Here is a 72,089-nt window from a genome sequence, read left to right on the forward strand (position 1 = left end):
GTCCCGATTTTCCCGGGACTGTTGGGAAATTGGCTTTGTCCCGGTGTTTCTTGATGAATTGCCAGAGCTGCTGCTAGAGATCCGGGGTCGCTGCCATTTTTTGTGAAGAGCAGCTCTCATAGAGACCAAGGGGAAGAAACAAGAGGCGGAGTCCGAGTTGTGGGCCAGGCCATGGGGTGGGGGGATGGCGGCAGTTCCATTTCTATTGGCAGTCGCTTTCATTGCCACCTCTTGTTTGTTCCCCTTGGCCTCCATGAGAGCTGCTCTTTGCAAAAATGGTGGCGGAGACAAAATCACCAGTGCCGACCCCTGGACCTCTAGCAGCGGCTCTGGCGATACAGTAGCATGGAGGTCTCAGAATCTGGTGGCAAGCTGCATCTTGGTGACATGTGAGTGCTGCATCTCTGGTGACAATAAGGGGTCTGGTGTGGATTTTTGGGGGAACTCCACACCATTTTTTTTGGAAAAAAATTGGAGTGGAGATCCCCTTAAAATCCATACCAGACTTGAAGGGCCTGGTATGGATATTTGGGGGGAACCCCACGTCATACATTTTTTTTAATTTGACGGCGGGGTTCCCCTTAATATCCATACCAGACCTGAAGGGCCTGGTAATTGAATTTGGGGGGACCCCACGTTTTTTTTTTTATGAGCAATGACTGTATTCTTTATAGCCATGAGTACTTTTAAATTACTTTTTTTCCCTTCAGAAATTACATCTTGTACATGGACAGTTCTAAGCACGGCAAACATGCACTACTTCACAGGCATACTATACCCCCCCTCCCCCCCTATGAAATTTAAAGGAATATTTCACTTTTATTGTTTCACTTTAAACACTTCCATACCGTGCCTATTCTGGCACTTCTCTCCTTCATGTAAAAATTATATTTTGTTCCTGGAAAATTACTCAGGACCCCCAAACATTATATATATTTTTTTTAGCAAACACCCTAGGGCAGGGTGTCAAACTCAATTTCGTCGAGGGCCGCATCAGCAGTGTGGTTGCTCTCAAAGGGCCAGTTGTATATGGGTCGCACTACATACAGAATTCAGAGTTCAGGATTATGCTACGTACACAGTGCAGGGATTTAGGGGTGCGCTATGTACAGAGGGCAGGGATTGATATATATCAGGTTGCAGGTTTTTGCTGCATTTTCTGACAGTGCGCCAAAGAGGAAGCATGTAGGAATTTTAGTGCGCTTTCAGAAAATGCAGAAAATACACACAATCTAATAGAAATCAATAGGCCTGGCATTTTAGACTGAGCAGCCAATTTTTCCAGGGACTGGGGGATGTCGGCCATACACGCTGTAATGTGCAGGGACACTGTGATTTAGATATAAAGGGGACTGCACTGTAATGATTATAGTGCAGTCCCCTTTATATCAGTGTCCCTGCAATCATGCCCATCTTTTACTCTCTGCTCACTGTGCAGATCTCCAGTTCCTCCCGCCCCCTGCTTCCTTACATTAAAGTCCACACAGACCCCCCTTACATCAGAGTCCGCACAGACCCCCATTACATCAGAGTCCGCACAGAGCACCATTACATCAGAGTCCGCACAGAGCACCATTGCATCAGACTCCGCACAGAGCACCATTACATCAGAGTCCGCACAGAGCACCATTACATCAGAGTCCGCACAGAGCACCATTACATCAGAGTCCGCACAGAGCACCATTACATCAGAGTCCGCACAGAGCACCATTACATCAGAGTCCGCACAGAGCACCATTACATCAGAGTCAGCACAGAGCACCATTGCATCAGAGTCCGCACAGAGCACCATTGCATCAGAGTCCGCACAGAGCACCATTGCATCAGAGTCCGCACAGACCACTATTGCATCAGAGTCCGCACAGACCACCATTGCATCAGAGTCCGCACAGACCACCATTGCATCAGAGTCCGCACAGAGCACCATTACATCAGAGTCTGCACAGAGCACCATTGCATCAGAGTCCACACAGAGCACCATTGCATCAGAGTCCACACAGAGCACCATTACATCAGAGTCTGCACAGAGCACCATTACATCAGAGTCCACACAGACCCCCTTGTAATGCTGTGGACTCGGATGTAAAGGGGAACTCTAAAGTAAGGGAGGCTCTGCCCACCAAAGCCCCCCTCTTGCATCAGAGTCCACAGAGCACCCCTTAAATTTGTTTTATATATACACTGGGAGGTGGGAGAGGGTGAGCTTACTCACCCCAGGATGGAGGGTCAGGGGCAGGCTGCCTGCAGCTTTTAAACAGGTGTTCAATCTTCACATTTTCCCGGGGATGTGTGGGCGGGCCAGACAGCATAGAGAAGCGGGAAGAGGAGGAGCAGCGTCCGAATCAGCTGTGATTCTGAGGCTGAGCTGTGTGTGAGAGAGACACACAGCTCAGCCAATCAGCCGCCAACGTAGCTGCGCCGGAGCCCGGAGACGACACAGGCATGGCCGCATAGCGATAGGTGAGCGGCGGCCGCGACCTGTGTTGACCCTGTCCAGGCCGCTGGCGCCGCTTACCTCCCGCTGTGCGGTCTGATCATCAATGGGCCTGGAACAAGCGGTGGAGGCTGGCGGGCCACATGACAAGGCTTGGTGGGCCTTGTGTTTGCCATCCCTGCCCTAGGGAATAAAGTGTCTGTCATAAATTTTTTTTATTTCCAACAGTATTTGCGCAATAATTTTGCCAAAAAAAACGCTTTCAAGAATTAAAAAATAACAAAACAGTAAAGTTAGCCCAATTTTTTGGGATAATGTGAAAGACGATGTTACACAGAGTAAATAGATACCTAACATGTCACGCTTTAATATTGCACACACTCATGGAATGGCGCCAAACTTCGGGACTTCAAAATCTCCATAGGCGACGCTTGTTTTTTTTTTTTTACAGGTTACCAGTTTAGAGTTACAGAGGAGGTCTAGTGCTAGAATTATTGCTCTAATGCACACGTCAATAACTCACATGTGTGGTTTGAACGGCGTACATATGTGGGCGGGACTTACATGCGCGTTCGCTTCTGAGTGTGAGCTACTAGGGACAGGAGCGTTTTATTTATTTATTTTTTGGGGGGGATTTTTTTTTTAGTTTTGCACTTTTCTTTTTCCTTTTTTATTTTTGGTCACTTTTATTCCTATTACAATGAACGTAAACATCCCTTGTAATAGGAATAGTGTGTGACAGGTCCTCTTTATGGAGAGAGGTGGGGTCAATAAGACCCCACATCTGTCCTCCAGGCTGGAAAGCATGAGATCGGAAAAAAAAACACTGATCTTATGCTTTCAGCCGCAATCATGTTCGTTCAGCACAGTGGTGTAGTGGATAGCACTTTCACCTAGCAACAATAAGGGTTGCTGGTTCGAATCCCACCCGTGACACCATCTGCCTGGAGTTTGCATGTTCTCCCTGTGCCTGCGTGGGTTTCCTCCCACAATCTAAAAACATGCTGTAAATCGGATCCTGTCTAAATAAGCCCTAATATGCAGTAGTATATTTAGGTTTTGTGCTTCCCTAGGCCTATCTAAACTTCCTAATAGAAAAATGACCCACCCCTTCCTGTCAAGGCCACACCCTGTTTTTATATGACCCGCCCAGAAATTTTTAGGGGGGGCACACTAGTTATGGGGGGGGCATTGGATTCCCTTAATTTGCATAGTTTTTCTCTCACTTCCTGTTTGGCTATGGGGCAGGAAGTGAAGGGAAATCTCCACAATTGGACAGGGATGGTACAAAATAAACTGACAGGAGCTATAACCCTCCCTTACTCTATCCAAAATGAAAAAAATAAAGTGTTGATTATAGTTCTACTTTAAGCACACATTTCTGATAATTTTATTGAGAGGACTAAGAAAATATAACCATGTCAATAGGCCAGGATACAGCGTTGCTAATATGTATGAATGTGTGTTAGGGACCCCCACAAACACCACCCAATGTTAAATAAACAATTTTCTTAATTTGCAGAAAGGTATCATCCCTTCCTCAGAGACCTTAGCAGCAGTACAAGCAACTTCCTATAGGGGCGTGATGTCCTGTGTGCTGGCCACCGCTTTCCGAGAACCACATATGCGCATATCCGATACATGGTGGTCGCGCATCTACGTGCAGGAACCCAATTTTTAGGGAAAGTGATAGTAAAGCAGATGCAGATCTCCAGGATTGGACTAACAAATGTTTCTAGTGAAAGGCAACTGGTGTTTTCTATTAAACAATGGCTAAATGGGCCATTGACATGCATCACAGTTGAACTGAGGAATGTGTCTTTGCAAATTTAAAATAAATGAAATCCTTTCTTTCTACTTGGGGCTAGAGTGCAGAGGGATTAAAAGTCTGCTCATTTTTTGGGGATGGCTGCACCCCTGATAGGGTGAAGACACCTCCCAAATGTTGTCACTTTCTACTTCAAATTCATTCACTTCCTGTCACATAGTGAGGGTAAAACCTTACTAATGTCTTTTCTTGGGGACACACGGATCAATCTAAATAGTTTCCCATTATGTAAAGTGCACTCTGGCATTTTGCTGTGTACACCCACAAATTATTAGGGATCTTGGACTTTGGGGTCCATTCACTAAAGGCAAATCCACTTTGCACTACAAGTGGACAAGCAAGGAAGAAAAGAACAAAAAAAAAAAAACTTTTCTTCTACATGATTGAAAGTTAAAATCATCAGTGCCTCTCCTCTGATTTAGAGCGACTATGCTTGTACTGCAGAGTGGCTTTGCCTTTACTAAACCCAAAACAAACTAATCATTTGGAGTGTACACAACAAAGTGCTAGATTGCAATATGCTTAATGGGGATACTAGTTAGATTGACCTGTATGACCCCAAGAAAAGACATTGGTAGGGTTTGAACCTCACTACCTGTTCAGCTGTGTGACAGGAAGTGAAGCCAATTTTAAGAAAATGGACCCAAAGCCCAACCCAAAAAACACAAGCAGGGGTTCTAACACTCAACTGGCTTCCCTCAAACACCCACAATTTGAATAGGATTGCCTTGCGCTAGATTTAAGCACGGTGCTGTAAATCAGTCCACCAATACCCCCCCCCCCCCTCCCAACAGACCATGTTTGCAGGTTTTCCTTCATCTTGCACATGTGCTTTAAAAGACAGTCTGGACAGCAATTCTTGATAAGATAAATCCACAAAACATGTCCTGTCGGGGGTACTTGAGGACTGAGGCTGAGAACCACTGCAGTAAAAATTAAAAAATACTTACCGCTCTGTACTTTTCCTTTCCTGGTGACTATCCATGCACATGCTATCATGAAGGCACCAGGAAAGGAGCTTCGAGACAAAATCGCACCTGTTTTGTTTTGCCAATCAGCCTATTTCAGCTGCAGCTGTCAAAATCTGTAGCATTAAAAAGTAACAAAAAACAAACTTCAAAATTTGAAAGTAATTGTATTGGTCAACAAAACAAAGAAAAACAAAAACAAACAAAAAAAATCAAACAAAAATAAATAAATATAAAAAATAAAAATAAACATGGGTTCATTTGAGACAGTAAACAGAATATGGTTTATGCTTTGGAATTTAACAGGATAAACAGACCCACAGACATCTATTAAGGATTGAAACATTAATTAGTCACAACATCTTAAGAAAGATTTAGCAAAATAATGTAGCACAGACAATTACATCGCAGTGAACACCCTAAAAACAACATACATTGACAACCTCACAAATATATCAGGCGAAGATAGCCCCCACTCAAAATAAATAAATAAACCAGTCAAAAAACCCTTGATCAAAAACATATCTGTTTTGCAAAGACATAAATTCGATAAGGACACACACATATAATCTTGCCAGCAGGCCCCCACACACAATCTGGTCTCTTTTCAGGGCAGGTAACAACTGCTCTTTGCAAGCTTTATATAACATAGGCTTGTGTGCTAATGAGGCAATTGAAAACACATGCACTGCCCATAAAACACACAAACGCAAGTTCACCCAATGTAGAGACTGAACTTTTTTTTTTTTTATTTCAATATTTTTTTATTGTTGTTTGCGTATAAAAAGATACAAAAAATGTTACATCATCGTGCGTAGTATAAAAAATACACACCCAGACTGAACTTTAAAGTGGGTACACCTGTTAAGGATGTCCTTAAATTACTAACCCAAAAAACACGCTCTATGAGCATGCCCAGGAACACGCAGGTGCTGTTCACACACAAAAAGCAACATCAAAAAATCTAAGTCCCTGGGCATGCTCAGATCACCAGAAATGCAGCTAGCAGATAAGGCAAAGCCCTGTCCAAAATGAATCACATCATCCAGCATGCTACAAAATTAGAGATGGGACAAACACCCCCTGGTCCGGCTGGGCAAACAAAGAGCCTAACATGGGCAAAAGTTATACCATAAATACCATTACAGTCTATGGGAAATGACTTGTTCATTTTGCTAGACCCCACTTGGCTGGCTTATCTTCTAGTAATTGGCCTTAACATTGGTATGGGGGCCCAGGTCCCACCTAAGGGACATACAGTACCTGCCGCCGTTATTGTACTTTCAGCATGATTTCATCACTCTGGTTCTCGGCGACAGGGTACTGTAAACCTTGCGCTGGCAGCCGCAATAGGAAAAACACAGGAGAGAGCGGCCTCTATGATGGAGGGGGAGGGGTACATGCAATGTATGGGCACAGGCAGCACTGGGCAGAGGCTCAGAGGCAGAGCTGGCTGGCTGTAGCGGAGGCGGAACGGTACGTCAGAGGCAGACTGGTGGTGGACGGTAACGATCGCAGGATGACCGCAGGTACACAGACAGGTCACACTCACTGCCAGTGGCACTGTGATGATCAGGGGCACGCAGGGGATGTTTTCTTTCCTTCCTCCATTCCTCCACCGCTGCTGTGCCAGCGCCTCTAACACTGTACGAAGGGACTCTAGAGTGGATCGGCTGCCTGTTGAGTTAGTTGCTGAGAGGGAGTAGGATCACCGGTGGCCGGCGCCCTGGGTGGTAGTGCCCCCGCCTCTCTCCAGTGCGCCCTAGGCGGCTGCCTAGTGGTAGCACCAGCCCTGACTCCAAGGCAAATTTTAACCACTTCCGTACCGTAGGATGTCATATGACGTCCTGGACTTCAGTGGGGGATATCTGAATGATGGGTGCAGCTACAGGCATCATTCAGATATCATTTTTTACAGGCAGCGATTGTTCGCACCATAGCGGCAGTTCCGCCATTTAATCGTTCTTACAGGTGGCGGGAGGGGACATCCCTCCCGCCGCCATCCGGTGCTTCTTCAGGCTCTCCCGTGCCATCGGAGGCCCGGAGAACGAATCGTCCGCCGCTGAATGAGGAGCATAGAGATTTAAAAACATAAACAAAGCTGCAATCGCGGCTGAAAGCATGAGATGTTTTTTTTCCCTGATCTCATGCTTTCCAGCCTGGAGGACAGATGTGTGGTCTTATTGACCTCGCCTCTCTCCATGAAGAGTACCTGTCACACACTATTCCTATTACAAGGGATGTTTAGGTTCCTTGTAATAGGAATAAAAGTTATGCAAAAAAAAGGAAAAAAAAGTGCAAAAAGAAAAAATATTACGTAAAAAAAAAAGAAAAAAGAAAAAAAAAAATTAAAACGCCCCTGTCCATAGTAGCTTGCACTCAGAAGCGAGCACGCATGTAAGTCCCGCCCACATATGTAAACGCCGTTCAAACCACACATGTAAGGTATTGACGCATGCGTTAGAGCGAAAGCAATAATTTTAGCACTAGACCTCCTCTGAAACTCTAAACTGGTAACCTGTAACAAAAAAAACAAGCGTCGCCTATGGAGATTTTTAGGTCCCGAAGTTTGGTGCCATTCCATGAGTGTGTGCAATATTAAAGCGTGACAAGTTAGGTATCTATTTATTCGGTGTAACATTATCTTTCACATTATCCCAAAAAATTGGGCTAACTTTACTGTTTTGTTATTTTTTAGTTCATGAAACCATTTTTTTGGGCAATATGAGTTATTAAAGGTATTTTAAGAATTATTGCGCAAATACCATATGAGATAAAACATTGCAATGACCGCCACTTTATTCCCTAGGGTGTCTTTAAAAAAAAAAGAAGTTGCAGAATAGGCGTGGTATGGAAGTGGTTAAATAAAACACTGGCATGGGTTTTTGTTACGCTGATCATGAAAGGGAACTCCGCACCAAATTAAAAAAAAAAAACGGCGTGGGTTCCGCTTCAGGAGCATATCAGGCTCCTAGGTTTGGTATGGATTGTAAGGGGGAACACAAACGCCGAAAAAACGGCATGGGGGTTCCCCCCAAGATCCATACCAAACCCTTATCCGAGCACGCCACCTGGCCGGACAGGAATGGGGGTGGGGAAGAGCAAGCGCCCCCCCCCCTGAGCCGTACCAGGCCGCATGCCCTCAACATGGGGAAGTGTGTGCTTCGGGGCACACTTTTGTCCCCATGTCGATGTAACAAAGGGTGGGGTCACCTGGTGGCATCACCCGGTGACCACGCCCCATGCCTATATAAGTCGTTGTGCAATGCTCAGACGGCATTACAGCTGGAGAGCTCGTTGTGTCAACATCGCTGGAAGAGAAGACGGAACAAGACAGCGGAGAAGACCCGGTCCCCGCGGTGGAGTCTGGCAGAAGAGGGAAGAGAGAAGACAGCGTAGAAGACCGGGCCCGGCAGAAGAGGGAACAGAGAAGACCGCCGCCCCCCCCCCCCCCGCAGAAGACAGCGGAGAAGACCGGGCCCAGCAGAAGAGAAAACAGAGAAGACGCCCCCCCGCAGAAGACAGCGGAGAAGACCGGGCCTACCCCCCTTTGTAAAAGAGCTTAAAGAAGAAAGGGGGAGGGGGCCCCCGCAGAAGACAGCATGAAGTCCGGTTCCCCCCCGGCAGAAAACGGTGGAGAAGACCGGGCTTACCCCCCATGTAAAAGAGCTTAAAGGGGGAGGGGGCCCGGCAGAAGGCGGCGGTGAAGTCAGGGCCCCCCCGGTGGAGCCCGGCAGAGGAGGGAACATAGCGGTGAAGTCCGGGCCTATCCCCCTTGTAAAAGAGCTTAAAGAAGAAATGGGGGGGCCGGCAGCTGACTAATAAATTACTTCAAAAATCTGTGTAGTGTGGTTTTACATTTTCCCCCCAGGTGAATGGGTAGGGGAACAATGTACCCCATACTCATTCACATAGGATGAGGGGCCAGCATCTGGGGGCCACCTTATTAAATGGGGCTCCCAGATTCCGATAACCAACGGCCAGGGTTGTCGGGAAGAGGCCCTTGTCCCCATCGACATGGGGACAAGAGTGTTATGGGGTGGGGGGCGCAGTGCCCCCCTGCCCCAAAGCACACACTCCCCCATGTTGAGGGCATGCGGCCTGGTACGACTCAGGTAGGGGGGGGCGCTCGCTCGTCCCCACCCCCATTCCTGTCCGGCCAGGCGGCGTGCTCAGATAAGGGTTTGGTATGGATCTTGAGGGAACCCCCACGCCGTTTTTTCGGCGTAGGTTTTCACCCTTATGATGTATACCAAACCTAAGGGCCTGATGTGCTCCTGAAGGGGAACCCACGCCGTTTTTTTTTATTTTATTTGACCCCCTTCACGGTCAGCGTAAGCTGAAAACGATTCGGGCATTCACGTGCGCCACTTCAAGCCATGCAAAGGCAGCTACGCCGCTTGATATTTACCAATATTTTGCTCGCGCATGCGCAGTACACAAATAAACCTCCCGCAGGTTTAAATGTACTTGCCGGCGTAGCGGCTCGTTTTCACAAAAATTACTTTCACTTTTAATTCGGCCCGTAAATGTTAAACAAACTACACTACACTTCCCCACATCACCCCACATCCCCCCCTAATAAACTCACTCCCAAACACTTTCTTTTTACATTTCTAAATGCCTTGCGCCAGGTCCATAGAGGCGCACCATGCGCCCCCTCCAAGGCGCACTCGGCATTATAGTAAATAAGGAATTGTGCTGCATTGCCAGCGCATTCCTTTAGTAAATGTCAAAACGGCTGTTGCTCCAGCCTTTGCTCCATGAATCATGGAGCAAAGGCTTGGTAAATCAACCCTACTGTGTTATATTGAATACCAATTTTATTGTACACCAGAGCTCCTATTGTCGTTTCCATGCAAATGTATTCAATTCCCCCTTATCCAACATTTTATTATGTAAACCGGATACTTTTTTGAATACGATAAATTATACCTTTTTACTCATGCTCAAAAGCCCTTGGGAGTAATATACTTTATGAGTTTACTCACTCACATGAGCGGCCAAGGGGGTAGTAAAACCAGGTGGGTAAACTTGGATCACACCAAATGTAGTACATGCACTGCTCTTAAATGTGCACTGCAACTGGATCGCATGGTACCATATTATCCAGTGCAGGCTAACGGGCTGTGTTTGCGATCTGCACTTGAGGTGCTGTTAGGAATCTAATCACACCCGCAGCAGATTGCACACCCAGTGTGTTGGAAACGTGAGGCTGGATAGACGCATGGAATGCAGGTTTCCCACACCACGAGCCCTAATTGTTTTCAATGACTACAAAACTGCATTAACTGGTGATTATTTGATATCTGCCTTTTAGTGTGGGTGGAAACAGATTTACTTTAAGTCTTCTGGACTTTAGTAATCTGCAAAGAATAATAATGTTCTGTAACCAACAACAGCCAGTTATCAATCAGCTATCAGCTAAAGTGTTTAATCATACTAATGATAGCTGATTTCTAATTGGTTGTGATGAGTCAGTGCAGAGGCAGTTATCTTAGCAAGCATACTATTATTAAAGCAAGTCTATTGTGTTGAATGGAACTGTATAAATCCCATGTTGGATTTAGAGGCTGAGGATGTTGTGTGTGTTCTCATTAAGAACTTGGGTGATCTAAGGATAAATTCTGGGCACCAGGTGGCTTAATGATAGTTTAATGCAGCACTGAATAAAGTCTTTTGCAGAGGTTGATGCCTCTAGCAGAGAATAGAATGATCTTACAATACCTGACATATTTTTGTTCTATAGTTCTTGCTGCTTGTTCGGAACATACAGTTTTTATCTTTTCTTGAAAAGGAGCTTTAGTATTATTTACAGCTATTATACCCAATCTAATATTTGTTTGTCCAAAAATTAGATCACAAATGCATAGCTTTTCAAGAATAGCACATGCTAATGTACCTAATATATGCACAGCAACCCTCTGACATGGTGCTAGAAGGTTGTACTGAGCCAAAGGCCTAATACAAAAAAAAGCACTTAGCAATATTCACTTTGCTTTGCACTGTATTCCTATGAATGTTGCCTGCAGATGTCCTATTCCTTTCCATTTGCTGCTTTTTCCAGAAGAGGGTTTTATAGCCAACTGGAATGCTGTCTGGGAGCATAGAGAAGCTGGGCCTTCCTCTCTGTCCATTATCTGTGTGTGTGAGAATATACAAATTACCATCTGTAAATAGGTCCAGAATACCTCAAGTATTATCTAAAAAGGTTTATTTCATTAAAAAACATGATCTGTAATTATTTTTGTGAACAAAAAAATGAAGAATACCCACGCCCAGGAAAACAAACACTAAAAAAAAAATGATATTTTGTGCAGCTGCTGTCTATTGTGTCCGAAAAGGTCACCAATAATCAATTCATTTCATGCAGCGCTTGCTATACCATAAACTGATAATGGCCAAAAAACTGTGATATACTGTGATAACCTCTGAAATGATAATAGTAAGTGGCAAACAATGGTAGAAATGTAAACATTAAAAATGAAAACTATAAAATTAAAGTGACATAGTGCAAACAGTCCTTAATGCAATCTTGTGTGCTCCATGCCTCGTTCCTAGGGTTTCTCCTATGTGTTCCACCACGTGTAATAATATTTTCACACTGCACTCAACAGATGTTGGTAACTTCCTGGCCTTATAGCTAGGAAAGTCAGCAAAACGTGTAGGTCTTTAGGGGGACCTGTCCCACAATCTCTGATATCTTGTTTCTTGAATTCATAGTTCCTCCCTGTTGAGGTCCAAGAGGTTCTCCCACATGATTATTTGGCAGATAAGAAATAAGCTGATGCTCCTGTGCATCACTTCTGGCCCAGCAAATTTCTATTTACATAATAGCGGTTTTACATTGCTATTTTTTATATTGTAATTTTAAAAGAATAAACTCAAGGTTTTAAACTATGGGAGGCTATCTCTCCACTTATTTCCTATCTGTCAAATAATTCTGTGGGAGAACCGACATCTGGTGAGTGCAGTGTGTACATATGATTACATGTGGTGGAACACACACAGGAGAATCCTTGGGAACGATCGCACAAAGCACTTAAGATTGCATTAAGTACATGCACTATGTCACTTTAATTTTATATTTTTAATGTTTAATGTTTACATTTGTACCATTGTTTGGCACTTACTATCATAATTTCAGTATATTGACAGTATATCACAATGGTATTGACAGTATATCACAATATTTTGGGCATTATCACTTAATGGTATAGCAAGCACTGCCTGAAATTAATTGATTATCTGTAATTATTTTTACACTGCTGACCAAAGCTGGCCATACATAAACTTGTCTATATCCTGATATGTAAAAACCTTGCTATACTAAGAATCGCCAAGAATAGTCCAAAAGCATTACCATGGCCCTGCATAGGCACATTAGTGCCTAACGAGGAGCCACGTTAGATGACAATTAAAGCAAGAGAGAGCAATAGAAGTACATTTTTGAGTTAAGAATATATACTTGGATAGGATTTTTTCTTTTTTAAACCAGAGTATAGTGGCACTTTTAATACCTACTATTTATAGTGTTATGATTGGATGAATAGTTGCTTATACAGGTACCTAATTAACGTTTCTCTCACCTGAGTGTCAAGTACCTGGTAGGAGTCTGAAATTATGAGGTCAGCCACCCTTGTATCTCCAGCCCAAGCCCCACTGGAGGTGGAACAGATGGTGGATAGGGTCAGGAGGAACACGAGTCCCTGTAAGTGTTGCATGCCAAACTTCTAGGTGGAGTTGCACGCTTGGGGTGCAGGTAGAACATCCGGTAAGAAGCTGGACCTAGGAAAGCTGAGAGGATGGACTGCCAGCACAGGCACTCAGAGACAGTGTTGAGCCAATCAGTAGACAGGAGCAATGTCACAGGGATAGCCGGATTGTGTAACAGGCAGGCAGCGAGGTAATCAAGGTATAAGCAGAAGCAAGATCAGATGGGAAGCCAGGATCAGGAACCAGTAATCAGAGTAATCAGAGTCCAAAGCAGGGTCATGAAGCTAATTACAGGCATTCATATAAATACCCGACTGATGATTGCTCTCATCGCCTTGGTATCTTCCTTGTGCCCTGATCTGTACCTGCTGCTTGAAGATATGAACCTGTTCCTGAACCTGTTACCTGAGTACCTGATCCTGTCTCCCTGTCCTTATCCATATCCTGTCCCACCTGTTACCTTGCATCCCTGCCCTGCAGTCTGATCTATTCATCCTCTCCCTGTCCTGTTGTTCCTTACCCCATCTGCTGATCTCCCGTTGATGACCCTGGCCTGGCTTACGTCTGTGACTCTGGAACTGCCCTTTGTTTATCTACTGATCCTCTGTGTATGACCCTGGCCTGGCTATTATTTATGATTCTGGTATTTCCCATGTATTGTACATACCTGTCTGTTGTTAATTGTGGTCTCTGTCTGTTGGTTGGTTTATTACACTGTGTCATATTGGAGGTGGTTGTATTTATATTATTCACTTACCTTAATAAATCATTATATTTTCACTTACATGTGTTTGGTGTTCCTCTGTTGCTAACCGCGCAGTTCTGGTCACACCTGGTACATGACATTAGCCCTGTGCTGATCACATGCACTCTCCCAAGAAAACAAAAAAAACTCTCTAGCAATACACACCAAACTGAGCATGTGCCGTTTGTCCCCTAGCCTCTGTTCTATCAGGAGATAGATTGGGGGCAGTGGAAGAAAGGGAGGAACAGAGATGATAGGATCAAACAGCCTTTTTACACAATGCAGAGGATTAACCCCCCCCCCCCCCCCTAAGTTCCACAGTGAGTATAACAAGCATGCTATGCTGCATATACAGATTTATTTTACTGTTGTGAGCTTAGTAACACTTTAAAGTGGTTGTAAAGGCACAACGTTTTTTACCTTCATGCATTTTCTGCATAAAGGTAAATAACCTTCTGTATGCAGCAGCCCCCCCAGCCCCCACCAATACTTACCTTAGTTACCCAGCCCCCTCTCGATCCAGTGATGTCCACGAGAGCCCTGCCTCTTCGGGGACTTGCACTTCTGATTGGCTTTTGGCAGCAGCGTGAGCAGGTAAGTATAACATGTTTGTTATTAAAAAAAAAACAAGGCTTTAATATCACTTTATGGTTGTGTAAATTACCCCAGTCAGAGTCCATTAAACCTCTATACCATCCTGCTGCCTGACTAAATTGTGGCCACTATCTTTAATCGATTTGATATTCTGTAATGTGTATAACATATCCTACACTGTCTATGTCCAGTATCAATTGTAATCTATTTCTAAGCTTTGTATTTAGTACAAACTCTTTGTTGCATGTTATATATTATGGGTGGGATGCCGACATTCATATTATATACATTTCCTAAGGCAAATTGGACAGTTATTGTTATTTATTTCTGTAGATTGTCCTGTGCTTCAATAGTAAATTGGGCCTGTTATATTGGTATTATGAATGTTATTGCTTTGTTGTACACTGAGATAACCACTTATTAAACACAACAACCTTTTCCATCCACATGCTGTGGAAAGGAAGAAACAACGGTTTTTGTGGGAGATGGGATACAAAGAGAGGATTATTTATGGCTGAAAAAAGATTAAGGCAAATGAGAAGAAAGAAGGGGTTGGTACTTGCATTTTTTTTTCATGCCGTCCTTCATGAGCTCTAAATTTGTAAGGTAGCGGCACAAATGTGCCTGTGTAGTTACTAAAACTGCTCAGTAAATGCCCCATAGCAAGGGTCAGGGACCCTGATAGTGAGAGTAGGCAATGTAGTTGCCTAAGTAGCCTTTAGAGGCCCCCAGAATAGTGGGTTGGGTGTGAACATACTGTACATATTGAACTAATGCCAGCCTTGTCCCTGCCAGTGTGGCACATCTTGGGAAACAGGACTCAGTATAAATTGTCTGAAGGGTGTTCATATGGGTTGTTAGTCATGATGGGAAGCATTGCAATGACCAAGCCATGGTAAACTTCACCATTAGGAAAAGGTGTAGGACTATTTGGGCTACTTGAATCCTCTTTGCAAGGGATACAGGCCTCTGGGGGTTGTGGCCCTTCTATTCAATCAGCTCTGAGACTGAGCTCCTCACTGAGCGCCACAGCATGTGCAGTACCTTCAGCTCTTCGCCCCCTTTTTTCTAACAGCTCAGACAAACTTAAATGTTTCTTGTATTCTGGACTTTGAACACATGTAGAGAACAGCAGACTGCAGATAAACAAGTACAATTTATGTAGGAGGATTTGTTTCATCTCTATGTATCACCTGAGGCTAGTCACTTCACTGGGTATATGTACGGGTTTAAAACCATTTTAAAATAAACTTGGTGATGTCTGACTTGCCGCCAAATCATGTACCTAGTATGTCATTTAAGTTCAAGTGGTTGTACCAGGGTGATGCCTGCAGCTGCACGGTTGGCTCTCTTGTAATGGCAATCAAAGTGACAAACTAGCCACTTGATTGCTATTACAAGCAGCGGGACAGGATATTCCTTCATTGGCTCTCTCTGGCTCTCCCGCCTCAAAAGGAGACCTGAGCTACTTGCCGGCATGTCGGCTGGCTAGTTGGAGACCCATACAAAGCTGGGATCGGCTTTGATTCAATCTCCACTATGGAAATCTGGAAGCAATGAGATGACATCACACCATTTTTTGAAACTGGAAACTATTCAAAAACACTGATCTTAGTGTTTTGAATGCTTTTACATGCAGAAGAGGGATTTTGGGTCCTATTGACCTGGATTCCACCATAAAGTGTACCTGTCATACCTATTTCTGTCAAAAGGATGTATACATTCCTTGTGACAACAATAAATGTGATAAAAAAAAAAACAATTAAAGCAACAGTGTAAAAAAGTCCCCCTGTGGTAGCGCCAAATCCAAACACGCACACCAGTCCCACAGGCACGCAATCAGCGATCGTCCCACATATGTGAAGCATTGCCATGAGTGGCAGATCTTGGACAGTAATTCTAGTACTAGACCCCCTCTGTAAATTAAAGTGGTAACTTGTAAACGCTTTTAAAGTGTCGCCTAAGGATAGTAAAATTGATGTCGTTTGTCGCTATTGCATTGGCGTGCGCAATTTTAAAGTGTGACATGTTTGGTATTTATTTACTCGGCATAACATAATCTTTTATATTTTACAAGAAAAATTGTTATGTATTGTGTTTTTTTTTTGCATAAATTTCTTTTTTTTTTCAAAATATTGTGTTTGAAAAACGTCTGTGCAAATACTGTATGACATAAAAAAATTGCAAAACAATTTATTCTCTAGGGCCTCTGCTTAAAATAAATAAATATAAATCTATCTATCTCTCTCTCTCTCTCTCTCTATATATATATATATATATATATATATATATATATATATATATATATATATATATATATATATATATATATATATATACACCCTATTTCCCCAAAAATAAGACCTACCCTGAAATAAAGACCTAGCATTATTTTCCAGGAGGGCTGCAATATAAGCCCTACCCCGAAAATAAGCCCTAGTTAAAAATGCTTGTAAAATCCTATAATCCACTATATTACAGTAGTTTATAATGTACAATGTGTGTGTTTCTGTAATATAATTGCGGGGAAGAGAGCTCCGGCAGGTAACAGAAGCGCAGAGCGGCGCTATAACAAATGTATTTGGCACAATTATATTACAGAAACGCACACATTGTACATTATATACTACTGTAATGTGTGAAATATAGGATTGTACAAGCATTTTAACTCAGTTCACACTGGGGATTCCTGACAGGTAGGGAGAGAGAGGGGGAGAGAAAACAGCACATAACATGGTAAGACCTACCCTGAAAATAAGCCCTACTGTGTCTTTTGTTGGCATAATTAATATAAGACCCGGGCTTATTTTCGGGGAAACACGGTATATATATATGTATATACAGTGCCTTGAAAAAGTATCCATACCCTTTGGAATTTTCCATGTTTTGTCATGTTACAACCAAAAATGTTAATGTATTTTATTGGGATTTTATTTTATAGACCAACACAAAGTGGCACATAACTGTGAAGTGCAAAGTAAATGATAAATGATTTACCATTTTTTTTTACAAATAAATATCTGCAAAGTGTGGAGTGCGTTTGTATTTAGCTCCCGATACTTTATAGAACCACCTTTCACTACAAAATCGCTATAAAATCCCAATAAAATACATTTACAATTTTGGTTGTAACATGACAAATTTAGAAAAATTTCAAGGTGTATGAATACTTTTTCAAGGCACTGTATATAATGTTTGGGGGTTCTAAGTCATTTTCTAGCAAAAGAAGAAGAGAAGATTTTATAAGCAAAAAGTGCAGGAAAATGCCTGGCCTTGGTTATAGATTGTAAAGGAATTTAGTGGAGAAAGCCCTTAATGGCATGTTTTTGAAGATATGTAACGGCTTTCTATATTGTTTATTAAGGTACAAAACAATGATGTGAGGAAGCACTGGAAGGGAGGAAGGAAATTTTATGTATTAAAGCCCAATTCCATCATTTATTTATTTTGTTGATAGGTTTTTATATTTTTCTGTGGCTCTACTGGAAATCTCTTGAATTTTCTGTTAGGACAAGAAGCGATGGGAAATGTATTCAATGGATTCAGGAACTGTAACAAATCATATGTTTCAGTAAAATAGGGAAAGGGGTTAGATCCTCGGTTAGATTATTATTACTGTCTGATTTCCTTGGTGACAAACGTTTGCTGATGGCAAAACATTTGGTAAATGTTCAAAGGCTAAAAAAACATATATCCAGCTGTAACACAAAGTGATTGTAGTAGCCCAAGCTTAGGTTAGGTTGAATGTGTTCATCTGTGTTGTTAAGACTCGACCTTATGGTTATGATAAATCTCACCCATGAAAGTGGGTGAGTTTCATTGGTACGGCATAGTATAATTCAAGCAATTGTTCACTGAAGTTTATTGCTTTTAATAAAAAATCGTATTATATACATTTATTGGTTGTTCTTGGCTCCCTTCCTATAACAACAAAATATCATGGGAGACATTGCCGGGAATCCGCACAACCATCAGCTACTTCAACTGAGCAGAATAATGTGATTGTAGCAAATATCACTTAATTCAGACTTGTCAAACAGAAAGCAGAACTTAAAGGGATTGTAAAGGAAAAATTATCTTTTCATAATAAGCATCATTTACCTGCAGACATTCCTCACTTTCTCATTGTTTGTTTTTGCTCAGAAGTTGTTCTATTTCTTCTCTGTTCTGTTCACTTCCTGCTTGTCTGATTGTTACTCACCACCGTGAAGGGAGGCTTTACTGCGGTGGTCAGTAGCGTGCTCACCCCCTCCTGGGAACTACATCTGTGTGGCAGGACGCTCTCTACGTGTTAGAGGCTTCAATGAGGTGTGAATTACTGGGCGTGCCGCAATTCATACTGGCAAATGTAGTTCTTACATGAACGAGCACAGCAAACCAGGAAGTGAATGAGAGAACAGAAACTAGAACGCCGGAGGTGGTATAGATGAAGGAATTTAATAGGTATTTACCAGTTTTTTTTAACAGAATCATTACACTATTCTGTCTGTCTACCTTGCAGACATTCATTTTAGGCAAAAAATGTTTTTCCTTTACAACTCCTTTAATTATATCTGAGCACCACAAACCAAAAACACTAGTTAATTCATTTTTAATATTCTAGGCAAACTCATCCATCCATCCATGTCTCCATGTTTCCAAACCCCCATGTACCGATACCACTTTTTTAAGACAGAGTACAAGTACCGATACTTTTTTTTCAAGTACTTGCCGATACCGATAACAGATCTAACTCCACTGACATCTCCCCTTTGAGACAGGGAAATGGACTGAAGACACAGATGCCCCAGTTCCTTTCTCAGCAACCTCAGCTGCTCTGAAATGAATGGACAGGAGACAGCGGCTCCTCTCCATTCATAAACTGAAGCATCATAAACACAGTTTACGATGCTCAGTTATAAATGGACAAAGTCAGTGACTCTGTTCATTCAGAAAGGAAGGAGCCGCTAAATGATACATTTACTGACTCCATTCTCCGCTCTCCATCCTGACAGATCTTGGATGAGGGGGGGCTGGGGGAGCAGAGAGGGAGTGAAGGAGCAGAGAGGGCGACCGAAGGAGCACGGAGGGGGACCAGAGGAGCAGAGAGAGGGACCAGAGGGACACAGAAGGGGACCGGAAAAGCAGAGAGGGGGACCGGAGGAGCACACAGCGGGAGACCGGAGAAGCACAGAGGGGCACCGGAGGAGCAGAGAGGGGGACCAAAGGAGCATGGAGAAGGACATAGAGGGAGACTGAAGGAGCACACAGCAAGGGACCGGAGGGGACCAGAGCAGCAGAGAGGGAGACCAGAGGAGCACAGAGAAGGACACCAAGGGGGACTGGAGGAGCATTGAGGGGGACCAGAGGAGGACACAGGTGAAAATTGGGGGTGATCGGTGCGGCTTTGGGGGGAGGTACAGGCACCAATCTCCCTGTATAGATTTCAATAAAGCAGCTGAGAGCTGCGAGGGGGGGGGGGGGGGGGGCGGGGGCAGCTGTCAGCTTAAATGAAATCCTGATGACGCGTGATATGTGAAATGCATGGAGATCTGACACCAGCACGCCTACACACTGGAGCTGTGTGTTTGTAAGTTTTACAACTTAGATGCATGCCGGGGGCCGTATTGCTTCTAGTGACAAGTCCCGCCACTGCCTCATTTCACAGCTGTGTGGATACCTGCCTGTACACACTGTTTTAACCCTGTAAGTTATTTTAATAAAAGCGGTATTACACTATATCCGTTTTTTTGGCTCATTGTGGTGGAGCCAGTTTTTGAACTTCATAGATTGGAGGATTGTAGCATTCAGTTCATTACAAGGAGGCACCTTTGGGAATTGATTCGATTTGGGAGAGATCGTTATAGAAAGGATCTTGAAAAGAACCCCTTACATGCCTGATGGTCTTTTATGGCTGCATATATCTGGTGAGCGCATTCTGATTGTCACATCGGGTGAAGCACTTTATTATGCACGTTGCACGTTCTGAAAGCACGGTGGTTGGAGCATAAATTTGAAGCACAGCATTTCATAATTTTTTTTAAATCTGCAGTTTATTTAACATTACATTGAATATTATTTATTGATTATTTATTTTAGCAATTTGTTTTATATATACAGTGGGCCAGATCCACATACATTTAGATCGGCGCAGCGTATCAGAGATACACTACACCGCCGTACCTTACCTGGCGTATATTCGAATCCTCAGCGAGTTCGCGCCGTAAGTTACGGCGGCGCAGTATATTTCTGGCGGCGGATTTGAAACTGGGCGGGTTGGGGGCGGGTTTCATTTAAATGAAGCGCGTCCCCGCGCAGAATGAACTGCGCATGCGTCGTCCCAAAATTTCCCGCCGTGCATTGCGCTAAATGACGTCGCTAGGACGAATTTTTTTTAACTTAGACGTGAGTTACGTCCATCCCTATTCACGGACGACTTACGCAAAAAAAAAAAAAAAATTCAAACGACGCCCATACTTAACATGGCAAGTCTATGTATACGCCGAAAAATACCAGCTTTAACTATACGCCGGAAAAAGCCGACTACAGACAACGTTAGAAAACATTTAAAAACATGTAATGTCTGGTAGCCGCCATTAATCTGTATATGTAATCCTGTGACGATTTGTATGAGCATTGCGTTACACATATAACTAATGCTTATTTGGCTCCGGCATGTATGCGGGCAGACAGGTACTAATGGTTGATGGCTGCAACGCAATTTGGGTCCAGTACCTTGGGGCTAATAGGTGGAAGCCCGTAACTGTGTGAGCCTGCCAGCTGATATGCCGCAGCCAATGGGGTGTCTGTATCGGGTCATCGCTTGGCAGCAATAATGGGATGGAAGAATTACTTGGTCCCACCCTCAGATGATGTCAACACACCGAAACTAGTCAGGGTGGCGCCAACGTGACGAGGTGCCGTCAGACAGGATCAGGAGCGAAGGCAGCTATCCCCGTGACACAGGAAGCAGTGTGCGGTAGGAAACGCCAAGAGTTCGCTGACACTGGGCTGACGTGTGGTATTGTGATTCATGCTGATGTGATTAAACCTTTTGTGAGTGCATAACTTAATGGAATTTTTAAGGTGTATTGAATACATTTTAAAACGGGATTACGCTATGTCAGTTCCCTTTATTTCCTTATGTGAACACTGAGTGATCAGAGTGATCAATTGGGAGTGAGTGGAGACACCTGCCTAAGATCGTCTTTCATACATTTACATGCCAGCAGTTTGAAAGCTCTGGGGTAAGAGTTTAGACAAGAGGGGGCTTCTATCTGCACAACCCCCTCTGTTTCTTTGAGCATGCGTGTGGAGGTGACATATATGACCGCAGCAAGATTTCTTCTCTTTTCTTTCTTCTGGGATTAAGTGGACTTTTATTTTTCTACATCAATTATGCCTCTATAAAACTGTGATTTCATATTATGGATTTTTTTCAATCAGATGAAGTATATGTTGTTTGAGATATATACAGGCTGAAGCGCTACCTGGTCTATATTTATATTTATATTCATACATGTGCTCATTTATATTGACCTTTTGATACAATTATATGGACATTATTTCACATTTGTTGCGCCCTTTGTACTTTTTTCTCACAGGGAGATTGGTGTTGGTAACTCCCCCCACCGCCGCACTGATCACCCCTGACTGCACAGGTATCAGATCAAGCATTTGCACGAGTACAAATACTTGTGCAAATGCTCGATAGACATGTGCACAGCAAAAAATTTCGTTTATTTCTGTTTAGTTTCTGTTCGTTTATCGTGATTCGTAACGAGTCGTAATTTCGTAAGACGTTAGTTATCGTATTCGTACTCTTTAGTATTTTCGTAACACTCTTTTTTCCGTTTCCGTTTTTTTTTTCTGTTAGTTTATTTTTCGTTGAATCGAGATTCGTATTTTCGTTTTAATTTTGTATTCTGCCGCGTTCGTATTTTTAAAATGATTTTATTTGTTTCTTCGTTTTTACGTTAGTTTAATTCTCGTTGTTTTGCTATTCGTATTTACATTATATTTTCCATCATGCCGCATTCTTATTTTCGTAAGTAATATATTTTCGTTGCTTTATGATCATTCGTATTTTCGTGTCTAATTTCCTTTGATTGTAAAAACGTACTTTTGTAGATTTTATTGCATTCGTAATTCTCTTAGGCCCCGTACACACGATAGAATCCATCCGCTGAAAAATCTCAGCGGATCGGTTTCAGCGGATAGATTCTATGGTGTGTACAATCCAGCGGATCTGTTTCCGCGGATTTTTCTCCCATGCGATGGATTTCCAGCAGATAAATATTTGAAGACATGTCTTCAAATCTATCCGCTGGAATCCATCCCAACGGATTGATCCGCTGGTCTGTACAGACTCACCGGATCAATCCGTCCAAAGGGATCCCCCGCATGCGTCTTAATGATTCGACGCATGCGTGGAATTCCTTATATGTCTGCGTCGCGCACGTCGCCACGTCATCATCGCGGCGACGGCACGACACGTCATCGCCAGAGGATTTCGGCACGGATTTCGATTCGATGGTGAGTACACTCCATCGCATCAAAATACGCGCAAATCCTCGAGAGGATTTATCCGTGGAAACGGTCCGCTGGACCGTATCCGCGGATAAATCCTCCAGTGTGTACGGGGCCTAAGAATACATTTTACGTTTATTCGACACACTACTCGTCGTAATTTTGTAATTCGTACTTTACTGTGATTGACTTGACTGTCTTAGTTAGCACACACACCCTGTCTAGAATGAAGTCTGACGTAGAAGAAAACTAAAATATGTCAGATATTACAAATACAAATCTAGAAATTAGATGCACTGCAGTCTAACACAGAAAAAGACACAAGGAGCCAGGAGATAATGAGAAAGAAGCTCATTGGGGGAAGGAACAAACCTCTTCAGAGGAAAGGGACAGCGCTCAGTGGCTATTGGTCAATGTCCAGAAATATTTCAGTACTAACGAAAGCTAATTTACATTATTTTGTATTTTCGTTGTTTTCATTTCCGTTTTCCGAAGATTCGTAATTTATTTTTCGTTTGTTTTGATTTTCGTTTTTTATTCTTTGTTCGGCATTTCGGTTGTTTTCTTTTCGGTCTTCGAATTTTAGTAATTTTCTTTTTCGTTCATTTTGTTTTTCGCAATTATTATTTTTTTTGGGTTCGGTATTTTCGTTGTTTCTATGTTTTCGTTTCTTTCACCTTTCGTATCTTCGTTGTTTTTCATATTCGTTATTTTGAAAATATCATTATTCGTTATTAATTGCGCTAAACCGTTCGTTCATTCGTATGTTAACGAATCAACTAAAATAACGAAAATTGACGGAAAACGTATTCGTAACTTAAAAAATTGCACATGCCTAATGCTCGATATCTGCACCGATACTAGTATCGGTATCGGTGCAACCCTATTTCCATGTGTCCATATTGTTGAGAAATAACTTTGAAAAAACACGCCTTAGAAGTTCTAGCTGCATCCATTTTACGAAAGGGCAGATGATTCATGGAGTATTTACCTTCTAGAATGTATCTGTCCTTAGCTCAGGCATGTAGACAAGAGGACATGCCTACAGTAGCGGAGAAAACCCCTCCAGATGAAAGAAAATAAAAATGTTCATAAAGACTCCTGGGATGTATGGCATAATTTTGGCCTAGTCCAGAAACTAGAAAGCAATTGATGAAATGTAAAAAAAACAACTTCAAAACAAGAAAATATAATATACCTTCTTATCTATTTACTAATGCAGGCAACATTAGGATTAAAAATGGTTAATGCTGACTAAGAGAATGTAGTTCTACTTGAGTTAAAACATGGGGCTGAATTAAATAACTCTACAAAGTGCCACAATAGATCCAATGAGAGCTATACCTACCTAATTCCAAAAAAACACTAATATCCTGTACACACGATCGGTTCGTCTGATGAAAACGGACCGATGGACCGTTTTCATCGGACGAACCGATCGTGTGTGGACCCCATCGTTTTTTTTTCCCATCGGTGAAAAAAAATAGAACCTGTTTTAAATTTTTCTTATGGTTAAAAAAAACGATAGGAAAAAACGATCGTCTGTGGGGAAATTCATCGGTCAAAAATCCACGCATGCTCAGAATCAAGTGGACGCATGCTCGGAAGCATTGAACTTCATTTTTCTCAGCACGTCGTTGTGTTTTACATCACCGCGTTGGACATGGATTGGATTTTTAACCGATGGTGTGTAGGCAAGACTGATGAAAGTCAGCTTCATCGGATATCTGATGAAAAAATCCATCGATCCGTTTTCATCATACGAACCGATCGTGTGTATAGGGCATAAGTCACTATATTAGTAATAACATAATAAGATTAAACTGCAGCCTGTAATATTTTATAATTTTTCATAATAAAGGCAAATAAGACATCCTCTGAAGCAGTGTTTCTCAGGTGGAGGAGTGGCCACAAATCTCCTTACTTTTTGAATTTTAACACATATACCTGACCGTTCAAGGCATGGAGAGTTTCTAAAAAGCAAGTTTATTTTTTCCTCACAGAAAAGTTTGCTCCTCTATTTCTGCAGCTACATCTAAAAGCTTGTCAACAATAAAGAGCTATAAACGTAGATACATTTCCAGGGAATGAATGAAGTGGAAGAAAACTTGAAGACTTGAAGACTCTAGACTTGAAAGACTTGAAAGAACATGCACTGTTTGTTAATGGAAGAATATGTTAAATGTGTTTTAGAAGTTCCATATAAATTATTAGGACATTTTCCTGTAATTTTTATAATATGCAGATATGTCAGTAGAAAGTATTTGTGAGCTTTCCAAGAACTCTTTATGACTCGCTCAAGCTTTCTTTAATCTTCAGGTACTATTTCCATAAAGCATTCTGGCCGAGTAAGTACAGCCTACTTCCACTTTTGGGTGGCAGACCCAGGCTGTTTTTAGCACTTTGAATGCTAAATATTACAATCTGAAGAACTTATTCTCTTGTACTCACCGAGAAATTTGTAGGCACTCTTTATATTTGTGTTGTCTCCTTGCAAAAAATGTTGGCATGTGCGACAAATTCATTTACTTGTCAAAATCAGATACATGAATTTATTACATGGAGGCATGATGGGGTGGCACTAGGGCCAGAATATCTGCACTGAACACTTCATCATAAGTGTATGTTCAGCCCTTGGTTACTATGACTCTGTCGGCTGTACAGAGTCTATAGTTCCTAAGATGCAATTGTCCTGATAATAAAAGGGGGAGGGCTCTGCCCAGTCAGACAGTCTGCATAGGAGAGAAGACACAGCATAGTCTGTAATCTCCAGCCACATCACAGAGCTGCTGCAGCTACCAGAGACAGCCTTGTCTGCCTCTAGGAACCTTCCACATGTAGGGGGATTGCTGGGACCTGCAGTTCTCCTGAAGAACACCAGCTCTGCCACTGTGGACTCTCCTGTGTATGGACTCCTGCCTGTCCAGGTATGCTGGGGCAGCCATAAACTTGAATTAGGGATTAGGGATGTTAGGAAAAGACTGTGCACTTTATTTTGGAACTGTTATGAGAGTTTCCAGTAGACATGTGCACAGAATTGTTTTTGTTCTGTTTCGTATCGTTCCGTAGGTTCGTTCCCATTCGTTTTTCGTAAGACGCCCGTTTTCCTGTTCGTTCCCGTTCGTTTTTCGTACGACGCGATTTTTTCATATTCCGATCGTTTCGTATTTTGGTTACCGTTTTATTTTCGTACATGCGGGATGGTTCGTTATTCTGTTTAATTCATGTTCGTTACTTGTTAGACAATAATTTTCGTGAATTATAATCATTTTGTACTTTCGTAAATATATCACGGGATTCGCGGCACTTTCAACACGCGGCTCATCCATATTAACTATTGTTAAGCCCCATACACTTGGTCAGACTTTTTTAACAACAAAAGTTTATTTGGCTTTACTGTACTACTGTACTACTCAGCACAAAAGAGAAGCTGCTTCACTAACTAACTACACTCACTGCCCATTCAAAAAAACGAAAATGACATCTTATAACAAAAGATTTGCATTCTGTATTTTGAAACCAAATTATGAACAGAAAGAAGGAATTCAGAATACAGAATGCAAGTCTTTTGTTATAGATGTCATATTCGTTCTTTTGCCGTTTTCGTTTTGTCGTACTTTCGTCGGATCGTTCGTTCGTATTTGCGGTTGTTCGTTATGCGACTCATTCGTAATCCCGTTGTTTTCGTATTTTGGTGCTAAAATTTTTTCGTATGTACACATTATTCTGCGGGTACGAAAATGAACATTTTCGTACGAAAATAAAATTCGTACGAACGGGAATGCACATATCTAGTTTCCAGTAAAGCTTTTGAAACTTTGTCCTTGCCTGGTCTGAAGTTACTTAACCACGGTCTCCTTTTCCAGTTGATGCCTTCTATGGGGAAACGTGTTGGGTGGAGCTACAGTCTCTCACATCCTCATGCACCAGCTGGTCTGGCTGTGAGCCGCGGCTGTGTTTTTAAAATACTTTGTTGGATGTCAGTATCGTGTTTTAAATATAACCATTGAACCGATTACTGCACCATGAAGCCTCTTCTTTATCCTTCCTAAAACCTGTCCTGGAAGTGAATCTTGCCGTACCAACTTACCAACCTGCAGAGAAAAAACGCAGCAGGAGCATAAGCAGCAGTGAGTGGAGAGGTCTTACCATTGGAGGAATCCATGGACGTATCGCCCTTGGCTAGCTGAACCTCCTTTAATGTGCCTATACGATCTCTATAATCTGAGATCCATCCCATCTGGTAAGCCGCGCTGATTGCTTTTTGTTTGATGAACAGAACGTATGAGTAATCTTCTGTCAAGCCGTTTGGTTTCACTGAGCGCTAAAAGCATCTCTGGACTATAAGATTTGTATTTATTGTTTGTTTCGTTATTTGCTATTTATTGCCATTTTTTTCTATTTTGCACATTTGTCTTTGGACAGTAACAGGTTCACTTTTTTTGGTAGCGCAACTATCTCTGTTACGCTTAACCACTTCAGTCTGACAATTGCACGATCATACGACACTGTACCCAAACAAAATGTATGTCCTTTTTTCCCCACAAATAGAGCTTTCTTTTGGTGATATTTGATCACTTTTTAAAACAGTATTTTTTACGTTCTGCAAATAAAACATACCCAATAAAAAAATGTATAAAATCAAATTTCTTCATCAATTTAGGCCAATATGTATTCTGCTACATAGTTTTGCCAAAAAAAAAATAAAAAATGCGTATATTAATTGGTTTGCACAAAAGTTATCGCGTCTACAAACTAAGGGATATTGTTATGGCATTTTTATTATTTTTTTTTCTAGTAATTGTGGCGATCAGCGATTTTTAGCGGGACTGCGAAGTCGCGGCAGACAAATCACGCACTAAATGCCACTTTTTGGGGACCAGTGACACTAATACAGTGATCAGTAATCAAAAAATGCACTGTCACTGTACTAATGACACTAACAGGGAAGGGGTTAACATTAGGGGCAATCAAAGGGTTAAGTGTGCTTCTAGGGAGTGCTGTGTTGGGGGTGGTTTAACTGAAGGATAAGAGAGAGCTGTGTTCCTGTTTAGCAGAAACACAAGATCTCTATTTTCCTCTCTGACAGAACAGCAGTCTGCCTTGTTTACTTAGTTTACATTCTGCCTCTCCTGTCAACAATCGGCGGACCCTAGCAGACCCACTGATTGGCTCCTGCTGTTTCCAGATCCAGGAAGAGACAGGTTTGTTGTTTTGTGCAGTTGGGCTGCCCTGCCGCAGTAAATGTGCAGTGGAAGCGGTTAAAGGGGTGCATGGTGGTAATGGCATATGGGTGATATGCTGTTGCTAGGGGCAAAAATTACAAGAGAAGGATGATATGACAGCCAGACAGCAGGAGAGCGTACTGGCAGGGGTGACGGGTCTCATGTGTAGTTAGGGGAGCGGTTCATAGCATACCTTCTGAGCAGTCGGTGCCCCAGCAACTGGGACTGGACCCATGTGATGGAGACCCTACGAGCCTAGCCATATGGTATTTATTATGAGCGTGCATGGGGTCTGTGCTGGTGCCGATAAGGCCCAATTCTGTCACTAGGATAGAGGTGGCAGAGTCAAGCTAAACTGGCGGAATGGGACACTGCTCTGCTCTTCAAAATGTTGCATCTTGAGCACTTGTATGTATCGTGGGACTGGGAGGCATCTCTATGACAGACTCAGGTTATGATATTGAGACTCTGGGGTGTACAGCTCGCTTCTAAGTCGGGGTACATGTTGATGTCACATGAATGCAGTCCTGCCTAGTCCAAGGCATTAGCGAGCGTATACACCAGAAAATTTGGAGGAAGGAAAAGATAGAGAAAGAACAAAAGGCCCCGTGTGCACCAGGTGAGTTTGCCCTGCCCACATATGTGCCACCTTAATGTTTTTCAATATTTTTAATTCCTCAGCTTTCCTTAAAATAGTATCTGGTGATCATGCAATGAACGACCTTCTTTCTCATTTTTTACCCTGTCTCCCAATTGTTTTCAACTATTTGATGGAGATTAAAATTTCTGTTTTAGCACGCATTACTAAGGCATGGTTGGCACCAGAGATGCATGCAGCCATTGCCGGACTGCATCGATTTGTGTCTAAAGAAAACTGCTGCAAAGAGTGAATGCGCATGTCTTACCATATTCTTCATATGTAAAATGAAGCAGACAGATCACAATGGAAGAAGATGTTGCTTGCCCTTATAGAGGTAGATTTCCTTTATGGGTTTCATGTATTAAAAAGGTGCACATTAGCATAAAATGACGGTCTGCCAATTAGCTGGATTGGGAGACAAACTAATGTCTGACCGCTTGCTTAGAGGAGAAGTAAACAGGTCTGATATGCTTAACCAATCACTTATTTTTCCCATGAGTCGCTAACACAAAAAGTGTCTACAGTACGCCTTTCCCACCATGCTCTATAGGCTAAATGTGCAGCCATACATGTTTAGGGACCACCTGGATGATAAAGATATCTGAACATGTTGATAATGTCTTCATGAACTCTTCTACTATTCGAGTGTGTGACGAAACAGGAAAAAGACTTAAGCCCCATACACACTATTAGTTTTCCTGCAGGTTTTTCTCTTCGGGTTTACCAAAACCATGTAGTGCAAAGGCCTGCCTGATTGCATACGAATTGAAACTCTTATGCCCTGTACACACGATCGGTTCATCTGATGATTACGGACCGATGGACCGTTTTCATCGGACGAACCGATCGTGTGTGGGCCCCTTCGTTGTTTCCCACCGGTGAAAAAAAATAAAACCTGTTTTAAATTTTTCTTATGGTTAAAAAAACTATAGAAAAAAACGATCGTCTGTGGGGAAATCCATCGGTCAGAAATCCATGCATGCTCAGAATCAAGTCGACGCATGCTCGGAAGCATTCAACTTCATTTTTCTCAGCACGTCATAGTGTTTTACGTCACTGCGTTGGACACGATCCGATTTTTAACCGATGGTGTGTAGGCAAGACTGATGAAAGTCAGCTTCGGATATCCAATGAAAAAATCCATCGGTTTAGATTCCATCAGATATCCGATCGTGTGTACAGGGCATTAAGGTTTGACCTCAAATTAGATGGTTTTGGTAAACCTGAAGCGAAAAACCTGCAGGAAAACTGATAGTGTGTATGGGGCCAATTCCTTTCAGAGTGCCCTTTTCTTACCAGCAACTTCATACTGTAAATTTAGTGTCATCCTTGTTTATAGTGTAGTGCTACCCCCACAGCATTGCTTGGTAATTTGGGTTCTCTGTTCTGTGCCTCAACTCTAAGAACCACCTCAGCTTCTCTGGCACACCTGGTTGAATGGAAGTTACTGCAAGCACTGAATGTATTGGTAGGGATAAGAATGAATGATGGTTTCAGCATAAATGAACACCCAAAGGTAGGTTCAGACACAGTTCTAGACAATATAATCACTATGCCAAGGTAACTTAGAACTATAACTAGTATAGAGTGCACACTAGGAGAAGGACTAGGATGTGGTGTCCCCTGAGAGGTACCTCTTAAAATAAGCAATAGATGAAGATTTCTGTATAGCAGCTGTAAAGGGATAGACTAAATCTTCACTTGGCTAGCGTTGGGCCCAGTTGTACTTTTGGCGCACAAGAGAATTGTCCTAGTCAAGCCTGCAGGCAGCAATAAGGCTATTAGATGGCTGGATCAGGACAGTGAGTGCTCTAGTACAGGTGGGACCCAAATTGTCCGGGTGAATCCTGGACAGGTGGCAACCCTACCCAGGAGCTCCAGAGGATCGGTCACAGCACTGGAGAGAGCCTATTGGAGCAAGGAATAAGGTAAAGCTAGGTACACACATTGATCAAAATGTGTTTAGTTCAGCAGGGACCAGCTGAATTTTGATCTATGTGTAGCCTTGTCTGTTAGAATGGGAATGCTGGAAAACCTTGTTCGATACGTGGCTTGCAACCAACTGCAGTGCTGCACAAAGAAGAATGGTCAAAAAATGTCACTCTCTAAATGTGAAAAGCTGGTAGAGACATACCCAAAAAGACTTGCAGCTGTATTTGCAGCAAAAGGTGTTTATATAAAGTATTGACTCAGGGGTGCAGAATACAAATGCACGCCACACTTTTCACATATTTTTTTTTTATTTAATTTGAAAAACATTTATCATTTTCCTTCCACTTCCCAATTATGTGCCACTTTGTGTTGGTCTATCACACAAAATCCCAATAAAATACATTTACATTTTTGGTTATAACATGACAAAATGTGGGAAATTTCAAGGGGTATGAAAACTTTTTCAACGCACTGTATATATGTGAGTGTTTGTATGTATGTGTTTGTGTATATACACTATATTATCAAAACTATTGAGCTGCCTACCTTTACACACACGTGAACTTTAATGACATCCCAGTCTTAGTCTGTAGGGTTCAATATTGAGTTAGCCCACCCTTTGCAGCTATAACAACTTTAACTGTTCTGGGAAGGCTGTCCACAAGGATTAGGAGTGTGTCTATAGGAATGTTTGACCATTCTTCCAGAAGCACATTTGTGAGGTCAGGCACTGATGTTGGACGGGAGGCCTGGCTCACAGTCTCTGCTCTAATTCATCCTAAAGGTGTTCTATCGCAGGGATAAGCAATTAGTGGACCTCCAGCTGTTGCAGAACTACAAGTCCCATGAGGCTTAGCAAGACACTGACAGCCACAAGCATGACACCCAGAGGCGGAGGCACGATGGGACTTGTAGTTTGGCAACAGCTGGAGGTCCGCTAATTGCATATCCCTGTTCTATCGGGTTGAGGTCAGGACTCTGTGCATGACAGTCAAGTTCCTCTACCCCAAACTCGCTTATCCACATCTTTATGGACCTTGCTTTGTCCACAGTGCAGTTCGCCCTGAGCACTGGATGACCATGTCCTGGCACTGGTGGTAATCTCTGTAATGGCTGTCGAATTAGGAAAGAAAAATGGAAAGAAGAAATATAGCTATTATCGTACAGTTGTATAAGTTAAAGCTATGGCAACCATATTTCAGGCACTGGGGAAGGAGGGGAGGAGTTCAGTCATGTTGAGAAGTTGTGAATTTGATGCATAAAGTAAAACATTTAGGTTTGGAAATTGCTGTTACAGTTAGTAAAATGACTAAGTTCAATGTCAGTGGCCATTTTAACTGGTGTCTTTCACTGTAGATAGAGTTGCTATTCAGGCTATTGAATAAATTATGCAAAATACAATATGAAAAAAGTTTTACCCACCTGATATACTGTCATATAAAAAGGAATCATAAAGAATATTCTTTTGTTTGCTGTGCCTGTTGATGACACCTCTGTAGACAAAAGCCATAGATCTTGCTGCTTCAAACCAACCAAAAGAAAGGTATATCCTAAATTATTCATTAAAAGCCTCACATATTCTTTATTTAACTATAATATATGTACAACAATTTCTTTCTGTCTGCCCTCATTTGATAAGTACAGCACAGTACAGAACATGTATTTTAAGATTCTTTTAAGAACTACATAGCAACATTTAAAGCTGTGAGGGAAATTACATGAGTCACACAAAGAGCAATTGAGGTAACACACAGATTCTATTTATTATTGCAATTAAAGTAATTATTGGGTACAATGGATGTTTACAGCATCACTTGAAAGTTTTCTTGCCTGACAGATGCAATGTTTTCTGTAGATATATGAGAGTGAATGAATAATACCACATTCACAACTATCAATATATGCCAACAATTATTAAAAACAGGAAATGATGACGGGAAAATTGCCTAGGTATCATGCTACAATCAGATTCTCACTTTCATTCTAACAACCCACTTTTATTGTTTATATGCAATAAAAACATTATAATATAGGGTGACCAGACATCCCCGATTTCCAAAGACAGTGCCCGGATTGAGGACACTGTCCCCGGACCAAGTCTGTCCCCGGTTTTGACCCCTGATTGGATTTGAACAGGGGCTGGGGCAATTTCAAAGACAGTCAGTGTTGAATCAAAAAAATGTTTCTTAATTGCACACCCCTGCTCCTACTAGCTTAGGGGAGTATATTTTTTCCCATTATCTGTGCCCCTTTCTGATGATCATATGCTGGTCGGAGCGGAGGGAATTTTTCTTCAGTTTCGGGTGCATGCCTATTTAGCTCCGCTCCCATGTTCTTCTGACTTGGCTCAAGTTCCGGCCAGCCGCCTGCCTGCTTGTCTCCTTGCCTTCCCTGGCAGAGTGATCTTCCTCTGCTCCCCACCCAGTAGTAGTCGGGGCCCGGAGAGTAAGACTTGACAGGCTGTGAGTCAGGCAGTGGCGGCGACGGGCAGAGAGTCTCTGATTGCCACCATTACTAGTAAAAAAAAAATATGTCCCCGGATTTCATTTTAAAAATCTGGTCACCTTATTGTAATACCGACTATTTGCTAAAAAGAAAAAAGAAAAAAGTTTGTGTCTTCCAAATATCAGATTGTAAGCTTAGAATTAAGAAGGTACTTAAAGCGGAGCTCCACCCAAAAGGGGAAGCTCTGCTTATCTGCTTCCTCCCCCCTCTGGTGCCACACATTTCTGGGAGACCTGGATGCAGCGAGGTGCCACCCTCCTCCTCCCCTTGCTGCCAGGCCATTCAGAAAGCGCAGTGCGCTTCGTGCATGAGCGGTAGGCAATGACGACGGCAGAACCCGAGAGCTGATGGAAACATCGGCTTGGGGTCCCGACATTGCTGGATTCAAGGACAGGTAAGTGTCCTAATATTATAAGTCAGCAGCTACATTATTTCATGGGGGGGGGGGGCATTCACTACTGTGAAGCTGAAACTGTGATGTGAAGTGGGGGAGTTGTTGTGTGCAGGGGACTGAGGACATTGAGGTAAGAACAGGATTGGGATATAACAGGAGAAGGCTGTAATGTGAAGGATCTGAGTCATAACACAAAAATGCGATTCAGACCTCAGTCCTGACAAACAATAGGCTGGCGTGGACAAACTTTGGGCTTGTGTCAATGGGAAAAGGCAGATTACGTTCAGGTGAATTCAGCTTGCATTTGAGACTATTCTGAGAATTGCATTTATTCACAGGTTCATTTAACCTCTTTCTGACCTACATTTGACCTCCTATTAAGCTATAATAACCTGCTTTAAGCTAGTTTTTGTAATAGAATGTATTAATTTTCAACTCCATTTTAAGTAGAAATACATTTTTCTATATGTGTTTTGACATACTTAGCTTAGCTAACAGTTTGCATAGAGACACACCCTGCTACTGCTAGTCATTGTGGTTAAAGGGGTTGTAAAGGAAAATACATTTTTTCATAATAATCATCCTTTACCTGCAGACATTCCTCTTTTCACTTCCTCATTGTTCGTTTTTGCTAAGGCTGCATTCACACCTAAGCGACAAAACGCCCGACGCGGGACGCTTCTGCCGCTAGAGGGGAGAATTCCCATTGCTGTCTATGGAGATGGTTCACATCTCATAGACGCGCAGCGCCTGTCGCCTGAAAAAAAGTCCCGGACCCTTTTTTCACGCGACAGGCGCGTTTTCCCATAGACAGCAATGGGAATACTTTAGGAAAAAAAAAAAATTGAAACATTTGTACTCGCGGCAAATCTGCCGCTACACGCGAACGCGGCTGTCGCTTAGGTGTGAATGCAGCCTAAGAAGTTGCTCTATTTCTTCTCTGTTCTGTTCACTTCCTGCTTGTCTGATTTTACTGACCACCGTGACGGGAGGCTTTACTGCGGTGGTCAGTAACGTGCTCACCCCCTCCTGGGAATTACATCTGTGTGGCAGGACGCTCTCTACGTGTTAGAGACTTCAAGGAGGTGTGAATTATTGGGCGTGCCGCAATTCATACTGAGAAATGTAGTTCTTACATGAACGAACGATGCAAACCAGGAAGTTAATGAGAGAACAGAAACTAGAATGCCGGAGGTGATATAGATGAAGGAATTTAGGTATTTACTCGGTTTTTTTAAAGAATCATTACACTATTCTGTCTGTCTACCTTGCAGACATTAATTTTAGGCAAAAAACATTTTTCCTTTACAACTCCTTTAAGCCTATTCATGGAACAGCCTGATTGTATACACAAAGTCATCTTTTAGCCATTGTTAAAACTAAATTCAGCAAATTTAAATCATGATAAGAATATACTGGGTTCGTATAATATTTAGAGACATATGCATTAATACACAGCCCCTCCTATCTTTCTTTTGCATATAAGCCACTCTGGGAGTGAATACACTTTAGAGATCTAATGAACACTCAAATCTGTTTCCTTGTGTTTCATTTTGATTTCTCATGGAATTCCGGGGGTTACTGAAATTTATCCTGCATTTACCTGCAGTACACCTGGGTGGCGGTATTACCTGCTTCAGTTTTGTGCTTGTATTGGGAAAGAAGTAGGTCTGACATGAACAAATTGGCTTGTATTGGCAGAGAAGTAGGTCTGACGTAAAAAATTTCCCATTGACACAGGTCGCAGGGTTTCAAAAATGTATATTATGACTCATTAAATACATAAAAAAAGACTTTGGGGATTCCCTATGTAAGGCGGTAAGTAGAATAACAATGTGCAAAATCCTTTAGAACCCAGATTTTAGTATACATTTGTTGTCGGAAAATTTGAAAGCATGCTATAAAACATTTGTTGTCGGAAATTGTCCGATGGAGTGTACAAACGGTCGGATAATCCGACAAAACCCTGCCATCACACATTTGTTGTTGGAAAATCGGATCGTGTGTACGAGGCTTTAGAATTGGTTAGCTGCAATATAATAAATGTTTGATTTTTGGTTAAATATTGCTTTAAATCACCACTAGTGTCAGCATACATCTAAATAATATTGAAGAGGTAGTAAACCTCTCTCAATTTTTTTTCCCTCCTGCAAGGTAATGTCATAATGTGCTAGTATGCAGCACATATTAGCACATTATGAAGGACTTACCATGAAACAAAACCCTCCAGTGGCGCGTTGTTACAGCTGTCTTCCTTTTGGGTTCACAGGTTTTGGTCACTTGAATGGCTGAGCTGTGATGACGCCACTGCTGAACATGCTCCCAGCCGCGGCACAAAGCTCTGAAGGAATGGCATGAGTGAAGTGACCGTTAAAAAAATCATGAAGCTAAATTTACTATCGCTTTAGTTTGACAGTTTAATACAATACAGAAAAAATGCAAATAGGTGTGGGCAGAGCCTTCTCTGCTTGTAATCTTTAGATATTTTATTCTTTAGAAATCTTTCTCATTATAACCCAATAAAAGTCCATGAAGGATGACTTTTCTTTGGACCTAAAAAAAAAAGAGAAGAACATGCAACGCATATATACACACAAGTACAGAAAAACTTCAGATGGATTCTGGGATGATGTTTGGCATTGCAGCCTTGATAACTACAACAGTCCTTGAAGGCATCAAGTCACTTCTGTATGGATGGCAAAGCATGCTTTAATCACTTAGAGGTAGAAGTGGAAAAGTCTCTCTTGCTGATCTGAAGGAATTCTGGATGATTCTATCCTCAGGAGGCTCTGCCTTCAACATGTGAAGGGCAGAATGTTCTTGTTTGAAGACTGGGGTAGAAGGCTTGGATGAATTTCTTAGGCCACTGACTACTAGCAAGATTCCTGGGAAATTGCTTGACTATGAGCCATATCAGCTTGGAACCTGGTGAATGGATCTGCAGCTGAATTGAAGCTTAGGCCAAATCTTCCTAGCAGTAATGATCATTGGGGCTGTTGCTGGGACACTATTTGAAAAGGGACATTAGTGTTTTGCAGTTGCCAGGTGTAGCTCCATCAATGAAAGGAAAAGCATGGGGGTTGCAGCTGGTTCAGTTTGAGAAACTCTGTTGCATCTGCTGAAATACATATTGATTTAGATTACCACACAGTGCATGAATTGATGATTAATTGTGAAAAAAAAAAGAATTGATGAACATCAGTATTACTGTGCATTGGGATTCCTGGACACCTATTGGAAGTTCAGTCTTGTTGTCATCAGCAGCAGTGAGAGAAGTTGTTTCACTAGCGCTGCTGTAATATGTTTCCATAATGTAATGTAGTGCTCCCCCTTATGAGCTACATGAACTATGAACATACAATATCACAGGAAATCACTGATGGTAATACTTAGTACCCAGTAGTAGCGCTATATCAAAGAAAACAGGCACAAACAGGCATCAAACCAGGTGCAAACTTAACATATTAAGGAAAACTTAATATATTTTATCCTACTAGAAGTACTACAGTAGTGGAACCAGAGCGTATTTATGCCGGTGATGCTTAAAAGAAAAGGATGATTTAGCGGAGGGGCAGGGGAACAAGGGAGTCTTGCAGAGTAATTATTATGGGAGGGGCAGTCCTTTGAGATGTTCTTCTGACGGCTATTGTTGGGGCCCTTTAAGAGGGTTGGTGCACTAAATGACAGTCCCAGTTAACCTGCGTGTAGTCTTGGCACAGGTGAAAGATAGATGTGGTTCAGATGCATTAAAGTGTGGGTATAATACAGAATAAGGTCAGTATAGGTGCAGTCTAGATTTGGAATAAATGCGGTATGGATGCAGTATGGCTTGGGTACACTTGGATTAGTTCTCTCTGTCTATCTCCCTCCGTCTCAAGAGGAATAACTTCCCAGGCAGTTTTAAAAAAAATCATCTTTCCACCCCTATTGCACAGTGCCTATTGGGATCGGTAGAGTTATGCCGCATGCACAAGATCGCAAATTCCAACAAGAAAACTGTGTTTGTTTGTTTTTTCTGACTGAATTTTGCCTCAAACTTGTGTTGCATACACACGATCACACAAAATTTCGACCGTCAAGAATGCAGTGATGTACAACGAGCCAAGAAAAATTAAGTTCAATGATTCAGAGCATGGGTCAAATTGATTCCGAGCATGCATGTTTTTTTTGCACGTCGGAATTGAATACAGACAATCGGAATTTCAAGAACTTTTCCGTCGGAAAATTTGAGAACAGCTCTCAAATTTTTGCTGTCGGAAATTCAGACAGAAAAAGTCTGATGGGGCCTACACACGGTCGGAATTTTCGACCAAAAGCTCACATCGAATTTTTCTTGTTGTAAATTCCAATCGTATGTATGCGGCATAACTGTAATAGTGTAGCCATTATTTGGCTGCCATCTGAAACTACACCTCCCAGGATTCTCAGCACTTTGCATAGAAGTCTATGGGGTTGCTTGGCGTTAGCTCACCCCTTGCTGGCCAGAGGAGGATGGTACAGCATAACATCAGTATCTCAGTAGAAGGAGTGAAGAATAAAGGGCAATGGGGCTGATTTACTAATGGCAAATAGACTGTGCACTCTGCAAGTGCAGTTGATCAATAGCTTAGTAAATGAGCAGAAGCTCATGTGCAAGCTAACATGATTAGTAAATCAACCCCAATGTCTCCATCTCCATTTTGCTGTAGGCCAGCGCTTGGCTACAGTAGACTAGATAGCTCATAGGAAATTCTTTGTAATATAGTTCATCATATTTAGATATGACAGTTGGAGGTGACTGCTCATGACTCTCCCTGGCATGATTGGCAAGATCTTTAGTGGATGTAGAGTCTAAATAAAAGGAGCCTTGATGTAAAGCTGATATGTGCCTATCACTGTTGCATTCTGAGCACTTAGGCTCCGTTCACAAAATTGCGATTTCAGATGCAAGTTCAGTCACACAGAATCTCATGAGAATGGCATGCTACAATTTTGAAAAGGGTTCTTGAACTACTTTTGGGGCGATTTTGGCCCCATAGAATGTACAACCCACATCCAAGTTGAACTACATAAGAAAAAGTGTGAAATGTGAAAATCGGATCAAAATAGGATTGCAGCAGTGTGAATCTTGCATTTACTATAGCCTTGCAATCTTTGACAAAGTGCCTTGTGGATGCACATCAGAAACAAATGTAATGGTACCTTTGTTGTGAATGCATGACACTTTCTGTAAGGCCCCGTACACACGACCAGTTTCCTCGGCAGAATTCAGCTTCCGACCGAGTTTCTGGCTGAATTCTGCCGAGAAACCCGGCCGTGTGTACACTTTCGGCCGAGGAAGCCGACGAGGAGCTCGGCGAGGAAATAGAGAACATGTTCTCTATTTCCTCGTTGTTCTATGGGAGCTCTCGCCCCGCCGAGCTCCTCGGCGGCTTTAGTGCTGAACTGGCCGAGGAACTCGATGTGTTTGGCACGTCGAGTTCCTCGGCCGTGTGTACGAGGCCTCAGTGTTTGTCGTGAATGAGACAGTTTAGATCTTTTTCGTTTTGTTTGTTGTCACAGCTAGTAATGGATGTATCTTTCTAAAAGTGGCTTGATTTTCCAAAGGTAAATAGACTGTGCACTGCAAGTGCACCCCCAAGTGTACTTCAAGCGCAGTTGCTCTAGATTTGAGGGGAACATGCAAGTGGGAAAAAAAACTAAATTTTTGATTGCAAATGGTTGAATGATATAAAAAAAACAACAGAGCTTTCCCTCAGATCTAGAGCAACTGCACTTCTAGTGCACAGTATATTTACCTTTAGTAAATCAACCTCTTCTCTTCTTGTAGTTGGTAGGCTGGGAATACTAAGTTGATAATTGAGAAACCAGGGTCGTACATAGCTCTGGCTAAGTCTTGGATGAACCTTGAAAAAAAATGGAAAGGGAAAGGGTGAGAAGGACACTTGAAGTCACTGCCAGTACTTGAAACCAGCTGTTGCCCATATTTCCTGAATAATGTATGGTAACTTTGCTACAACTGGACAAAGGTTTAGGGCAGTGAGAGGCCAGAAAAGCCACCACATCCTAATTATATGCAAAAGAAAAGGAAAAAAACATGGGACTTTTATGGTGCCACAATAAAGTAACTACATTTACGGTAGATACAATCCAAACATATTTTATTTGGAACAATTTAAAATGCATACATTTCTTTATCATATCAACATATAAGTCATACACCAATGCAGGCACTTCAGCTCTACATGTTTTCACCCCAAAGAGCTTCTTCTGGAGACTCAAGAGTGCTACATGAAATTGATGCTTTAGGACAAAATTTATATCAAATGAACATGTGAATCCTGTTTAATTCCAATAAAAGCCCAACCATTGGGATGTGTTGTGACCATAGGGGAGAGTAAGAGATTTCACATTGTTCATAAATGTTTAATGGAACCAATTTGTTCCCCTTTTCTCTCATTGAGAAGGGTATTCTGCCATTTAGAATGATGGAAAGAAAGCATGGATGGTAGATGCTAAATAGCCCAGAAGGAACATACACAGCATGAATTTCTTCCGCTGAGGAGGCCTATTGTAATCCCCTTCCAATCATGAATCAGCCTGGTAAGGCCTTTTTCCTAATAGGATCCAAAATGTTTGTAGAAAGGGAGCGGAGAGATTGTTATTATTATTATTAAGGTACTTATATAGAGCCGTCAATTTACGCAGCGCTTTACATATACATTGTACACTCACATCAGTCCCTACCCTCAAGGAGCCTTCAATCTAAGGTCCCTAACTCACATTCATATACTAGGGCTAATTTTAGACAGAAGCCAATTAACCTACCAGCATGTCTTTGGAATGTGAAAGGAAACCGGAGTACCCGGAGGAAACCCACGCAGGCACAGGGAGAACATGCAAACTCCAGGATGCAGACTCTCTCACTCACAGCCTCAGTCCTTTGCTACAACTGGGTTAACACCGTGAACAGTGTCTACGTAGCTAGGACCTGGTAGATGTGGGTCTTTCCTGGAGATTCCAAGTTCAAAAGGAAGATCACTCTATACCTGAAACTTCTGGTTGTCTCTGTTGGACAATTTTGCAAAGTCCTGTAATCTTTTCATTAAGGCCACATTCTATTACTGCAAGGCTGTAGGTTTTCTTTAATCTCTCCGATGGAAGATTAAATCCGGCCATGCATAAATTAGACCAGATTCCTTCATCGACACATTTGATATGAATGGGGGAATCACTCCCGTCAGAATACACTGATCAGTGCTGCAGGCTGTATATACCTTGCTTGGGAAAAACTCACGAGGCTGGTTAAACAGTCCCTTATGAACCAGCCAAATTTTGATCCATGTATGGTCACCCTAAAGCCATGGTCTGGTTTGTGGATATGAACATTTTTAGGTCTCTTAAGCCCTAATTATCTAATTAACAAATGAAGTTCTTTCATAGGTGGGATGCTGTGGTCTTGGACTTCAAGGAAGGTAGAAGGGTGTCGGGCCCACTAAACGGAAACAAATTTGTATAAAGGCTATAGGCACATGAAGAATGTCTGTGGGAGTCCAGGTTTGCCCAAATGCTTGACTCAGTGGCTGCCACTGCTGGAATAGCTAGAAGGGGCTCTGCGTTTTGGTAAATAAAAAGAAAGAGACATGCCTTCTAGCATAAAAACACATCTTTATTAAACAACAAATGGACAAGTCACAAAAGTAGCAAGTAAAAGCGTTCATCTAGCTTAAAACAAGCTACAGTGTGTCAGTCTGGTCTTGCCGATCGTGCTGTGGTGAAGTACAACCTACAGCTGTGCTGGTGGCTCCCAACACTTCCTGGTTGGTCCGGGTACCCTGGGGAGGCGGAAGTGATGTTGACACCAGTAGGTGGATTCAGAAAGACTTAGGCTGGCGTATCAGTAGATACGCCAGCCTAAGTCTGAATTTGCGCCAACGCAAATTTAAGCGTATTCTGGTAACCAGATACGCTTAAATTAGGCTAAGATACGAGCGGCGTAAGTGTCTTTTGTAATTTTTAGGCTGACCGCTAGGTGGCGCTTCCATTGCGTTCGGCGTAGAATATGTAAATCACTAGATACGCCTATTCACGAACGTATGCCCGGCCGACGCAGTACAGATACGCCGTTTACGTAAGGCATTTTCAGGCGTAAAGTTATTCCATCAAATAGCTGGACTAGTAATGTTAAGTATGGCCGTCGTTCCCGCGTCAAAATTTGAAAATTTTACGTCATTTGCGTAAGTCGTCCGTGAATAGCGATGGGCGTAATTTACATCCACGTCTAAACCAATACGTCGTTGCGGTGTACTTTGCCGGAATGCACACTGGGATATGTACACGGACGGCGCATGCGCCATTTGTAAATAACGTCAATCACGTCAGGTCACCCCCCATTAACATAAAACATGCCCCCTCAGCCAAATTTGAATTAGGCACGCTTATGCCCGCCGCATTTACGCTACGCCGCCGTAACTTAGCAGGCAAGTACTTTGTGAATACAGTACTTGCCTTGCAAACTTACGGCGGCGTAGTGTAAATACGATACGCTACGCCGCCGCAACGATGCGCCGCCGTACCTGAATCCAGCTAATGATGCGGAAACAGTGGGCATAGTACACGTTTGGAGAATGCATGCTGTTTCTTTAGGTGGTATTTAAGGGCAAGAGCCAAATGGTGGTCTACAATGCCCAGCATGCCATGTGTAGTACAAAAAAACAACAACTAATACACAGTACAACTGACTTCAGAAAGCAAGATAACCTCCCTTCATGTGAAAAAAAACTAACTAAAATTTGCGTATTTAAACACTATATAGATCATATAGGGAAGACCATAAGGGTCCTGAATCAACAAATAAATAAATATTATTGTTATTCTAAATATTAAAAATAATTACCAAAAAATGCATAATACACTTATGCCGCGTACACACGATCGGTCAAAGCGATGAGAACGGTCTGATGGACCGTTTTCATCGGACCAAACCGATTGTGTGTGGCCCCCACGGTTATTTATCCATAGGTTAAAAAAAAGCAATCTTGTTTTAAATTTAACCGATGGATACCTAACCGATAGAAAAAAAAACCTATCATTTGTAGGTTAAAAATCCACGCATGCTCAGAATCAAGTCAACGCATGCTTGGAAGCATTGAACTTTGTTTTTTTCAGCACGTCGTTGTGTTTTACGTCACCGCGTTCTGACACGATGGTGTGTAGGCACGACTGACCATCAGTCAGCGTCAGCGGTTAACCGATGAAAACGGTCCATCAGACCGTTCTCATCGGATGGACCGATCGTGTGTACGCGGCATTAGAAGAAAACATATACAAAAACTATTCTCTACAAGGCATGGTGAGAAGAATAAAGGAGACATAAGAATAAAATGATGAGTAGAAAGAAAAAAGGTGACAGGTGGAATCATAACGTACAGATCACCATTTTCCTTGTGTGACCTGTGACAATATATATTTATTTATTTGTGCAGGACCCTTTTGGCCTTCCCTATATTATTTGAGTCTTGAAATCTTACATTTTGCATGGGGAGGGTGCAGTCAAGATAGATACCACCATCACTGCTAAAATGCTGGTTATCAGGTGGTGGAAACTGGGAGAGGCCCATGTATGAGGGAAATGTACAGAGAAGACGATAAAACATACTAAGACCAGTTATGTAGCAATATTTTATCATAGGCTGCCAAGTGCTTTTAAGCTGAATTAACATAAGTTTGGTGCCTAGTTCCTTGTCCGCGGTGGTAGAACTTCCTGTCCTAAGGCCCCATTGCCTCCTGGGGAATTATGACACTCATTTCCCAGGAGTCTCTGGGCATTACTGTACCTAAAAATCCCAGCATGCACCTCTCTCGGAAAATCCAGAAAGAAACATGAACTGGGCTTCATAATGCCCACAGCTATGATGGAAACGGCAACACAATTCCTGAGATGATATCAGGTACGTTTTTGCAGCTGTTTATGTACCGATTGTGCTTTATTAATATGTTTTAATGAAAATTCATAATAATGTAATAAAATAAATAAATACATTTTATGCCCGGAACCCTGCTTTAATGACCAAGTATTGAGGCAAAATGAATAAACTGAATTATATTCTCTCAAGATAATGCTCGATTTTTGTTTTTCAGAAGCTGTGTGAAAGAAATCTGTAGTGCAGCTCTGCTTTGTGTTCTCTACTGCAAGGTAGAAGCTAGTCTTGATCCCGATTACACCTGATTCACCTTGATTTATGGTGAATGCGGCAAGAGAAGAAAGATTTTGAGGCTTAGGCCCCTTTCACACTGGGAAGTTTTTCTGGCGTTATTAGAGCGTTTTTCAGGCGATTTGGCGTTAAAAAAAGCCTGTAAAGCGCCTGAAAGAAGCCCCATCTGCAATCCTAATGTGAAAGCCTGAGTGCTTTCAGAGCCCTTTCACACTGCCACTGTGATGGACGTGCTAAAATGAAAATTGTATTTTGTGTTATGATTAGAACCACTGAAATGAAGTGTATATTTTCCTTGAAAAGATTTGTCAGATATTGTGTTTTGAAGAAAGTTATGAACCCAGCATTGAAAATATGAAGAAACAGATATTACATTGTAAAAAGTTACCATTTGAAATGGAGATACAAAAGGACTATTATTAAGAGCAGATGTCATTCTCCCCACTCTTCACTCTTCCACTCCCAAACCACCCCTCCCTTCTAAATTCCTCAATTGTAACAGGAAAGCCTCCCCCTCATTCTCACTTGGACCAGCTTGGAAGGATACTTGCAGAGCTGACAATGGACTCTTTATGACACATGGATTCACAAGGGTGTGTGTGCATGCCCAAGAATGGATTTCCAAGAAGAAACCATCCCTATATGAACTGACCAATGAGGGCTTCATGCCAAGGACAAGCCACACAGGGGGGGCTGGGAAATGTGTAAGCTAACCAATCAAATGCGTGTATTTGTGATTCTGTGGTTTTAATAAAAGAGCCAGCAGGCTCCAGTCAGTTCTCTTTGAGCTGAGAAGCTGGAAAGGTGAGATGTGATCTTTTTGTCTATGGATTGCACAGTCTCACCATAGTAATTTGAATCAAACGGCAGAATGGGTAATCCTGAGATATTGTATCAGAGCCTCATCCACATCACCAGCACCTGAAAAACGCTGGTAAAGCGCCGTTAAGACCCCTTTCACACTGGGGTGTTTTTCAGGCGCTTTGGTGTTAAAAAAGCTCCCTCAATGGGAAGGGGGCTTTAGGATCGGTGTATTCACTGCTCCTAAAGCGCTGCAAACAAGCTGCTTGCAGGACTTTTTTTGACGCCTTGCCAGCGCAGCGCCTCAGTGTGAAAGCACTCAGGCTTTCACATTGGGTTTGCAGATGCAGCTTCTTTCAGGCGCTTTACAGGTGTTTTTTTTTTAACGCTAAAGCATCTGAAAAATGCCCCAGTGTGAAAGGGGTCTTAAGATGCAGTGCTAGGAACTCTTCAGGATTCAGCAATCTCATTGTTAAAATTTTCAAGCGACACAGAATGCCAATAAGAGATTCAACCTGCTGGCAGTTGTCCAATACTGATATAGAAGTTAGAGTAGACTAACTTTATAATGTAAATCCCCTCTCAGGAAAAGAGATTTTAATGACAACTTCTATTATTCCAGAGTGGATATCTGAATTCCATGAGTGTGTGTGTGTGTGTATATATATATATATAGAGAGAGAGGAAAAACAAGGTTCATCATCCACAAAGCAGGACCAACAAAGTGCAAGAGTGAGCATTGGAAGGAAAACCAATTTAGCCAAGCTCTAAAAAAACATTGATAGAATAACAACTGAAGGATTCATTAACAGAGTCAGGAAACCTGAAAACAGTATATGACAGGCTTACAGAAGCACACAGGCTATTTAATGATAAATAAAGAGAGAAATGTAGCTTGCCAGCGAACTTTCTAATGAGCTCCATGGACTCCTTCCCTTGCCACACAGAGACCAGATAAAGGGCAAAAAACTCAGGATGAAAATTTGGAAAATCCATATAGTAAAACACCTTCCAATTAGCAGAAGCACTGGTAGAGTATACAATGAATTAAAATATGATTGTGCAGTATAATACAATGATTTAAAAAACAATGAAGATAAAAAAGGGGATGTATGGTATGTCTGATTATTTTCTAAACCGGGCCAGCAACAATTTGAGCCAAGAGCTATGTAAAATAATTCTGCATGAATCCAGCTGTCACTAAGCCAGTTTCTGTGTAGACACCTAAAAAAGGGGAACTCATGAGCAGATGTTGGTAAAAGGATAATTTATACAGAAGATTAAATTACAAAGCTGGACATACATAAGTCTGTGTTATGTTATTACGATAATGTTTAAATATACTGTATATATGTATAAAGGGTAAAGACTCAAAACACATGGACATACTGTAATTTACTAACATATATGCAAGTGCATTCATGCAATTTTTGCCACATAGATGTTAATTCTTGTATGCGTACTAGGGAGTTCCTGGTGCAAAAGTTAATTTCACTTAAAGTGTTGCTAAACCCAGGACCCTATATTCACTATATCTGGTCCCCTACAGTACACAGAACATGGAACTGCAATTATTTTGGTACATATAAACTGCTAAATACCTTTTCTCATTAGCAGTTACAATAGTCTTGTGACTTCTATCAGTGTCCACATGCACTCTCCCAAGAAAAAAAAAAAAACTCTCTAGCAAGTTATGGTAGCACTTGCTGACTGCAATACGTATTATATATATATATATATATACGTTGCGGCTTGCAAATGTTTTACTGGAGTTATGGCTGAAGCCATCAGCCATAACCCAGGTAATTTTTTTTTCCAGCCGTCGTTTCTGATGAAAGCAGTACAAGTGGCTAATTAGCCGCTGGATCGCTTTCAAAAACAGCGGGAGGAGTCCCCCCCCATCCCATCAGTGTTTCTTATGCTTACCTGCCCCGGAAACTATTCAACAGTTTGCGCGGCTGGCCATAGAGGTGAATAGAGATCAGATCGTCTCTGATCACTCCTTTTTTCTAAGCAAAAGATTAAAAGATTTTTTGGTTTTAACCACTTACGGGCCGCACGCCATTGTGAGGCCTCGTACACACGACCGAGTTTCTCGGCAAAAACCAGCAAGAAACTTGCTGGGAGATATTTTTTTGCCGAGGAAACCAGTCGTGTGTACATTTTCGTCGAGGAAACTGTCAAGAAACTTGGCGAGCCAAAAAGAGAGCAAGTTCTCTATTTCCTCGACGGGAATGGAGAAACTTGCCTTGTTGAGTTCCTCGACAGCCTAACAAGGAACTCGACGAGGAAAACGATGTGTTTCGCCCGTCGAGTTCTTCGGTCGTGTGTACGAGGCTTCATACGTCGCTACTTTGAAGAGGAATACTGTTATGGTAGCAGCTAGCAGATAACCCCAGTATCCTCTTCAAAAGCAGGCTGTCCACTTTCAGATAAAAGTGGTCTCTGCAGCGGATTCGCCGCAAGATCACTTTTATCTGCGGCGGGAGAGGTGACCCTTACCGGTGCCGTCGGCAGTGGCGGAGGCGATCGGGTCCTGTCTCTGGGCTGACATGGAGACGAGTGAGGGGAAGATGGCCCCCACCCATCTCCATATAATTGCAGGGCGGAAGTGATGTCAAAACGTCTTAACCACTTAAGCCAATATGCAGGTTAAGGACCTTGCCCCTTTTTGCGACTCGGCGATGCGTCGCTTTAACTGAAAATTGCGCGGTCGTGCGACGTGGCTCCCAAACAAAATTGGCATCCTTTTTTTCCCACAAATAGAGCTTTCTTGTGGTGGTATTTAATCACCTCTGCGGTTTTTATTTTTTGCGCTATAAACAAAAAAAGAGCAACAATTTTGAAAACGATTCAATATTTTTTACTTTTTGCTTTAATAAATATCCCCAAAAAATATATACAATTTTTTTTTTTAAGGGTAAAAGTTTGTCGCTATTCCACGAGTGGGTGCAACTTTGAAGCGTGACATGTTGCACCCATGTAACACTATCTTTCACAATATAAAAAAAGTTGGGCTAACTTTACCTTTGTCTTAAAAAAAAAATGATTTTTGTGCTTGTAAGACTGCTGCGCAAATACGGTGTGACAAAAAGTATTGCAAAAAGTATAGCAACGACTGCCATTTTATTCTCTAGGGTGTTAAAAAATATATATAATGTTTGGGGGTTCTAAGTAATTTTCTAGCAAGTTTTTAACTTGTAAACACCAAATCTCAGAAAGAGGCTCGGTCCTTAAGTGGTTAAAGGTAGAGGACCTTACAGAAGACCTGTCGTACCTTATTTCTAATACAAGGGATATAATTTAAAAAATGAAAGGGACAGTGTAAAAAAAAGCACCCCCTCCTGTGGTCGCATACAGAAGCAAACGCATATGTAAGTCTAACACACATAAGTAAATGGTGTTCGCACCACACATGTAATGTTAGAGCAAGAGCAATAATTCTAGCGCTAGACTGCTAGCACTGTAACTCTAAACTTGTAACCTGTAAAAATATTTAAAGCATTGCCTATGGAGATTTTTAAAGCGGCAGTTCACCCGAAAAAAATGTTTTAACAGTAGATTGGGCCTAATTACGGGAAGCAGAATTGGGTGTTTTGATTAAAATCAATGCAGTACTTACCTTTTCTGAGATAGATGTTCTCCCGCCGCTTCCGGGTATGGTCTTCGGGACTGGACATTCCTATTTGATTGACAGCCTTCCGACGGTCACATACAGCGCGTCACGAGTTGCCGAACGTCGTTGTGGCGCTATACGGTGCCTGCGCACTGACGTTCGGCTACTTTCGGAAACTGGTGACGCGCTGTATGCGACGGTCGGAAGGCTGTCAATCAAATAGGAACGCCCAGTCCTGCAGCCCATACACGGAAGGGGCGGGAGAACATCTATCTCAAAAAAGGTAAGTACTGCATTGATTTTAATCAAAACACCCGATTCTGCTTCCCGTAATTAGGCCCAATCTACTGTTAAAAAATAATTTTTTGGGTGAACCTCCACTTCAAGTATCATAGTTCATTGCCATTCCACAAGCTAGCAATTTTAAAGCGTGATCTGTTAGGTATCTATTGACTCAGCGTAACGTCATCTTTTATATTTTAACAAAAAATGTAATTATATATATTGTGTTTTTTTGCAATATATTCATTTTCCATAAAAATTGTGTTCGAAAAGCTGCTGCGCAAATACCGTGGGACATAAAAATTTGAAAAAAAAATCACCATTTTATTCTCTGGAGCAGTTATGGCGAACCTTGGCACCCCAGATGTTTTGGTACTACATTTCCCATGATGCTCAACTACACTCCAGAGTCCATGAGCATCATGGGAAATGTAGCTCCAGAATATCTGGGGTGCCATAACTGATCTAGGGTCTCTGCTAAAAATATATATAAGGTTTGGGGGTTCTAAGTAATTTTCTAGCAAAAAATGCCAGCAAAGGCTTGGTCTTCAAGTGGTTAAATGCACATATCATACAGGAATAAAACCACATCAAGTGTTCATGGCTATCATAAAAGGAAACTTTTTGATACACCAGAATAGTGTACAAGTTCTTTTTAAATGCCTTTTAACTTGGCGTATGCATGTTTAGTTATTTAATAAACCAGTATCTTCTTTTTAAAGTTCATGTTATAATTAAACAAAAAAACAAGTTTGATGTGTATTCTGTGATGCAATTGGGGGCATAAATACTAAATTTTTGGGATATTCAAACTAGGACCATGATTGGGTGATCCAACGGAACGCTTGTGGTTTATAAAAAAAAAATACTTACAGTTTGGATGCCCCTCGTCGGGGTCTTGCCCGTCGTCCATCGCGTCCTGCCCGTCGTCCATCGCGTCCATCGGTGGCCTCGTCCGGTCCGGCGTCCTTCTGCGGCCATCGTGGTGTCCTCCACGCTCGATCCCCGCTTCCCGCGCTGTGTTTAAACCACTGGGCCAACATATACCGAGCGCAGTACACTCGTGTATAGTCGGGCAGGCTTGGCTCCTCTCGCGGAAAGGACGTACAGGACGCACAGGACGTGACTGCGAGAGGAGCCGAGCCTGCCCGACTATACCCGAGTGTACTGCGCTCGGTATATGTCGGCGCAGTGGTTCAAACACAGCGCGGGAAGCGGGTATCGGCGTATATCGCGCACCAACGATTTTGCCCTGATTTTCAGGGCAAAAAAGTGTGCGGTATACGCCGATAAATACGGAATATATATATATATATATATATATATATATATATATATATTAAGTTTCCTGGAATTTATATATTACAAATTCATTGCATGTTTTGTTATTTGTTTTTAGCGCCACATTGTTTGTATTACATTGAAGAGTGCTTGCATTAAAATGGAGGATTGTTAAACATGCTATTTAATTGTTCTATATAATCATAGGTGTGCAGAGCCTATAACATTAGAGTGTGCACCCCAAAGCTCAAACATACACTACCAATCACTCACGGTGTTCATTCACAAAGGGAAGGGACCGGTAAATTACATATTTACCACCCCTTCCCCTACTCATCCTAATACCTCCCCTCAGCAACAGCTGGCGGGAGAGGAGGGAAGTTGGCAGCACTGTGGGGAGAAGAAGGGGGAGCCAGAGAAGTAGGGGGAATCTGTGCTGCACAGGGTGATTAGGGTGTGCCTGGCCACACCTGGCACACCCTGTGCGCACACCTATGTATATAATGGTCATTTCACTGTGGGAATAATTAACTGTGTTTGCTAACAATTCATTTAAGGGAAAAATAATGCAACACTGTGAAGATGAATTTCCAAAGGAGTAGAGTTTGTTCTCTAAAAAAACGATTGCTTATTCAAAGAGAACACAGGTTCACCTTATTCACTACTATTATTTGCTATCATCTTCTCAGTCCAATATAGTTTGATTGAAGCAAGTATTCAGTTCCTAATCCAAGTAAATGTTGCCTTTGCAAAATGAATACCCCTTAAACAAATCTCCATTAATTTTTTTGGGCAGTATTTTTCCTAGGCTTCTCTTTCATATGGGGGGCAGTGGAAGAAAACATAGGAAACAATGAAAATTAAATATCCAAATGCTGCAGACAGCGTTTGGAACATCATTTGTGAAGGTTTAGACCTCCAGTGCCAAAAATCGAAGTTGGGCCACTGTGTGAACAAGATTTAGGATTAAAAACACAGCAAAAAAACAAAATGGGTAACTGCCAGGAATTTGTGCATTATATAATGAAATAAAACACATGTTAAACAGGTGTTATTTATTAGCATTTTACTTTTAATATACATTATGGCTGATTAACACATTTTTAAAGATATTTTTGTAACTGTAAACCTCATATTTTCATTACACGAAGAAGCTATGGTAAACCTTGTCTCCTGTGCAGTTACTGAGAGTGGTGACAGCTGTTACAGCACCCCCCGCCAGCACTGTTTACTTCTTCCTCAGGAGACCAAAGACACGCATCAAGCAGCAGCACTACAATTGACAGGCTCTGGGCCATGTGAGGACACAGCTTGTTTCACGCCATCCTCCTCTGATACTAGTGCGCTTATGGATCTGAAAGCCGTCATCACCCCAAAAAGTTTATTAGGCACTCCAATAGTATATCTCCTACTGAAATTAGGAGAGAGATACCTACACACATTTTACTAAGCCTTCATATACAATAGATATAATACTAACAGGTGTTATCTAATGGTGAACAAAATACATAAAAAGTCTTGAATTCCATGTTGAACATCATGATAGTATCTTAATATCTTTCTTCTAAACTAGCACAGCAAGCACTGTTAGGCAATTTAAAAACAGAGAGATATTTTCAGTGTTTTCAACACTGGGGACTAAAAATAAAATAAATGTGTGTAGCCTTTCTGTTTGGAGGTTATGAGAAATGGTCTGCCCCAAACAGCATATTGCACTAAACCTCTATGTAAATATGTGACAGAACAGCCTGCTTGGGTGCTTCCCTCCTCCAAACAGTGCCTCCTTCCCTTCAACCCATTCCGAGCAGGCCGAGCACTAGCACTAGCCCCCTTTTACCCCAAGCATCGTACACACAAGATGTTGGGATAGAACCAAAGGAATTGACTGTTTATTGAAACTCAGGCCTCGTACACACGACCGAGGAACTCGACGGGTGAAACACATCGTTTTGTTCGTCGAGTTCCTTGTGAAGCCGTCGAGAAACTCGACAAGCCAATTTTCTTAATTCCCGTCAAGGAAATAGAGAACATGCTCTCTTTTTGGCTCGTCAAGTTTCTCGACAGTTTCCTCGACGAAAATGTACACACGACCGGTTTCCTCGGCAAAAAATATCTTCCAGCAAGTTTCTTGCTGGTTTTTGCCGAGAAACTCGGTCGTGTGTACGAGGCCTCAGACACATTCTTTATACCCCACAGGAGGACATTCCCCTCTTGAGGATATTAGCATGACAATGCAAACTTCAAACACCGATCCAACTGCTAACAACTAACAGGGATCTTAATTAAACAGTAGGTTAACTACTTCAGCCCCGGTAGATTTTCCCCCTTAACCGCTTCCGCCCGAACCATTTTCGCTGGCCAAAAACCAGAGCATTTTCTGCGATTTGGCACTGTGTCGCTTTATCCGACAATTGCGCGGTCGTGCGATGTGGCTCCCAAACAAAATTGATGTCTTTTTTTTCCCCACAAATAGAGCTTTCTTTTAGTGCCATTTGATCACCTCTGCGGTTTTTATTTTTTGCGCTATAAACCAAAATAGAGCAACAATTTAAAAAAAAACAAAAAAACAATATTTGTTACATTTTGCTATAATAATTATCCCCAAAAAATCGATAATTTTTTTTTTCCACAGTTTAGGCCGCTACGTATTCTTCTACATATTTTTTTCAAAAAAAAACACGCAATAAGCGTATATTGATTGGTTTGCGCAAAAGTTATAGCGTCCAAAAAATAGGGGATAGTTTTATGGCATTTTCATTCTTTTTTTATTTATTTTTACTAGTAATGGCAATGATCAGCAATTTTTATCGTAACTGCGACTTTATGGCGGACACATCGGACACTTTTGACACATTTTTGGGACCATTGTCATTTTTACAGCGGTCAGTGCTATAAATATGCACTGATTACTGTGAAAATGACACTGGCAGTGAAGGGGTTAACCACTAGGTGGCGCTGTTCCCGATGAAAGGGAACAGACGATCAGTGTCAGTGTCACTAGGCAGAACAGGGAGATGCATGTTTACACTTGCCTCTCCCCATTCTGCAGCTCTCTATCCCGATCACCGGACACCGGAGGACATCGAGTACATATCGGGTTCCACGGGCACGGAGCTCGCGGCAGGGGCGCACCAATTTTCCACCAACCAGTGTTGTCACATGAAAAGATATAATAAAACATTTAAAAAAATGTGAGGGGTGTACATATATATATATATATATATATATATATATATATATATATATATATATATATACACCTTGTATAGCAAAACAACCAGTGAGGTGCATGTCTCTGTCCAAACTGTCCACATTGGCCCAGATTCACAGAAAACAAGGCGCACATTACGCCGCTGTAGAGTAAACACTATACGCTATGCCAACGCAAAGAGGCAAGCATTGCATTCAGCAAGCCAGTGCTCCCAACGCTGCGCAAGCGTGGTGTGGGTTTCGAAGGCGTACGCCGGCGTCGGTGGAAGTGGGCGCGAGCCCATGCAAATGATGGGCTGAGCGCCAGACAGGTACGTATTACAAACTGGGCATGCGCCGTGACTTGGACACACCCCTATGCGCCTGCTCACAACCACGCGGGCAAAACTGCCTAAGCTACGCCGGATCACTGTGTACGCCGTGAACATAACGCACGCCCAGCCAGACACACGTCCAACGCAAAATACGCCGGCTTGTGTTCCCTGGTGCAGACCTGAGCATGTCTGTTGCTGGGTTGCACCTCCTTTATGGGGAATAACTTTACGCCGGACGTACAACTTACGCGCATCTCACGTAGCATGCGCCGGGCACACGCACGTTCGTGAATCGCCGTATTTCCCTCATATGAATGTTTGAATGCCTAATCAATGGGAGCGGCACCATGCTCCCAGCCTAAATGTGCGCCCACTCTACGCCGGCGTAAGCAAGATACGTCGGGCGGGGTGTAGCCTGTTTTTAGGCGCATATTAGTTTGTGGGTCTGGTGCACAGATACGATGGCGCACATTTGCACTTACGTCGGCGTAACTTGTTATACGTCGGCGTAAGTGCTTTGTGAATCTGGGCCATTATGTCCACAATACATAACAGTACAAAATTCACCTGGGGAAGAGCAGGGAATCTGAAACTTTAGTGTATATGTATGGAAAATAACAGAGAGAACGAAAGAGGCTGTACAAGTTTTATCCTTGGTATCACAGATGATGTGCTATTTGAACTAATCTTCAATAAATATTGACTTCTATATGAGAAACACATTGTAAATGTCCTAAGCACTCTAAGGCCCTGTACACACGATCGGACAAAACCAATGAAAACGGACTGAAGTTCAGTTTCATCGGTCCAAACCGACCATGTGTGGGCCCCATCGGTCAGTTATCCTTCGGTCCAAAAATTTAGAACTTGCTTCAACCGATGGACGCCTAACCGATAGGTCAAAACTGATGGTTAGTACACAAAAGCATCGGTTCAAAACCCACGCATGTTTAGAATCAAGTCGACACATGCTTGGAAGCATTGAACATAATTTTCCTCTGCACGTCGTTGTGTTTTACGTCACTGCGTTGGACTCGATTGTTTTTTTAACTGATGGTGTGTAGGCACATCAGACCATCAGTCAGCTTCATCGGTTAACCGATGAAAACGGTCCTTCGGACCGTTCTCATCGGATGGACCGACCGTGTGTACGCGGCCTTACATGGCAATAATATCCCAGGTGCATTAACTCTCACGTGTGGTTCACTTCTCAGGGTGTAAAAAGAATGGTGCCATGTGCCAGTAATTTTAGTGAACTTAAAACGTGTACAGCCTCTACACATAGCAATATGGGAAGGAGGGTGATGGGTGATTCACAATATCCCCAAAACATGAATGGTTTCTAACACCAGACTAGGCTCGGATCCCTTCTTAAAGTGGTGGAAACCCTCACATGTACCCAGTGAAGTGAACAGCCTCAGGTAATACACAGGGATGAAACAAATCTCCCTAAATAAGTTTTACATACATATGTGCTGTCTTCAGCTTTATATATTCTTTAGAAAGGTTAGATGATGTTAGTTGAAGTTCAGATAGTGTGAGGAAATTTTCTCTTCCTGTTCAGCACTGCAGTGAAACCTGGGCATACATCCAAGACAGCTGATTGAAGGAAAAGCACACACCCTCCTCTCATTATAGGTATATACTTTCAGGACTGTTTGTTGAATAGTTCAGCACTCTGCTAATCTATTTTTCACATCCTCCCCAACAAAAAACTCAGGCTGCTTTTATGTCAGTTGATGGAGAACTTGTTGGAAGTTATCAGGCTCAAAAGAACAGAGCAGGAGACGGCTATGTGCATTGAAGGAAGATAAGAAAACACTGCAGATATATGTGCCCAGCTCAAATTTCATAAATCAGGTTTACATCCTCTCTCTACTCTAAAAACGGCTCTATGTACATACTAAACACAGACTGTGCTGGTTGGACACCCACAAGATTTTGGCTCAGACCTGGTGTTTCAGAACAGGAAGTGTCTCAACCATTTAACATTTCTCCTGGCATGAATAACCAGGCTCCTCAAGCCTGCTAATTGACAAGGCCATCAAACATTTATAACACAGTGTGCAACCTCTCTAGCACAACCTGCAGGAAAATGAGCACCCCTGCTGGTTGACTGCAGCCTCCTGCATAAAGAATCATAACCAATACAAAAATGGAATTTAGCAAAAATACTACATCCCTACAATGACAAAAGGCAAGCTAGGCCTGGAAAAAGACTCCCTTCCAATTAAATGGCACCCTAATTCATATGTTGTAGAGCAACAGGGAATATAAGTTTTACAGGCAGCAGAAGAGGAGGGAAACCACAAAACTAAATTATTTCCTTAACAGAAAGCCTCTGGCTTTTCAGGCCTGAGGTGGACAGTATATAAGATACATGAGTTTATATGCAGGCATCTCTGGACATCAACATTAACAATCTGCTGACAGTTTACATTAATGGTAAGAACAAATTGCTTTAAAGGAAACCTGCCATACAAAAAAAATGGAGAAAGACATTTCTAGCCAATCTTTTAAAAAATGCTGCTTGCTTGGTGTTAAGGTTGACCCTCTGATTTCAATATTTTGAGTTGGTGGCCTGAGATGATTTTGCACATAGGAACTTCCTGACCTCCATAAAGTACTGAAAACACTTGGTCAGTATAGCATTTTTGCCGGCTTATAAGACGACTGGGCGTATAAGACGACTCCCTAATTTTCCAGCTAAAATGCTGGTTTTGGGATATACTCACTGTATAAGACGACCCCTCACTGTGCCAGTATGCCTGCCTCACTGTTCCATTATGCCTGCCTCACTGTGCCAGTATGCCTGCCTCACTGTGCCATTATGCCTGCCTCACTGTGCCAGTATGCCTGCCTCACTGTGCCAGTATGCCTGCCTCACTGTACCATTATGCCTGCCTCACTGTGCCAGTATGCCTGCCTCACTGTGCCATTATGCCTGCCTCACTGTTCCATTATGCCTGCCTCACTGTGCCAGTATGCCTGCCTCACTGTGCCAGTATGCCTGCCTCGACGATCTTCCTACCTTCTCCTGTTTGCAGAGTTACTCAGGCTGCGCCTCCTCCTCAGGCTGTTCCGTGATAGGCGGAACACTAATTTTCCCAGCAGAGCCTCTGTTCAGTGTTCCTGTCCTCTCGTCCGAGGCCGAGGATAAGAAGGCATCCGTGATAGGCGGAACACTGAACAGAGGCTCTGCTGGGAAAATTAGTGTTTCGCCTATCACGGAACAGTCTGAGGAGGAGGCGCGGCTTTTGAATATTGGATGGCCGCCGTCTGACAGACAGGTACCTGGCGCATAAGACGACCCCCGACTTTTGGGGCACTATTTTAGATGCAAAAAGTCATCTTATACGCCGGAAAATACGGTAACTGCTAAAAAAACAGGCATTTTCAGAGGATGTCAGCAATGACAGCCTCAATTTTTCTCTGCTGTTTTTTTTTGTCCATAACTCCATTGGGGAGGTGTGTCCTAATTTTAAGGCCCGGTGATGGCCGTACATGAAATAGGAGATGCAGTTGTCACCAGAACAAGAAGGAGGACAGCAATAAAAACATTGTTCTAACCCTTTCTCACTCTAATACAGATTGAAGAGATGTTACATCACTGTCAAAGGTAGTAATACAACCTTGATAGGAGCTCAAACCCTTCCCCACTCTATTTAAAACAAAATACATTTTGGCCGGAGCTTCTCTTTAGTAAATAGTGTAAGTGCTGGAGCATGATAAGGAAAGTCAGGTATTCTCTCCAGAAACTGTATAACAGTTTGAACTATATGCTCTGTAATATTTCCCATGCTTTGGAAAATTGTCACAAATATAGCAATAAAAAGCCATATAATTACTGTAATCCGAAACTACTTGATTCAGTATTCTAAGATACTCCAATTGCAGTCAGTAGTCAACCAAATGCATCAGTTGCTAAATGCTGTTCCTTTGCTATGTGAAGGAGAATGTACATGCTGGCCATATGATTCAGCATTTATTACCATGATTTGAAAGTAGAATGAACAACTTAGAGTATTTCAGTGCCACTTTAAGGCATTTAGTTGTTTTCTATTTTATCCATCAACCTATAAGAGTCAGAGGACAACAGTAAACATATCTTGAACCTGGTAAACAGTTTATCTACGTATATTTTGAATAAATGCCACAATTTCTGTTCTTGCAGGGAAACATCAGATTTACTTATATAGTTGGGGACTTATGGACTTACTTGGAAATTTGCTCAGTAAATACTTTACTGACATTCGCCCAAATGAGGAATTTTGCTGATGTTCCACAATTACATTTACCCTACTTCCAAGTGAATGCAGCAACTGGTAAACAGACATTGAATCTCGCTTGCTCGGTAAAAGGTAATAATAAATGTTATCCTGTTGGTGAATATGCCAGCAGTAGCTCTCCATGGTGCTGAAAAAATGTTTCTTTATATTGGTATGAAGCGTAAATTGTCCTAATTACAATTTGTGTTTGCCAGTTTGCCAGTCATGATGGTGTAAAACTAAGCTTTTGTACCATCAATGTACAACAAAATAAAAAATATGGATATTCACTTGTTTAACCTCATCATTACTGAACGATATAACCGAAAGATGGATACAACACCGCTTCCTTGTTCCGGGAGGGTGTCCATGGATGTCCTCCCAGAACCACCCCTGGGGCATGCATTCGGTACACTTTGTGATCGATGTGTCCTTTAGACACAGCTGATCACAGATCGTGGTAAAGGGCCAATCACAGCAGCCCTGTACCATGTGTCCAGCTGTGTCTAAGCACAGCTGATCACGTGTAAACAAGCTTGCCGGTTAATACGCTGTCACAGAGGGAGGAGAGGAGTAAGTAAGTGTGACAGGGAACATTTACACAGATAATCAGGGCCCTGATTATCAGTGCAGCACCATTGGTGCCAACCATTGCCCATTAGTGAAACCTATCAGTGCCCGAGCGGGGAGGACGCGAGGACGCCGCAGAAGGACGCCAGACCCGACGAAGAGGACACCCGAAGCCGCAGAAGGACGACACCAAAACTGTAAGTACAAAAAAATCTTTTTTCCACAGGATTGGGGGCAACTTTAGGGGTGCGCGGTATACGCGGGAGCGCGTTATACCGCGATAAATACGGTACTTATTTGCAAAACTTTGGAACAGAAACAAAAAAAAATATCTACATTTTCAGCCTTATTTTTTTTTTTGCAAAAAACAAAACAAAAACCCAGTGGTGATAGAATACCACTAAAAGAATGCCATATCTGTCTAAAAAAACAAAAAAAAAATGTCATATGGGTAAAGGGTTGCATGACCAGGCAATTGTAAATCAAAGTGCGACAACACTAAGAGCTGAAAATTTACCTGGGCAGGAAGAAGGTGAAAGTGCCCAGTATAGAAGTGGTTAAAATCATACTGTGTTACTCATCAACAAGTGACTACAGTCAACAAGTAAAATCAACCAGTGCAATGCTAAATATATTCAATTTCGTTTTAAGGTGAGTCTTACAGCCAATTCAGTGATATTTAACAGCCTTTTCATAGTGCTTTTTGATTGCAGTCACAATCACATGATTATAAGCCATACAACCTCCATGTCATGCTATAATGTGAGTAGGCATTAGTTGGGAGCAGGGAAAATTCCTCCTCACTATTGCAGCCTAATACCGCGTACACACGACCGCTTTTCATGACGAGAAAACTGCCATTTTTTAGATTGGTCGTGAAAACCGGTCATGTGTACGCGGCATAAGAAGCACAAGGGTGGTGGTAACAATAAATATTTATATTGCATGTCAGCCAGATGCAGGAGGTGAATGCCAGGACAAAAATTGGAGAAGTAGATTTTCCAGAGTTAAAGAGGAACTGCAGTCTGCTCACATAATTTGTAATAAAAACATCTTTGCCATTCTGAAGCTTCCCTCCAACCATTGTGCATATTATTTTAAATATACTGTGATTCTGTACTTGCCAAATATGCTGCAGAAATCTCCCTCCACTGAGTCTGGCTGCATCCATTTTTACTGTGGGCAGCTGAAGCTGCTGCCTGTTCACTTCCTGGATTTACACAGAGGCACACCTCCAGCTCCAACAGGAAATGGGCTGTATACGGTATTTACTGGCAGAAAAAAAATGTTTTACTATCCAAAGTTAAAACAACAAGGGCAGAGGATTTAATAGATGGAAAGTTGAAAAAATTACTGAATTTCTGCTTTATGCAAAATGTTCATCTTTTGATGAGAAAGAACATTTATACAAATGTATTTTATTAATTTATTTAGTGGCAAGATTTTTCCTAAGTTCTTTCACAGGAAACATGGAACTATTTAATACATCAGCTTTCAGTATTGGGAGAGAGGCTCAGCTCCTAATAATGCCCTACCTTACGGCACCCCCTCACACTAAGGCCTCATACACACGATAGGTTAACCAGAGGACAACGGTCTGAAGGACCATTGTCTTAGGTTAACCGATGAAGCTGACTTATGGTCTGATGTGCCTACACACCATCAGTTAAAAAACCGATCGTATCAGAACGCGGTGACGTAAAACACAACAACGTGCTGAAAAAAAAACGAAGTTCAATGCTTCCAAGCATGCGTCCACTTGATTCTGAGCATGCGTGGGTTTTTTAACCGATGGTCGTACCTACTCACGATCGGTTTTGACCTATCGGTTAGGAATCCATAGGATGATTTTAAAGCAAGTTCCTATTTTTTTAACCTAAGGTTAAATAACCTATGGGGCCCACACACGATCGGTTTTGACCGATGAAAACGGTCTTTCAGACCGTTGTCCTCTGGCTATCCTATCGCGTGTACGAGGCCTTACTCTCTTTGCACATCTAAAACTTTGGGGTCAATTTAAAAAGCAGTGGACTATCTATTCCACAGCCACATTTCTGCATTAAAAAAAAGATTTGCACTTATACCATATGAAGCACGAAGGTGTTGAGATTTATTACAGTTGTCAGATGGCCATCTGATGTTTAAGGTGGCCTTGAGAAGACAGCAGAACATGAACTTGCCAGATGCTTCTCAGAACTGTAATACTGGTCTTCAGTGTACCTAATCTGCACTCCAGACACAATGAAACTTTTATATACATACTATACAGTTATAAGAGTGCATGTACCTGAAACATTTGTCTCAGGAAAAGATTGTGTGATACAGATAAAAGTCTCTTTCTTCTCAGTGTAATGGCCTTATAAACATATCCATTTAAGCCATTAGACCAGTCTGTGCTGCAGGTCTTCTAAGAGCTGACAGAGCAGCCCAAGTCTTACCTACCAGCAGCATCCGCATAGTCCCAGAGTGGCAGACCAATGTAAGTCCTTCCCACCAGTGGCATCAGCACAGACCCAACATGAAGGTTCAAAACCTCATACCTTGTAAACATGTGACCATACCTCCCAAGTTTCTTAGATGAGAAGAAGGGATACTTGTTAGCAAAAATTCTGTAGGCAAAGGACTCGTCCCCTGCAATGCCTCCAGTTCCATGAACCATAATATATTAGTGTGCAAAAAATGGTTGAATGATAAAGCTGACTTCCAAGAATTCAACCATTTTGTAGAAGGGGAATGCTCGCTACGAGTTAAGTCCAAGGAGCTCTCTTTTATTCAGATTTGACCGATTACATACTCTGCCAGAGAGAAACGCATAGAGCAGCAGCTATGCCTGCCCCTCCCCTCCGCTGCCCATTCGCAGAAGCCTTTGTAATTTTTGAACATGTTCACATAATACCAAGGCTTCTGTGATTGGGCAGGAGAAGGGGGAGGGAAGGCATAACAGTTGCAGCCCCCATAAGCCCAGTCCCTAATCTTAACTCATAGTGTTAAATATAAAATTTTAAAAAGGAGCTGAATTCCTGGAATTTATCTTTAAACCCACCAATATTTTTTATTGTATTTTTTATACTACAACCTTTTCTTTATGCTGGCTTTTCAAAATACTAAATGCAAAAATTTAGATTTGAGGAATTTAAGTTAGATGAAAGTTTTAGTGCATTATAAGAAGTTTGGTAGCTAAAATGTACATATATATACATCTATACATTAGATGAAAAAGGACACCTGAGAAGGAAAAGGGCACAGAGGGATTTTGTATCAAAATAGGGACAGTGCCTCCAAGTTAGGCACAGTTGGGAGCTGTGTAGGTGGCTACATAACCAGATTTCCTAAGAGAAATAAAGGTAGTTGGCATTTTTTAGCATATCTAATTTCCTAATATATCATCATTGGGGGTCAGGTTACTGGGGAAACTTTATTGTGAGTCAAGAGTTTAGTTTATGGGACAACTGACATTGTTATCCTGGTAAATGGGTGCTTTCGTATTTTGCAATCAGTGAAAGACACATGCCGCGTACACACGGTCGGAATTTCCGACAACAAATGTTCGATGTGAGCTTGTTGTCGGAATATCCGACCGTGTCTATCCTCCATTGGACATTTGCTGTCGAAATTTCCGACAACAAATGATTGCGAGCTGGTTCTCAATTTTTCCTACAGCAAAAGTTGTCGTCGAAAATTCCGACTGTCTGTAAGCAATTCCGACGCACAATAAATCCTACGCATGCTCGGAATCAATCCGACGCATGCTCGGAATCATTGAACTTAATTTTTCTCGGCTCGTCGTAGTGTTGCACGTCACTTTTGAAATTTCCAACAACATTTGTGTGGCCGTGTGTATGCAAGACAAGTTTGAGACAAAATTCCGTTGGAACAAAATCCACGGTTTTGTTGTCGGAATTTCCGATCATGTGTACGCGACATTAGAATAAAGATGTATGTAGGTTTACTTGTGCTTGTTTTAGCTCTGCACCCATCATTTGACAATCACTAATCTTTGGTGACATTCTTTGTGCAAGCTCTAGTTCTATAGTAAGTCTGTGTGCTGTTTACAGAGATGCCTTTCCCAACGGTTTGAATTATGTGCTCAGAATTTGCATTGGCTTTTGACCTTTTGGAGATCTTTTTAGAATTCTATCCTAACACATTGGTAATTGCAAAATGTTTTATATTCACGGTGCAGACTTCACCTTCCCAGAACTTTCTGCAGAATACCAACATTAATCTATTTACCATCTTTCTATTTTATAAACCTGGATGCATGTTTTTTATCCATGAAATTGAAGGATATTATTGAAATGGAACTAAACGTTAATCTTAGAAAAATGGGAGCAGGCAGCTGTTTATTGCAGAAAAGATACAGTATGCAATGTCTCCTATGCAATAAGATAAACCTACCTGCCTGCTCACGTGTGGGAGTGATGTCATCCTGTGCCTGCAAAACCAAGATGGTCAAAGACCAGCATCCGGACGAAGCCAGGGAAAAAATACTGTTGCCATAAAGCCCTCAGAATGTTGAAGCAAAGGTAAATATTACTGAGTTTAGTTTTGCTTTTAGCAGACTTCTTACACAAAAGTTTTACTTAATTATTGTGTTTCCTTGGATATGACCTATAAAATTATACCTATGACCTATATAATTAGTTTTCCTTCAACTATGCTGCTTCCTAGCAGCCTGTATAACTGCTATACCAGTTAATAAAAAGAAAACAAACAACAGCTTAGACACAGCGGCAACGCTGTAATTGGCGCTATATAAGTGTAAACATTATTATTATTATTATTATTATTAGCATACAGTGGGGATCGAAAGTTTGGGCACCCCAGGTAAAAATTTGTATTAATGTGCATAACGAAGCCAAGATAAAATGGAAAAATCTCCAAAAGGCATCAAATTACAGATTAGACATTCTTATAATATGTCAAAAAAAGTTCGATTTTATTTCCATCATTTACACTTTCAAAATGACAGAAAACAAAAAAATGGTGTCTGCAAAGGTTTGGGCACCCTGCAGAGTTAGGCCCGGATTCAGAAAGATTTTACGCAGGCGTATCTATTGATACGCCGCGTAAGTTTAAAGATGCACCGTCATATCTTTGCACGGTATTCTTGAAGCTAGATACGCCTGAAATCTGGCTTCAGCCGACCGACATAAGTCTTAGTACGCCGTCGTATCTTGGGTGCATATTTACGCTGGCCGCATAGGGGCGCTTCCGTTGATTTACGCGTCAAATATGCAAATGACCTAGATATGCCGATTCACAAATGTAGTTCCGTCCGGCGCATCTATATACGCCATTTACGTAAGGCGTCGGTCCGGCGTAACTTTACCCCTCATAAAACAGTAAGTCATGTTAAGGCATGGACGTCGGAAACGTACGAACAGTGTCATATTTTACGTCGTTTGCGTAAGTCGTACGTGAATGGGGCTGGGCGTATGTTACGTTCACGTCGACAAAGCATTGAGCCGACGTATCTTGGGGAGTATTTGCGACGTGACTCTGAGCATGCGCGCGCATGCGCCGTTCGATCGTCAACTCATTTGCATGGGGTCACGACTCATTTCAATACAACACGCCCACTGCCTGGATCATTTGAATTAGACGGGCTTACACTGGCCCATATACGCTACGCCGCCGTAACTTCGGGCGCAAGTTCTTTCTGAATACGCTACTCGCCTGACTAAGTTACGTCGGCGTAGCGCATATGAGATGCGATACGCCCGCCTAAAGATACGCAATTCTTTCTGAATCTGGGCCTTAATATCTATGTCTGCCCCCTTTGGCAAGTATCACAGCTTGTAAACGCTTTTTGTAGCCAGCCAAGAGTCTTTCAATTCTTGTTTGAGGTATCTTTGCCCATTCTTCCTTACCAAAGTCTTCCAGTTCTTTGAGATTTCTAGGCTGTCTGTCACGCACTGCTCTTTTAAGGTCTATCCATAGATTTTCAATTATGTTGAGGTCAGGAGATTTTGAAGGCCATGGCAAAACCTTCAGTTTACACCTCTTGATGTAATGCCCTGTGGATTTTGAGGTGTTTTAGGATCATTATCCATTTGTAGAAGCCATCCTCTCTTTAACTTCAGCTTTTTCACAGATGGCATCAAGTTACCATCCAAAATTTGCTGAAATTTTATTGAATCCATTTTTCTTTCTACTCGTGAAATGTTCCCTGGGCCACTGGCTGCAATACAACCCCAAAGCATGATTGATCCACCCCCAACAGTTGGACAGAGGTTCTTTTCATTAAATTCTTTGCCCTTTCTTCTCCAAACGTACCTTTGCTCATTCGGGGCAAAAAGTTCTATTTTAACCTCATCGGTCCACAGAACTTGTTTCCAAAATGCATCAGGCTTGTCTATATGTTCATTTGCAAAGTTCAAATGCTGATTTTTGTGGTGAGGATGTAGAAGAGGTTTTCTTCTGATGACTCTTCCATGAAGACCATATTTGTTCAAGTATCTCTTTATAGTGGAATAGTGTACCACAACTCCAGTGTCTGCCAGATTTTTCTGGAGGGATCGTGCAGTCAAACGTGGGTTTTGAATTGCTTTTCTCACAATCCTGTGAGCTGTTCTGTCTGATATTTTTCTTGGTCTTCCAGATATTGCTTTAACTTCCACGTCAACTATTTTCAGTTTCAGTTTTCTAGACACCTGCTTAGAAGAACCCATGGTGCTGATTGTTGGTGCAAGGTCACATGAGTCTGGGCATTTAAAACCTTTGAGATTGACATCACCTGGTCTTCCCAGACGATGATTGAGAACAATCCATGACACTGGCAGGTCTCAGCTTTGCAAAGGGGGCAGTGCATGCTATAAATTCTGCAGGGTGCCCAAACTTTTGCAGTAATTTTGAAAGTGTAAATGATGGAAATTAAATCTAACTTTTTTGACATATTATAAGAATGTCTAATCTGTAATTTGATGCCTTTTGGAGATTTTTCCATCTTTCCTCGGCTTCGTTATGCACATTAATACAAATTTTTACCTGGGGTGCCCAAACTTTCAATCTCCACTGTACATACTGTGAATATGGTTGCTCAGAGAACCCGGGGACCTCACCACCAATTGAGCAACCGCTTTCCACAATCAGTCTTTTCCTTACTTAATGACATCATAGGTGGCAAGAAAAGAAAACCGATCAATTGGCAGTGAAGGATAATGATGTTGTTAGACAACAAAATAGAGAGGATGTTGGCAGACTCATGCACGCTTTAGTGTTTTGCCTTTGCTATTCTCTGGTAAGACCTAATTTACATATACTGAGGGGGTTGTAAAGGTAAAGGGGGTTGTAAAGGTAAAAAATTTTTCCTAAACAGCTTCCTTTACCTTAGTGCAGTCCTCCTTCACTTACCTCATCCCTCGATTTTGCTTTTAAATGTCCTTATTTCTTCTGAGAATTCCTCACTTTCTGTTCTTCTGTCTGTAACTCCACGCAGTAATGCAAGGCTTTCTCCCTGGTGTGGAGCGTCGTGCTCGCTCCCTCCCTTGGACTACAGGAGAGTCAGGACGCTCTCTACGTTGCAGATAGAGAAAGGAGCTGTGTGTTAGTAGGCGTCCTGACTCTCCTGCAGTCCAAGGGAGAGGGCGAGCACGACACTCCACACCAGGGAGAAAGCCTTGCATTACTGTGTGGAGTTACAGACAGAAGAACAGGAAGTGACGATTTCTCAGAAGAAATAAGGACATTTAAAAGCAAAATAGAAGGATGAGGTAAGTGAAGGAGGACTGCACTAAAGTAAAGGAAGCTATTTAGGAAAAAATAATTGTACCTTTACAACCCCTTTAAAGAGTTCTTACCTTTAAGTTACATTATCTTTCATGGTTCCTAAAAAAGGGCCACACTTCTTCCACTAAAAAGGATACAAAATTTAGCTTTTTTCACAGAAGAGAATATTTACAAAATGCACTTTGGAGATTAAATGAAAGTCGACCACTGAGTTTTCTCTTCGTACACTTTTGTGAATCTTGCTCCCCGCCTTGACTTAGAGCGGCTATAAATGTCTTATACAAAACACGTCAACCCCCAATAAAACTACAGTAGTCACACTGCTTCTTAAAATGCAAATTAAATTGTTTCACAGCACCACTGTAAAGATTTCATGGCACATAAACTGTGAGCATGACGATAAATCTCTTGGTGCTATTAAAGTCGCTCCTCTTGTTCGCAGGATAAATTCTTGACCTACCTGTATAATTAGTGTTGAACACAGTTTGGTGCGATAAATATATTTACTACATTCTCTCAAGATCCAACTATAATAGGGAAACACTGTGCACTTCTACACTGCCTAGTCTTGTTGATGTATATTATTAATTATTAGTTATTCATGATATGTATGCCTAACTTGAAAAAAAAGACTGCCTTATAAATGAACACATGATACGTATTTCAATTCTGTTTTCACTAACCTTCATCTGAATGATAAACCTTTCAAAAGAGAAATATGGGGGCTTCCATCGTTAACCCCTCTATTGAACTGGAGCAAGCGTGAAGATCAGGAAAGAGAGACGTAAAGTCAGAAATTCTTATCTGCACATGAGTTCCCTTTCTGTGACTCAAGGGTATTGAAGCAAGAGAATCAGTATGATGGCTAGACACCAAGCACTTTCAGAAAGAGAAGTGAGAAATAGAAGCCTTGTTCTGCATGTGTGCATTCAGAAAAAGCACCAAAACCGCAGGACATAATAGAAGTCCATGGCAAAGCGCACCTAACCCACACTAAAACTGTAGGTACACTGCACTGGACCCACATTGCTCTGAAAGCTAAGCAGGGCAGTGTGAAGTCGCATTTACAGTGATTATGTCACTTAAAAAAATTGAAAGCTGCTAGCATGTACAGTATAATGTCCACACATCTGTGGGTACCTTTTCTGCACAGGCAAACCCTTGGCAGTGACTCTACTGATGGCATGTGCCTACTTCCTTCCACCCCACACACATTACTATTGATTGAGACAGCCCACCAAATGCGGCCATTTAGATAATGAAGAGAAGGGACAAATATAGGTCTCTACTAGCAGCTTTCATAAGTAAAATGACTCATGGGAATTGTGAGCTGTTCATATATTTCCAATGCTGGACATAAGAAGCTGCCCTGGTCTCCAAACCACAGCAGTTCACCCGGTGAAAATAGGCTTACATTAGTACATCAATACTGTTAGGCCCCATACACACGATAGAATCCATCTGCTGAAAAATCCCAGTGAATGGGTTTCAGCGGATAGATCCTATGATGTGTACACTCCAGCGGATCTGTTTCCGCGGATATTTATCCCCTGGGATGGATTTCCAGCAGATAAATATTTGATGACATGCTATCAAATCTATCCGCTGGAATCCATCCCAACGGATGGATCCGCTGGTCTGTATAGACTCACCGGATCCATCCATCCGAAGGGATCCCCCGCATGCGTCATAATGATTCGACGCATGCGTGGAATTCCTTATATGACAGCGTCGCGCACGTTGCCGCGTCATAATCGCGGCGACGGCGCGACACGTCATCGCTAGAGGATTTCGGCGCGGATTTCAATGCGATGGTGAGTACACTCCATCGCATGGAAATCCGCACAAATCCTCGAGAGGATTTATCCGCGGAAACGGTCCGCTGGACCGTATTCGCGGATAAATCCTCTCGTGTGTATGGGGCCTTAGAAACACAATGGGCCTTACACAACTACCTAGTGAAATTGATTTAATCAATCAACAAATAACAGTACAAAATATACCCAAAAAAATAACAAATATCAATATTAGACAAACCGCTAAGATGTGTGTCCCAAAGATCAAAAACTCTGTGCTTGTACAAATTGAAGGACCTCCACCACCATCCCCCTGTGAGTGAACACTCACCTTAAATCTTGACCTCATTATAAAGGTCAAACACGTCTTTTTTTATGCCAAAATCCAACCAAAATGTTTTTACCGTGGACAAATAGTTGGCGTTCTTCTAATTGCTCTCAATGCATACACATCATAAGCATGACTCCACTAGGCTCACAGCTTCACTGATTATTTAGCAGGTAAATCATCCCAGCAGTAGTACTAAAAAGAGCAGAGAGGCTCAGTTCTCACAGCTTACACTATTTTATTCAAAATATTAAAATAACATTCACATTTGAGAGAGGAAAAACACGGCTCTCATCGGTGATCAGTAATGGCAGAGGAATCAGTGCTGCCCCGTGGAAGTGCAAAGTAATTATGATGCATTATTGTAATCATTCCACCCACTATTCAGCCTGTTCTTTCCAGGATCACATAAGTTCATCCCAACGCGTTTTGTCAATGTGAGGTCTTCAGAGGCAACAAATGTTGCATGGAATTACTTTTCAACCTTATTTGTTGGTTGTGTGTGATATATAATCAAATGCAGCCCTTTCATATGCATTTTATTTATGTAACGGAAAAATGTGAAGGGAAACAAGTCTGTCTTAAAGGCGACCTTAGGCAACAAATATGTTCATTCCAGTGTAACACTTGGTTTTTAGGTTTTTGGCACTACAGGGGTTGGGGATCTCATCTTACTCTCTCCTCTCCTGTACTGTCGGTAATTAAATATTAGTGATCCCCACTGGATACAGCATAGGCTTTCTGGAACTGGCATCAACATGTGAACTGCCTCCCCCCTTACCAGTTTACAAAATAGATAGATTTGCATGGTGGTAATGAATTGCCATTCCAAGCCAAACATTGACTCTTTAAAGTGGAACTACACCTCATACTGAAAACTCAATTTAATTAATTTATATTATTAAAAGCAAACTCCCCCACCCATCTATTTGCTAATAAATCACTTTAAAAAAACACTCTAGCATTTCTGTTCATGTTTATCTTGAGTAAGGGCAGATTAATCATGTAGCCTTTACTTCCAGGAATCCATCTGCCCTTAGCTCAAACTTGTGTGCTTAGCTGAGCCTTCTGGAATGTTTGACATCATATGCCTAGGCCTGGAAACCAGGAAGTAAGTGAAGAAATATAAAAAAAAAAAAAAAAAAAAAAGGTAAAACAAGTAAATATGATACACCTTCCTATATACTGAGACTAGCAGCATAAGGATTACAAATAGCCAATGTTGATTGATAGAGTGAAATTCCACTTTAAAGACTAGACCAGTTTTTTGCAAGTTCCAATTTAAGTGCACCATTCTGTTTATAACTGACTTGTTTTAAGGTTTAATAGCTTTGGAACCTGCTCCTTTAAAGGAGTGACAGTTTCAATCTGACCTCCAAACATTCATTTTTTAATGATTTTACCATGAAATTGGAGGCTCCTACAAAGCTGCCAATCTGTAGACTAACAGCACTTGTCTGAAAAACCACAACACAGCAGATTGCTAGTCCTCTTGAGTACAATGGGCTAGGAGTGTCTGCTGCTATCCACTAACATAATTGTCCCCACCCAGCATGGGTTTGCAATCGCTGGATTTCTTGACAAGCACAATGCAAACATTTATGCACTCTCATTCGTGTAATAACAGATGGTCTTTACTGTTTGAAATCCAATTTAGAATGCTGTAGGAATCCTGTAGAAAAATGTAATCGAATAAATGTAAATATATCTGCTTATCATTCCTACAATGCAGGTCTTCTCCTGTTATTATAAATTGATTTTCTGCTTTAATTTTTTACACACTAGGAGCCAAAATCCATATTCATTTGTCCTTATGATGAAATGGCACATAAATAAAATCTGTGTACGATTCAACCATTAGGGGAGCAACAAATGAGGTAATACATAATAAAAGGCTCATTTATTTTACTGCCTAATTAGGTTAGACCATGCGCTGAATCTGTAGAGCAGGTAATGCGTACTTCCATCACAATGACTTTGTCCAAATCATCAAAATGTGTAATGTGCTGTTATATAGTTACATGCCCAAAATGACCATGCCATTCTGTAACACTAATGTAAGAGCCAATAATTTGTTTCCTGTTTGATCAGTCAGACAATTTATGTCAAAGCAGGCTGCAGGGTCTCTGTTTGAAAATGTCTGTTGCTTGGCTGTCATGGTGGTCTAATGTCCGAGGAAGTGTACAAATTCTGAGTTCTGTGTGGTCGCATGCTCATTTTAGGCCTCTGACTCAAAGTACGGAGAAGTTCCATTGAGCAACAAACACTTTTCGGACCCATCCACACTTGTGTGTTACTACAACAAACTGAAAAACATGAATGTTACCGTATATTGCACCGCAACACATCTGCTCTATTACATTGCGGTTCACCCTAATGCACTGTACAATATTGTGAGCTGCTATCATACCTAATTGAGTGTAACTTGCTGCTGACACCTCCCCACACCCTTATACAAGCGTGATACAAGCAAAATTCATAATAAAATGGTGTAGTGCTGCTGTAGTGCTTATTTTCCATAATATTAGGTGAAATGTATCAAATGTGAATATATGAAAACATGTACACTGTACTATGCTTGGAGTAAAAAGGGAAAAGAAAGGCGCCTGTATGCAAAATTTAATAAAGTGCACAAAGGGTTTAGAGCACTTACAAGATTGTTGTATGTTAAAAGACATGATAAAATCAGGAGTCCTCTTCGGTGGCATGTGTCTTCCCTCGGTACGGTGGTAGAGAGCAGTGTAGAGGCGTCCAGCAGCTGTAAAATGTTCCCGTATGTGTTGGAGAGAGGAGGCAGCAGGGAAGCTCACTCTTTTGCATGGTCTTCTCCATTGACTTCTCCCTTTGGTCTTCTTCCAATGTTGACTCAACGCTCTCTCCCGCTGTAATGCCTGGTGTGCGGTGTGCCACTACTTATATTGGCATGGGGCATGGTTACTGGAGGCTCGCCTTTTATGACATCACCACCCATCATGCCCAGAGCTGTGACGTCATAAGGGATGGGGCCCCCGGACAATGTCACATGGTGACCCCGCCCCATGCCAATATAAGTAGTGGCACGCCGCGCACCGGGCAATAGAGCGGGATAGAGTGTCAAGTCAACATCAGAAAAAGACCAGAGGGAGAAAACCACAGAGAAAACTGGGCAAAAGAGCGAGCAAAAGAGTGAACAAAAGAGCAGAAGATAGTGGAGGAGACCTGGCAAAAGACAGCGGACAGAGGGAGAAGAACCGGAGAGAGCAGAGAAGAGCCAGAGAGGGGAAAAGAACTGGAGAGGGCTATAAAACATCAGTGGAGGATACAGAAGAGCCGGAGAGAGCACGGAGAAGAGCCAGAGAGGGGAGAAGAAGTCGGAAGAGACTCCGAAGCTGCTTAATAAATTACTTTAAAAACCTGTGTAGTGTGTTTTATTTTTGACACTTTATTTCAGGTGAATGGGTAGGGGTACAATGTACCCATACTCATTCACATAGGGTTGGAGTCCGGGATCTGGGCCCCCTTATTAAAGGGGGCTACCAGATTCCAATAAGCCCCCTGCCCACAGACCCCGACAACCAATGGCCAGGGTTGTTGGGATAAGGCATTGTCCTCATCAACATGGGGACAAGGTGCTTTGGGTGGGGGGGCGCACGGCCTCCCTGCCCTAAAGCACCCACCCATGTTGAGGGCATGTGGCTTGGTACAGTTCAGGAGGGGGGCGCTCGCTCATCCCCACCCCCTTTCCTGACCTGCTTGGCTGCATGCTCGCATAAGGGTCTGGTATGGATTTTGGTGGGACCCCCACGCTGTTTTTTCGGCGTAGGGAGCTCCCCTTAAAATCTTGGAGGGGGCCCCCGTGCCATTTTTTTTTATGCAACATGAAGTTTCCCTTCAAGATCATCAGAGCAGAAGTCACATGCTAAAGTCGGATCAGGCAAGATGGCTATCCGACTTTGATCCAAATTCAGTGATATTCAATGGGCTGAAGTAGGATCAAAGTCGGACCAAAGTAGTGGGTGCATTTTAAATGTCGGACCAACTTGTGTCGGACCAGTTAAGACGGCTCCCATAGAGAAACATTGATTTTCACACGTCATGCGACATAAGCTCCCAATGTCGGAGCGTTTGTCATACCAGTGTGAACCCGGCCACACTACTCATTGCGCAGTACCTTGCCTCAGAGACTGCAAACTTTTTCCAATCGGAGGGTGAGAGGTGTGAGCTCGGTTTG

The sequence above is a fragment of the Rana temporaria genome, chromosome 5 (genome assembly GCF_905171775.1).
Source record: "Rana temporaria chromosome 5, aRanTem1.1, whole genome shotgun sequence".
Classification (NCBI taxonomy): domain Eukaryota; kingdom Metazoa; phylum Chordata; class Amphibia; order Anura; family Ranidae; genus Rana; species Rana temporaria.